At 33.9% G+C, this 72,089-nt stretch overlaps 1 protein-coding gene and 1 non-coding gene across 2 annotated transcripts; both read left to right on the top strand.

Moving 5' to 3' along the window:
- Window positions 1–28,045: 28,045 nt before the first annotated feature.
- LOC138701171 (uncharacterized) lies at window positions 28,046–50,395 on the top strand. The gene is made up of 5 exons (XM_069827795.1): window positions 28,046–28,153; window positions 33,114–34,000; window positions 40,470–40,805; window positions 46,447–46,815; window positions 49,000–50,395. The coding sequence occupies exons 1-5, from the start codon at window positions 28,059–28,061 to the stop codon at window positions 49,152–49,154; spliced, it is 1,842 nt and encodes a 613-aa protein (XP_069683896.1). The 5' UTR covers window positions 28,046–28,058; the 3' UTR covers window positions 49,155–50,395.
- TRNAS-GCU (transfer RNA serine (anticodon GCU)) lies at window positions 46,223–46,296 on the top strand. Its single transcript has one exon. It is a non-coding gene; the product is annotated as a tRNA-Ser (tRNA).
- Window positions 50,396–72,089: the final 21,694 nt, after the last annotated feature.

Here is a 72,089-nt window from a genome sequence, read left to right as displayed (position 1 = left end):
AACTATAACCCTAATATACCTCAGGTTGAAATAGGGTTTATTAAATTGGATAATAAAGAAAAAAACTTCTCACCAGTTCTGACAAAGTAGGATGTGATGTCGATACATGGGAAAAAGTCATTGCTATAAAGACAACATATACTCTATCTTTATACGTTTATACCTTTCACTAACATGCAGTGCATCATGTTATAAATCATATTCCTGCTGTGTTAAAGGGGTTAGGTACAGCTTACAGCAGTAAAATTTTTGGAAATATTCAACATTATTTTTCCTCCACTACTGTATCTTGTACAATAACGAAAATTTTATGTGTAAAACACTGTCCTTCTGCTATATGAAAAAAATATTTTTACGATTAAAAAAATTATTTATATATATTTTTTTTCAAAATTCAAAATGGTGGTAGTTTACTGTGCAGTGATGATGCGTTTCCCTCATAATTCATAAACTTGTTAACTTTTTCATGTTCTCTCTCTTTTATTTTATTGCTGAAACTTATGTTTACAATATCATGCTCTTTAAATTACATTTCTTAATAAACAGTTTTTTTTTATTTTGTGTTGGAAGAAAATACTGATATTTGACCATTTTTAAAATAAATTTTAATTTTTTATCAGACAATCTATCAAAGGTATAGAAGTGATCTTGCAGTATATTGTAGATATGAAATGCATAAATACACACAAAAAAATTCATCATAGAATATTGGATAGTTTTTGAGTTATGTGGGAAACGCTTCATCACTGCACAGTAAAGAGAATTTTGAAAAAAAAAAAAAAAAAGTAAATAAGTTTTTTTAAAGTAAAAATATTTTTTTTTCATACAGCAGAAGGACAGTGTTTTACTTACTTACTGGCTTTTAAGGAACCCGGAGGTTCATTGCCGCCCTCACATAAGCCCGCCATTAGTCCCTATTCTGAGCAAGATTAATCCAGTCTCTACCATCATATACCACCTCCCTCAAATCCATTTTAATATTATCTTCCCATCTACGTCTCGGCCTCCCCAAAGGTCTTTTTCCCTCTGGCCTCCCAAATAACACCCTATATGCATTTCTGGATTCGCCCATACGTGGTACATGCCCTGCCCATCTCAAACGTCTGGATTTAATGTTCCTAAATATGTCAGGTGAAGGATATAAGGCGTGCAGTTCTGCGTTGTGTAACTTTCTCCATTCCCCTGTAACTTCATCCCTCTTAGCCCCAGATATTTTCCTAAGAACCCTATTCTCAAAAATCCTTAATCTCTGTTCCTCTCTCAAAGTGAGAGTCCAAGTTTCACAGCCATACAGAACAACCGATAATATAACTGTTTTATAAATTCTAACTTTAAGATTTTTTGACAGCAGACTTGATGACAGTGTTTTACACATACTAATTTTCATTATTGTACAAGATACAGTAATGGAGAAAAAAATGTTGAATAAGCTTATATCCAAAATGTTACTGCTGTAAGCTGTACCTAGCCCCTTAAGGCAGCTTGCCCTGCATAAAAACAGGGTACATCGTTTCAAACGCTCATAAATTGTCAAATACAACATATAAACGATGTGGCTTTTTCAAGCAATTCCAATCCTGTACTGGCTATATTTGATCTACTGTTGCACTGGCACGACATGTTGGCCTAAGCTTAAATTAGGCCTAGTGTTTTTCGCCTGTCGATAGCGGTTCAGGTAAAGGCTGGTTCACAATAAACCGGGAACGAGAACCAGAATGAAAACGAGAAGCAGAGGACGTGAATATGAAAATTTTTGATTCACAATAAACCGAGAACGTAGACGACTATGCATATCGATATGTATGTCAATAACGATATGTAAAGTCGATATTACGAATTCTGATGTTATTTGTGTATAATTGACCAATGGCGTTCTCTCATGAGTACAAGGCAGCCAACATAAACACAGGTTAACCAACTTCGAAGCTTCAACTGAAACATTTCATTAGGTACGGTACTATATTATTTATATCTTATTTTATATTATCTTTATTATCACAACCTACTTTAAGTCTACCATAACGTAAAATAATTCGAGAAGAAACATTTGTAATAGAACAAAAATGAACACAACAGTAGTTACTGAATTGAAGCATGAATATGTAGTGTGTAATACAACCAATACAGTAATAAAATATGATTCACTTACGATCGGTGTTCAAAGATGCAGCTATTGAAAGCCACGTATGCTCCTTTATTTTCTCAGCTTTATACGAGGCGCGCCGCTTATCGTAAACGTGAGGATTTTCCTCAACACTCAATATTAGAATCTCATCAAATAAAACTTGCTCCATGCTGCAAAGCACAGAACAAAATAATGCATAGGTTATGTCACGGTCTTCTTGCTACAAAATATACGATGACAAAATAGCTTTTAGGTGGCAATGGAATGAATCTAATGGGCTGTGATCGGAAACGTGAACGCCAAAGTTGAAACTTGGCCAACTCTCCGTTCCCGATCCCGGGCTCCGGCAAGCTTTTCGTTAATTGTAAATTCTCACATTTAAATGTACGCATTTTAACTATTTTACCGTTTTCGTTTTCGTTCCGATTCTCGTTTCCGGTTTATTGTGAACCAGCCTTAACTATACTGCGGTGAAGGACCCAGGAAACGAGGCGACTACTGCAATCCACACAGTGTGAAGTTCGCGATGCGTTTCGCTTGCCCCAACCCTTCATCTCACCCTCATGGCGACCGTCTCAATAATTGAAGAACTCCAAAGTCGTAGGGGAGTCCCTCAGTTCTCTGCCTTGAATATAAATTATAGTGCTCTCCCTTCGTTATCTTATCCAGAAGTTCTTAACGCAGTAAAAATGAGAGACGTAACGGAGCTCAATTTGTGACAAGAGGTTGAATAAGGCAATTCTTTATGTATCGAACGTTTCAAAAGATAGACGCTAATAGATGATATGGCGAAACCGTGGAGAGAGATTGGAAGTAAATTAAGGGTTTGCAAGCTGAGTTAAGACGCAAGTTTTTTGTCAATGTGATCGTGTATCAACATTTGCTATAGCTGAATCCCCCAGCACAGAAGTTATTTTTGAAAATATCTTAAGTTGGTATTTGTACTCACTCTAGGACAGTAGCGTAGGCAGCAGGTAGTCTTCCCGTAGGTAACAAACCACCCCTCCTCACAACACAAAGGTTGAACCAAGCTTCTTATAGATTGACATATCGAACTGAAACCCTGACCGAGTTACTACGTGAGCGCTGGCTGTCTTGGGGAGGAGCAAGTGAGAAAGCACGGGGGAAAGGGAGAGAGCACTATGCACTATGTACTTGCAGGTCCACTCACAGTTTGTCAAACCTGCTAACAAAAGCATTAAAAGGCTGACTAGTTGCCTCCAATGCTAGCATAATGGAACCTTCCTAGCCGACAGTCGAGGCAAAAATGAAGAATCCGTTATTGTAGTAATACTGGAGAGTGGTTCTTCTATTGGTGGCGATGCCCACACACCCTCTCAGATATTTACGTGGTGATTGGTGACTGAATGACGAGGAGCGAGGGAGAGAGAAGAAAGAAAGAGAGAGATTCCAGAAGTTGGCGTGTTTTACGAGGTTTCATTTGAAGTTGTCAAATTATAGTATACTTAAAGAGAATGCGTTTACTTAGTGGTCTAGTGATATAGATAAATTTAATAAGCACGGCATTTTGTAGCTCCTCAGGCCACGGTTCTTTGCATTATAATGCGACTATAGCTTATTTTTCTTTGGCTGTTGTCATGGTAATAACACTACGCTAATACAATTACATTGATTAAAGGTGGCACTAACAATCAATAGATACTTATTTATTGGCTTTTAAGGAACCCGGAGGTTCATTACCGTCCTCACATAAGCCCGCCATTGGTCCCTATCCTGAGCAAGATTAATCCATTCTCTATCATCCCACCTCCCTCAAATCCATTTTAATATTATCTTCCCATCTACGTCTCGGCCTCCCTAAAGGTCTTTTTCCCTCCGGCCTCCCAACTAACACTCTATATGCATTTCTGGATTCGCACATACTTGCTACATGCCCTGCCCATCTCAAACGTCTGGATTTAATGTTCCTAATTACGTCAGGTGAAGAATACAATGCGTGCAGTTCTGTGTTGTGTAGCTTTCTCCATTCTCCTGTAATTTCATCCCTCTTAGCCTCAAATACAATTAATAGATTAATATTCTAAAAAAATCGGGTAAATAATTTTATTAAGACAAATTTTTATGGATATGTGTTTAGTTGAAAACTTGATTGTCAATTATATCCCGTAGGATACTGTTTAATTTATATTTATAATTATATAATTTATATAATATATTTATATTTTGCACACATAAAAAAAGGTTTCCATATTACTATCATATAGCAATGGAACGAACTCAAAAATAAGCAAAGCATATAGAAATAGGAAATGTCTGTGCTTTCAACACCATATCTGATACAAAAAAGATGTGTAGATGGAGGAGTTGTCCTGTTGAAAAACTACAGGGACATCATTTTATTTTTACTAACATTTTTAATATTAACCTGTCTATACCTTTAAAGAACCGGAAACACCGCTTGCTCCCCCCTCCAAGACTGGAGTTCGATGATACTGGCGTAAAACACAAATCACTCTACTAGGTATAGGAAGGAAGAAAAGTAGTTCATCCATTTACGTAAACTAGGAAATATCGCGATTTTGAGTTTGATAATTTTCATTAGGTTTTTCTTTAATCAAAGCACAGTACTGTATTAAGAATGAGTGTTTTTACTCACGAAGTGAGTTATCCATGCTAACGTATTCATTATGCGGTATATATTATACTGTCTACAGAACATTAGCGTACAATATAGAGAAAGAAGTTAAATTGAAAAATAATCATAATATGAATATTTAAACACAATTTTGAAAATGGTGGCCGTTCATTTCGATACAGGCTTCAGTTCTTTTGTGCATATTATCGCACTATAGACTATTGCATCTAATTCCAATTGCCAGTTTCGTCCTTCGTACTAGTAACTCATGTTGAAATAATTCTGTACCTACTCTACGTACTGTAAATTCAATCTTCACTTCTGCCCGACCCGAAAATATAAAATTACTCAGACATGCTATCTACTGTCCGTCCAAGTGGTTATGCCGCAGGATTGTAGAAAGGGAGGAAATGACGTGACAGTTAATTACTTAACGAGGCCCTTTTATTTAAGTTAAATTAAACAGCTGTATAATATTACGTAAACTTCCAATTCCTAAGATAAATTAATGTTTTCAGAAAAGAGCTAAGAAAGCCCAGCTATTACAGAGGGGCGAGCAGAAGCAGGTGGGGGAAATCGGGATGCGACGTAGGCAAACGGACAGTACCTGTGCGAAAATATGATTCAATATTGAAAGCTCTTTCGTCACTGGAAAACGCGAACATATTTCTGGAACGTACTATACTCAGTAACTCAGTACTGCTTACTATCTGCGGTCTTGGTTCTGTGTGGAGTTGGAACTTCCTTAGTAGAAGGGGTGGGGGTGAAGTACATTCAAAAACTCAGGTACAATAAAAATTGAAGTAAAAATAAAATTATGTCCCTGTATAATTATATCAAGTTGCAACGTGCGCATGCTAGCTAGCATACAGTATTAATAGGGCGTTTAGGGGTAAGATGCGTACGGTAATGAATTGCAGGTGCATTGTGTATGTGCACTGTGTAGTTGCTACTGAAATCCGTCCATTAACTTTGTGACAACAGCTAAACATGTGTTCTGTCGTTCCAAGTAACTGAAACGGCATTATCTTCAGCATAGCAGAGAAGGTTGCTATGGTGATATTCGGACGAAATTGCATCGCCGATTCCACAGACAAAACACTTCACATGCTGCTGAGCAAGTTTAAGAGTACGGAGCCCGTACGAGGACGTTCATCATCCTCTGAATCGCTATCAGGTTGTCCATCGAACTTAGTCCAAAATCAGTGGATCGTTTGTTACGGAAATTGAACATCCCGCATTCGACGGTACAAAGATGTTGCGTTTCATCCCTGATCACATGTTAATAACGGTAACATGTGGAAGAGAACAACCACCACAATCGCCACTGTCGATTGGTAATGACCGCTAGGTGGAAGTACAGTTGCTCCACGCATTTCAAATGAGACTTCTTATTTTATATATACTACTAAATAGTGGAGCAGTATTCCAGCAAATGATTTAAATTAGTAATCAATTTACATTTCATGTAAAATAGACGAAGTAATTAACACACTTAAAAATACGTAATACTAAGTATTATGAAAATCCACTTTGTAAAATAAGAGTTATTTTATCCTGACGTAAAGTTAAGCGGCCAAATTGGCATAATAATCATCATCGTCCTTGCAGGTATTAGGCCTAGTGGCCTGTTAAGGTCTCCGTCCATCTTTTCAGGGGTCGTTCCAAAGATCGTCTTCCATGTTGTATATAGCGGAGAATTTGTCTTGGGAGTCTGGAACGGTCCATTCTATTGACATGGTTAAGCCATTTTTGTCTATAGTGGTTGAGATGTTCATAAATAGGTGTAATTTTCAATTCTTTTGTAATTAGTTCATTCCTTTTGTGGTCAAGCGAGAAGTAGCCGGCAGTCCTCCTCAGAAATCTCATTTCCGCAGTTGTTAGACGTGGCATAATAATAATAATAATAATAATAATAATAATAATAATAATAATAATAGTTATTTATTTATACTGGCAGAGTTAAGGCCAAAGGGCCTTCTCTTACACTCTACCAGGTCACAAAGTATACAAGCAGTGAACATTTAATAAAAAGTTAAAGAACAGAATACTAGCACATTACAAAAAAAATAAATAATAATAATAATAATAATAATAATAATAATAGCATACTAAAACCGACACTAAACAATATGAAAATTATACAATACCAGGAAAAAATAAAGTAAAATACATTGGAATAATAGTAAAAGCAACTCATTTAGTAGATATATAGATATTTGATAGCCCTTCCAACCAGGGTTTAATAATCGGCCTCCTAATCAATTCTAAATGAATATTTATATTTAATTCGATTTTTTAATAGAAACCCTAGTTAGGTAGGCTATCATTCAGAAATTTATTGGATACGCAACAAACGATTTAGGCTACAAGACAAATTACATTTTATAAAGAATATAAATGATGATTAATTATGCTAATCGATGACTTCAGTGCAGTGGAGGATATCATGTCCAGGGTGCTGTCAGGAACTTTTAGTTTTCGGAAAACTTCTAAGGACTCCCGTGGGATTGTGCCTCTAGCCCCAGTCATAATTCCTACAACGTCCCATGTCTTGATGTTATATTTGGTCCCCAAATCGCTGCAGCATGGCAGATAAATTGCCCGTTTTTCTTTGCAGACTTCTCTAGGTTGTTCCTCGCTGTTCTCAAAACGGACTGTGGGATCGAGAATGAGTCCACAATTTTTTTTCGGTCTATAATAATGATATCTGCTCTTCGAGTTGAACCGTCAGCAGAAAGACACCCAATTTCCTCGTACACCTCATACTTATCAGCCCGGCGAAGTTCATTGGCAATCATGGAGCGAATTTTATTATGACGGCCAATTCTCAGTAGTTCTCCCTTCCGGCAAAAACCCAGGACATGGGCTAAGGTTTCTTGCTCATCGCATCTTCTGCAATGGGCAGTACTAAGGCTTCTGTCTTGGAAATAATATGGAAAACATAAGGAAGAATATAACAAAATATAATGTAATAAAATAATAATAAAAAAGAAAAGAAATACGAAAATTTAAAAAAATCACAGTGAAAATGGTATGATAATAAATTCATCTGGTGATCAAGAAAACAAAGAAGGGGAAAGGAAGGAAAAGAAATATATATATATATATATATATATATATATATATATATATACAAAACTATCGCAGGAATGTGAATTGAAAAAGTGCAATTTTAGTTTATTTTTGAAACTAGATAATGTCCGACAGTCTCTGACATGTTGTGGTAGAGAGTTCCAGAGATGAGTTGTAGAGACGGTGAAAGATGAAGAATAGAAGGATGTTCTGTGTTTAGGAATGGAGAGTGTGATATGGTGTTGTGAGCGATACGATGGTATGTTTTTCTGTCATGTGTAATGTATGCGTCTTCCACTTATTATCTGACACCAAAGTTAAGCTCACTAAATTTTCTATATGTACTAGTGGTTGTGCAGCAAATGCTGCAAACTAAGTTCATTAGACCTTCAAATAAACATTTTTCATATTTATTTTCAATGAAGAATATCAGACTTTCTGAAAGTTATTTCCTTCCATAATAATGAAACATACTCTCTCTGAATGGTTTTTTATGCCAAATACTTTTTCTTCAACCTATACACCTTCAGTTGTTTTAGTTTTAACGCGAAAACGCAAGTAACAATGTCAGGACGATCAGTGGGTTTTTCATGTGGGAGTAAAGCAGTAGCTATTTCATATCATTGCGGACTGTAAGTGAAAGTTAAAGAAAGTCAGGTTTGCTATGCTTTCGAACAATAGACATAGCATCTTGGTATAGCTGCTGCATGTTTCGTAAACTACCTTGAAATGTAGAGGGTAAAATCATTTTATCCTGCTAAGAAATCTTGCTGAAATGATCGGGAGACTACAAAATCTTGTAGGCCTCATATTTTATCAGTAAGTAATACCTTTTAGTCTTTCCTTAGGAATTCTAATTTTTGCGCTCCTTCGAGCCAATAGTGAAGAGAATCACGAACCCCCACACCGCCATTAAATATATGAAAAAGATCCAACCCCACTTGATTAATAACTACAAAAATATTTGATTTTTAATAACAATATTGTTATCTTACGTAAGTTTTATAGTTTTCAATAACATATACTATATAGCCGCCACTCAATAAATTATATAAATCAAGATCTAATTTAAGATATTCTCTACATCTACTTATATAACCCCAAAACGTTTCACTTTCATGTCATGAATATAGCATTAATATGTATAATTAATGATAGTCACATCATGACATTAACTACAATAATATTTCACTTCTAATGGTAATAATGTCATCAAACCATCTCAATTTTTGTATTTTTTAATATCCAATACACAGCTGTACTCAGAAAAATTACACACCACAGAATCAGACCTGTAAATTAATTTTACAGTCTTCAAATGTTTAATAACCAATTTAATTTGAGCTCTAAATATGTCAGCATTCTTGCAGATAATGGCCTTCGTGTAATATTGTTTACTGTAGTGTGAGTTTTGTTTCATTCTGAAATGCAATTAGTGACGACAGATGGATTTTAGAAAATAAGAAAATTATGTTGAAAAATTTACATTTCACTCAAAACTACTATTTTTCTGAAAAACTTTGGATTCCACGCTTCAGAATGAGGGGTCATTTATTAAAACCCGTTCAGTCGTTTTCCCGTAATTTCCATTACCAGTTCAAATTATATATATAGATTGAATATGGAAGTAACATGGATTCTAGAGTAGTACTATACGGAATATAACAGCACAATCAGAAATTGTATGATGGGGCAGCCGTTACTTGTTGACCACTGTCCGAGAGAGAGAAAATCGATGGGACAGACAGCCAGGCGTCCGGTAGCTGAAACGTGCAGTGGATGTCACCCAACTTTCGCTTCTTCAGCAGGCCATGTCGGCAGAAGTTGAACCTGAAGTTCTGTCACACTCAAGTTGATCCAACAAGCCGTGTGCATGTCGTCGGAAGGTTTCGTGTTCTACTGCACTCCCAACAATTGTGCAAAATGACCAAGAGCGAACTGAATTTGTATGGCGGTGTTCTTGTTACGAACGTGCGCATTTCTTTCATTCATATGCTTATTTGGGTTGCAGGACAGTAATTCACTGTCATTATGGTGAGATAGAGCGCAGTATTATAAACTGAGATAAGAAAAAGTAATTTAATTCCAGTTAATTAAGATAAACTTTAATTCAATTTTGAATTTAAATTAAACAATTGAGTAATGGAAAAACTAGAAATTAGCAACAACACTAAAGGATGCGAAAAACTGTCTACAGCTCTACACGAAATAAAATATTTCTTCCAACGATTTAGATTCTGGAAAGGTCCCCATAACTCTTATAGCGTTCCCTCGTTGAATGGCGATACTAATTCTTTAGAGAAGGAAAGCCGTAGAACTAGAGTCACCGTTAAGTGCTGATAAATACTTGCCGATATCAGAAGTTAACAACTTCACCTCGGAACACCATGAGCCCATAGATTCTACGGCGAAAACGGCGTTTAATTGTCACAGCAGATGCAGCGTCTGATCCAGCGAGTTTGGAAGTTTTGGGCAAATAAGAAGAAGCGAAGGTGTTATAACAAGTGACAACTCATAAAAGTGATTTGCCTTTGTACCATGGTGTTAAATTTAAGCCATCTGGACATTTGCCATCGGAACGATTTGTGCCATTGGGTTCTAAGATGGTAGGAAAACCAGCGGAAATTAGGGCCCTTTTAATGATGTCATTAATTATGACGTGTCTGGAAAATCGTCCAGAATTTTTGAGGCAGCTTAATCCATGGAGGCCAGAAGAATCGACATTTGCACTACAAAAACATTTGTGTGGAAAACTGATATGTATGCAAACAAAGCGAAGATAAGGTAAGGTGAAACAAGGAAGTTAACGTAAACTGCGGTATTCTAATATTTCATAAATAATAATAATAATGATTTATTTTAGCTGGCAGAGTTAAGGCCGTAAGGCCTTCTCTTCCACTCAACCAGCAAAAAGTGTATATACATATGCATGAACTTACAAAGAATCCAACAATTTGATTTAGATGAGAGTTACATGTATACAAAAGTTATTTACAAATTAAACAACAAAATACTATGAACTATTAATTAAACACTGAAATAAACTGTGTAGCAGAATTAAGCTAAAATACATAGAATGTTAATATATTTCAAATAATATTAGATAATAGAAAGAGATTATTACGAGACAATTAAAATACAGCACAATCAGGATGATGTCTAAAGAAAAAAAGTAACAATGTAGTCAGTGATAGTTTAAATCAGTATGATTGGAGTGAAATGCTAATAAGGTTATCTTTTAAGCTGTTCTTAAAGGTGTTTATTGTCTTGCAGCCCCTAATACTTTGTGACAAGGAATTCCATTGACGCGAGGTGGATATTGTAAAAGATGATGAATAACAAGATGTTCTATGAAGAGGTATACTTAGCGTGCCACAGATAAGTGATCTGGTATTTACGTCGTGGTTAGAGTATAGATAAGAGAAACGAGACGAAAGGTAATTTGGTGTTGAAGTGTGCAGAATTCGAAAGAGTAAAGACAAAGAGTGTAAAGTTCTACGTTCTTTAAGTCGGAGCCACGAGAGACTTGCGAAGGACGGTGATATGTGATCATACCGTCGGATGTTGCACACGTATCTGACACACATATTCTGAGCTCGCTGTAACTTGACTGACAATTCAGAACTTAGGTCACTTAACAAAACGTCACAATAATCGAAGTGCGGCGTTACTAGGGTTTGCCATGCACTAAAACAAGACGTAAGTGCAAGTTTGAACCAATAAATTATTGAGATTTGCGATAGATTAATTAGTTTAGGAAATTGTATATTTATTATGTAGAACTATATTTGTATATAGATCTTTGTTAAATTATTAAGTTTTGTACTTTTGTGAACAATATCAATAAAGCTAAAGCTACTAGGGTTTGCACTAGGGTAAGTTTTAGTTGCTGGGGCAAGAAGTTTCTCAAGCGACTCAAACAGTGAATGGAGGAACAGATTTTTTTTATCGTTTCTTTAACTTGAAAATTCCAACTTAGATTATTATCAAAAAAGAAGCCAAGATTTTTTACGACAGATGAATAAGGGATTAGCGTGTTGTTAAGGGTAACAACTGAAAGATTACTGTTATTAAGGGAGTTAACTAAACGCTTATGTCCAATAACTAAAGTAATGTAAGATAAAATAATGAATGTTTCCATTGTAAGATAATATTATAAGATTCAAGTTTGGATAAGGTACATCATATGAAGCAACCTTATGACGTAATACAAATCGAGGTTACATATTTCATACAAAGTGAGGTGAGGTAATATTCAATCAAAAGTTTAGGTGAGGTGTATAATGGAAAATAAGTTAAGATAATGCGAAATACGGAAATATCTTACTGTGCAAATATATAAATTTTTAAGAGCAGTAATCGTAGGAAGCTAAGTCCAGGAAAGTACATCTATATACCCCTAATTTTCAGAAGCGAGACCCGTACTGATCGCTCAATACTGGAATTACTGGATACACTCTACACTTAAAAGTATTAAAGAGGATAATTTAAACTTAGTTTATTACCTGCTGCTTCAAGATATCATTCCACCATTTCCTTCGTCCGTGACCTATTTAGAAATTGAGACGAAGGCACACAATCTTAAAAACGAATCATTCTGGGTTTAATGCCCATTATGTAAAACTACGAACAGTAAAAGAGTTTTCTGAGACATATCTTTACTTGGTAATTCATTCAGAGCTTGTAAAATTATATTAAAGCCATATATAATTATTGCTTCAGATCCGGGCGACAAATCTTAATGACATGAAACTATGTAAGTTATCCTCTACTTTGGCTCAAGTGGTAGTGTGAAAGATAGCGCTCTTGGGGGACCGAGATTAAATTCCTGGGAATAAGGGTAAATTAAGATTTAATTCCCTTTCTGAGGAACCTTATTTGTGTTTGCTCTTGTAGCATTTTCACCACAAAATCAAAAGTTTTTCTTCATTGTTGGATACATTCTTTTAACACTTACATAATTATTCAATTCAATTCAATTTATTAAGCCATTAAACATACAATGATAGGCTTTATCACAATTCAGAAGGGAAATAAACATACATTTGTAAATACACATATAATTGAATACAGTAAAGTTTAATTAGAATGAAAACACAAACATTTTGAAACTCTAAAATTAATGAAAACACTTCACTCTTAATGTAATAATTGTAACTAAATGTAAATAACTTTATTTATTAAAAAACAATTTCGTATGAATTTATGTTAAGAAACTCATCTACAGAGTAGAAAGGATTAATTAAAAGCCAATTATAAAATCTAGCTTTGAAACTATTGGTTGGTAACTTAATAATAATAATAATTCTTTATTTATGCTGGCAGAGTTAAGGCCATAGGGCCTTCTCTTACACTCTACCAGGTCACAAAGTATACAAGCAGTTAAAATTTAACAAAAAGTTAAAGAACAGAATACTAACATATTACAAAAAAATAATAATAACAGCATAATAAAATCGACACTAAACAACATGAAAATAATACCATAATAAAAAAGAAAGTAAAATACATTGGAATATAGTGAAAGCAACTCATTTAGTACAAACGGTTAATATGGAAAAACGTAAGGAAGAATATATCAAAATGGAATGTAATAAAATAATAAAAAAAGAAAAGAAATATGAAAATTAAATAAAATTGACGATAAAAAGGCTATGATAATAAATTCATCGGCTGATAAAGAGAACAAAAAGGGGAAAAGAAGGAAAGAGAAATATATAGCCTATAACTTATAATATTGACTGGGAAGCTTATTAAATAATTTCTTCCCCATGACAGAAATTTTGTATTAGTTTTATGTAATCTACAGTATGGAATATTAATTTGTTCACTATTTCTAATTTCATGATCATGTATATTGGTATTAATGAGTAATTGTCTATATTTTGTCGAGTGTAAAGGACTAGTTATATATATAAATTTATGACAGTTAATATCTGTGATTGTTTGAAAAGAGGTCGACAATGTTCAAGATAGTTTGATTGACATAGAATTCTAATGACTTTCTTTTGCAAAATCAAGACACTCCCAATTTTGCTACCTTTTCCCCAGAAAATTAAGGCATACCTAATTATCGACTGAAAGAACGAAAAGTAGGCACATGTTAAGTAATAATTTTGAGAAACGCAAGTCCCTAATTTCTTTCATAAATATATAACTCTTGATAATTTTGTGCATATATAGTCGATATGTTTTTCCCATGTTAAACTGGAGTCTATAAAAAGTTCTATAAATTTGGTATAGTTTTGTATGTTGTCCTTTTTTATTACATGATTTAGGGTAAAAGTTATGTTGACAGTTTTTTCTTAATTAAGCAAAAAACCATCAGATTCAAACCATAAAGCCGTCTGTGATAAAATACCATACTGATGAACGTTGTTGAACAAGTGAATGGGCCTAAGTCTGGAATACTAAATTGTTAGGTATTTAAGAAAAATTACTTACAGGCCGAATTTTGATATTAAGGCTGAAATAAAAATTGTGTCACAAATTCTACTAAGCATTAGAGTGTGAAAATTAGTCCTCTTCATATCTAAATCGAAATATCTATACCCAAAGAGCAGTATTACATTACAAACTCATTTTCACAAAATTAGCGATTTAGGCCCTTTCATAAATAACCCATTCAAGTAATGAGTACTTCACTGTGTTAATATAAATTCTGGTGGTAAATTACCTGACTGGAGTAATTCAGATGATGATAAAACCACTTCGAAACCAGTCAATCAGGTAATTTAAGACCGGAATTCATAACACCACATTAAGTACTGTAGTCATAACTTGTTCAACAATGTTCATCAGTGAAAACTTTTCCGTTGCTTTTGAATGTACAGTTGTGGCAAAAAAAAAAAACACCGGACCGACCCTTGTAGCTGATTTCAGAGTCTTGTTCACTCCAGAGCACGATAGACTGGTAACTAAGACTTTCGTGGTTCGAATCCTGCCTGGGAAGGAAACTTTTTTTTTGTTCCTTATTCAAATTTATTCCCAATAATAATAAAGAACAAAAAAAAGTTTCCTTCCCAGGCAGGATTCGAACCACGAAAGTGTTAGTTACCAGTCTATCGTGCTCTGGAGTGAACAAGGCTCTGAAATCAGCTACAAGGGTCGGTCCGGTTTTTTTTTGCCACTACTGTACACTGTCCTTTCAAAATCCAAATACAAATGATGGTCCAAAGATACAAGGTTTTGAAAGATGAAATGAGTTGCTGTAAATCAGTAAATGCAGGACGGTAGAGCTTTTGAGTTATAAGGATGCAACATTGTACTTACTGTTTATTTGAACCTTAACGGTCCTATTAGTACTAAATTAGAATTGCAGTAACGTCTACCAATGGCTGTAGAGTCCTTAAACATATACGTATGACTCTCTAAAAGGTAATTCAAGGGAAGAGATGGGTGAAAATTCCTACTTCTACATTTTTTTTACTAGAGAGATTATTTATTGCAGACACTCTTCTTTCGGAATTTGTATACATATATTAAAATTTCACTCAAGTCACTTAAGGAAAGTTCCTTCTTATCGTATGAAAAATAATAGTAAAAATAATATTCAAGTAGTCATACATATAATATTATTTATCAGATCTCATTAATATTCTAGTGATGTGTGTATACACATTGAGCTTTAAAATAAAAATAAATTGTTACTCTAGAGTAAATCTTTCCCCTTAAAATAATTTTTGAATTTACACATTTTCTTTATAAATTCACTACATGCCTGTGATTAAGTACACTCTATTCACTTATTGTAGTACACATTGAATTGAGATTCTAGCCACTTGCTGTTAATACAGGGTGTTTCCGAGGTGGTGTTACAAACTCTCAGGAATGGTGGCGAAGGGCACATGTATCAATTTGAGGTAAGGAACCCTGGTCCGGAAATGGCCGAATCGAAAGTTACAAGCAAAAATAGTTGTGTGGAAATGAAATAATTTTATTCCTCTGTACACCTTATTTATGTGTATTTATCTTTACATCTTACACTACTGTATTCATCTGACGTTGTTTACATTGTCTACTTACAGTATTCCATTCAGTGCTCTGTCTGAGGGGTGGGGACAGGAAACTACACTAATGCAAGGCAGTAGACAACCTCACAGATTGTATCGGTACTAGTACCCACGTAGCAGACATCCGGCCCATACCATCTTTCCACGACTGTTCCAAAGCTTAAGGGAAGGAGGGCACGTGGTTTCAAATTACAATTGCATTTCCACACAACTATTTTTGCTTATAACTTTCGACTCAGTCATTTCCGGACCATGGTTCCTTATCTCAAATTGATACATGTGCCCTTCGCTATCAACCCTGAAAGTTTGTGACACCATCTCGGAAACAACCTGTAGATACTAAAACACATCCTACTAAAATTATTATGCACATAGGGCTTATACCAATCATCACCGTCATTTTTTTTTGCATGGGATAAGTAGGAACTTCCCTTAAAGTACAGTAGTTTTCTAATTTTGTAATTCTCTAAACATGTATTATATAAAAGTGTGTCTGAAGTTAAAAAATATCCATTTAGGCCTACAGGAAACTATAAAAAATCCATAATAATTGTCTTTACATTAGTTAATTAACTCGATCACCAGACAATGACAGTTTTCATTTCTTAGCACGTTAATTTTGCACTAATTAAGTGAACTACAATATGCTGCCATCTAGTGAGTAAAAGTTCGATTCTTGCCGTGTTATCTTCATTCTAGGGTCTTCGTACTTCACCCTTGTCTTGCTTTCAGACATTCGAAAAAAGAAAATCTCATCCAGAGAATTGGCGTCTGGAAAGGTTCCCAAAATGCTGGCTGCGTTTCCACGTTGGATTTGTGTTTTTTTTTTGTTCTTTTTTTTTTTTTTTTTCAAATATCTTACAAACTTTAAAAACGTGTGCCATGAAATTTGTATAGTAGTACTTCCGATATATTTATAAAAACACTAAGTACCTAGTATGAGTACATGTAATTTAAAATGTAACCTGAGAAAGAAATTTTACAATGTTGTATTTGTTCGGATCAAATTTCTGCACATTTCAAGGACAAAACCAATTGTAGTAATACACTGCTCTCTTAAACTTCCTATTGGAAATTCAGTCATTGACACTCCCAAAACACGCTATGAAATGTTTCATATAAAACAGTTTTTATCTCGAAAAGGAGTAAAAAGAACAATAAATATTTTTATAGGTGGGGTGGAACTTATAAATCAAACCTTTATCCATTAATTTTACTACAGAAAAAAGTATTAAAATTTATTTAAAAAAGCAGAAAGATTACCCAACTGAATTGTTGTTTAAACATTTCAAAGTTTTCAATATTAAACAAATGTATTATTTTATTTTATTAAAATATTTTCATTGAAATTTTAATAACTTTGAAAGGTGTATACATAAATATAGAACTAAAAATATGAATTCTCTGCGTTTGTCTGAACCAAAATGTAAAACCAATGCAGCTTTTTATCATAGCATGAGTCAAGGTCCCAGATTATTAAACAAATTTTATTCCAATAACTAGCCGTACCCGTGCGCTCCGCTGCACCCGTTAGAAATAAATATAAAGTATTTTCATAATTAAAATAGGACATTTGATCCAGGGAACATTCGTGTTTGATATAAGGATAAATCGTTTATTATGTTACTTAATTTAAATTGTATTTGCATAATTAAAATGCGATCATTTTGATCCAGAGACCACTCATTTGGTCATTAAAATTATTTTAGGAAATACAGGAAACGAATGTACAGCATAGCCTATCAAGTTTTCTTTGCATAAGAAGCTATTTTAATCTTACCTGTCCTCGATTCACTCAGAAGTTACTGTAATAACATTATAGCATTATGTCCATCTAGAGAAACTACACTTTCCATTGGTGAATTAATAATTAATTATACAAATCGGTTAATTTAGCTTCCGATATTACTCCATACAAACACAGAAATATTATCTGTAGGCTATCTTTCATAGCTTTCGATTGTTGCTGTCCAAGGCCCCTTATAGACGAAGTCATTTGTTTTTTAATTCATTACACGGCCTTAGATGGCAGTTATTTTAATTTTAAAATTCATTTATCTCATTAAATATCAGTCCTATCAAAATTTTTCAAGGAATAAAACTTATCGGAAATTATTTTTAAAGAAACGTTTGTTATGTAACATTTTTCACAAAAATTAATAATAAGTGAGATATTTCGATTTATTTAATTCAGGCCCCCCTTATAACCCCCCTTTTAAATAATGTATTTTGAATGCCATATATCCTATAATCTAAGTTACAACGAACTTAATTTATATTCCAATTTTCATCGAAATCCGTTCAGCCATTATCGCGTGAAAAGGTAACAAACATACAGACTGACAGACAGACAGACAGACATACAAAAATAAAAAAAAAAAAGCGATTTTCGGTTTCAGGGTGGTTAATTGTATATGTTAGGACCAATTATTTTTGAAAAATCGGAAATTACCAGAAAAATTTCGGCTACAGATTTATTATTAGTATAGATATTTCAACCACGAATCCTCTCGAAATTAATAAAAAAATAAAAAAATGTATTGGATTTAAGGTTTGGGTTTAAACATATTAAACGCTATTTAATCTGTATTCACTCTCAATTTTAATTTTATTTTTGTCTGAATGGAATCCCCTCCGAGCACGAGTCTTACTCATTCAGGAGTGGGCAAGTTTATCTTTCATTGTATTTATTAATTTGTATTCATTTCAAACTTACTAGCAGTAAAAATAAATAAATTAAATAAATAAATAAAATAAATAAATAAAATAAATAAAATAAATAAATAAATAATTAAATAAATAATTAAATAAATAAGAGGAAAATCTTTAATTTGGGACTCCACTTGCGTTGACACTCTAGCTCCATCTCACTTGCCGAATACCTCCAGACGCGCTGCATCTGCTGCTGAATTAGCCGTGAAAAAGAAAGTCAATAAATATGCTCATCTTTTAGACAATTATATCTTTGTCCCCTTTGCTGTGGAGACCTTCGGTCCTTGGAGTCATGACGCTAAAGTTTTGGTATCTCAAATCGGCCAAATTTTGATCTCCATTACTGGTGATCGCCGTTGCACTACTTATTTGCGTCAACGCTTAAGTATTGCTATTCAACGCGGAAATGCAATGAGCGTTTTGGGTACTCTTCCAGAGTCCAGCCCTTTGGACGAACTTTTTCTCCTGTAAAATTTTTTTTTATCCTATGTAAATGTTTATATTTAGTGTAATTGTAACGGTGAAAATGAAAATATTGTTAATCCAATAATTATTTATTTATTTATTTTTTCATAAGTGTATATTATTTTTGGGAGTGTTTTTGTAAGTAATTTTATGATGTTGTTATTGATATGCTGATAAATTATTTGTAATGATATTTCATTATATAACATATTGCAATTATTGAAATTAATTACAAAAATGATAAATTTGCTTTCAAAGGGAACAAGAATAAATAAATAAATAAATAAATAAATAAATAAATAAATAAATAAATAAATAAATAAATAAATAAATAAATAAATAAGTATTAATCCAAACAAGAAATAACCATACACTAAATAATATGTTATCGTAAGTCATTAGCCTTAGGGGAAGAAGCAATTAAATGAAATATCTTTTGTGTTGATACCCTACTTACTTTAAAAACCTAACCTAACCTAACCTAACCTAATCTATCAACATACATGACGGGAATTATGTATTTCCGGTCAGATTTTCTCTAAAATAGTTTTCATTTACCCACAAATTTATTTTTCCTGACACATCCTTTAAAAAAACGATTCATATATAGCTCCTTCATAAAATTAAATAGAGGAAAGCTACAAGCAGTATACCATACTTTTTACTCACCCGGTATAGTGGACACGTTTGCTAAAATCAATTCAATACAGGTTCTCCTGTCTCATACCTCTCGAATTACGACTAATTATATTATTATGCTCTAATCTGGGTCCTTAAAACACTATTAGTCTCAGCTTAATGACAGAGTTTGTACTAATGCTCAAACCTGCTACACATTTCGCTATTAAAATCGCTCTCACCTAGTAATTAATTCCATATAAACAGTTGCGAATAGGAAATGCAGAGGTCTATGATAATGTGATATTCCCAATCTCCTTATCTAGAAATTCAATACATTCCGAAACAATTTAAATCCAATTAGAATTAAACAGCTTCAAATACATTGTTGCAATTTCTTCAATGGAAATACTAAATTAATTTGGATTACTAACTCGCACAACGTTGCATATTCATTTCTGGTTCAATATATTGAAGTGCCAACTAATCGCGTTGATTGGTACGCTAAACCTACAAAGAGAGAATTAAATTAATTGATGTTGTAATGCACAAGTATAGAGCAAGTAGTTTTTCCGTTAGTGTAGTAATACTGAATAAGCTATTTACAGCAAAAATGCGTCCTCTATAACAAACAATATTGTATGAAGAATATGACTTTTTGTATCTTTAAGGTAACCTACGAACTTCTATCAATAGTATTACATTTTTTTATCGAACTTAGGGATACTTTTAAACGAACGAATAGGAAAAATAATACATTTGATATTTTAACTACATGTTCACAAACTATAAGTTTATTTAAGGGGACTGGGTACTGATTAGGGGTGAAAAATCCGATTTCTTTTCTTTTTTGTTTAAAAGAAATAAAAACTTTCTATTTAAAACTAATTATTTAATTATTTACTTATTAATTTATTTATTTTACTTATTTACTTATTTATTTACCCACTTACGTATTTATTTATTTAATTATTTATTTATTTACTTATTTATTTACTCACTTACGTATTTATTTACTCACATATTTATTTACTCACTTACTTACTAACGTATTTATTTATTTATTTACATATTTATTTATTTATTTACATATTTATTTATTTATTTATTTTACTTATTTACTCACGTATTTATTTATTTATTTATTTATTTACTCACTTACTTACGTATTTATTTATTTATTTATTTATTCACTTATTCATTTATTTTTACTTATTTATTTACTCACTTACTTACCTATTTATTTATTTATTTATTTAATTATTGATTTATTTATTTACTTAATTATTTACTCACTTACATATTTATTTACTCACTTACGTATTTATTTATTTATTTATTTATTTATTTATTTATTTATTCATTCATTCACTTATTTACTTACTTACTTACGTATTTATTTACTCATTTACTTACATATGTATTTACTTACGTATTTATTTATTTATTTTTTATCTATTTATTTATTCATTCATTCATTCATTCATTTATATTTATGTATTTATTTATTATTTATTTATTGTGGACTTATCTCTGCACATACCCTCTTTAAATGGTCTCTCTGGAATTATAGGATGAGGTAGCTTATTTAAAACCAATTTTAATCCACTTTATTTATTACAGAAGAAAATAATTAAAATAGGTACTCATAAACCTATTGACTTTCCATTTCAAAAATACTTTTAGACTTCAATGTTCTTAAAATAACACAAATTTATTATACTGTGTTAATATAATTCGTACATAAAAATCGAAATAATTTTGAATTGTATTCTCATAGTATGAGACAAAAGGTATGAATTCTTTAAGATTGTTTGAACCAAAATGCAACACTCTACAATCATAGTAGTAACTTAGGCCCAAGAATATATAACAAATTTATATTTAAATATCCTAATCTTGTCAATTCTAATAGTTCTAGTATTAAATTAAAATAGTTATGTAAGGATTTTATAAATAATGAAACATTGTAAAGTTAAATTCATATATTTTTGTTGTGTAGCAGGCATAAGAGGATTGTATTATATATTTCTTAATTTCAATTCATGAATCCGCCACTGGGCACGAGTTCTACTCTTTCAGGGTTGAGCTGAAGTTTTATCCGTTTATATTATATTTTATGTTACAATTATTAGCAAAATAAATACGTATTAAATATTAAATTAAAAATATCAAACATGGGAGCGCATGTAATTCATATTCATTTTTAATCACATTTTTAACATATGAGAACTATATAATTTCTAGGTGCATAATTTTTCTTTACGTATGATTACATACGTCCCGCGCCGTGGCGTCGCGGTCTAAGGCATCCTGCCTAGGACTAACGCTACGGAACGCGCGCTGGTTCGAGTCCTCATGGGGGAAGAAATTTTCTCATAAAATTTCGGCCAGTGTACAGAACCGGTGCCCACCCAGCATCGTGATGCACTTGGGGAGCTACGATAGGTAGCGAAATCCGGTTGAGAATGCCAGCTATAACGGCTGGGAGGATCATCGTGCTAACCACACGATACCTCCATTCTGGTTGGATGATCGTCCACCTCTGCTTCGGCATGTGGGCGTGAGGCCAGCAGCCGGCTGGTAGGTCTAGGCCCTTCACGGGCTGTAGCGCCACGGATTATTACTATTATTATTATTATTATTATTATTATTATTATTATTATTATTATTATTATTATTATTATTATTATTATTACATACTATGTGACAATACTTCCCCTTGTATTATTTCTTATTTACAGTTTGAGTACACTAACACTACTACATTAACATCTTTGCTTGCGAAATTATGTTTGAGTAGAGAGTATTGGTGAAATGGAAGAGGGAAATGGGACAGCCTCAGACAACGAAAAATATACTCGTACTTTGCAATATACGCTCTGTCCAGCATAAATTCAATTACGACCAAAACGGTTGCCATGACGTCTAAAGATCGCAGTAGTATGTTCGAATCAAACTTCACATAGGGATATTTTCTACATATTGTTGGAAAAACCCAACGAAGTACGAACACATCATACTGTATGATTGACCAGTGTAAATCAACAAAGAGAGAGATAGAAATGGAGAGAAGTTGAGAGAGATTTCAGCAATAAGTCAACCGTGAAATAATTCAACCGGAGTGAAATTAAACAAGAAAGCATTTTTCAATTAACATTCACGAATGTTGATCCCTCACGATAATAATTGCTGTTGCCTTACTCTAATTTATTTGCCCGTAAATTAATCCTTTCGGGATTTAATCAGGAATTTCGAAACCACCGCCCTTCTGAGCCCTCAAAGCCCACAACACACAGAGTACAGGTCGACATCATTCGTGTCCTGACAGCGCTGTAGCGAACGTTTTATGGACACAAAGCTTAACGGACAGTAAACAATTCGCATCCTTGAGAAGAGTGTGTCTTACAATATTTAGAATTTTAATACTGAACTTTAATATATTTAAACGTAAGTATAATATAATACCTCAGTGTCTTGTTATATAGGTTTTTGGCCGATTACTATATGTTGTAAATGTATGAAAAAAGTTAGAGTTATTTGGTATGAGTTTTAGATATGAAATATTACAGCAATTTTAAGAAATAGTACCTGCATAATGTTTAAGAAATTATCATCATATGATCGACAACGTAACTGGAACGTGGGAGGTTATGTCTGCCAAATCGATAAGGAATTACTATACCGGGTGAGGCATTTAAAACAGGCCACCTGAATAACACAACCATTTGTTGTGATAGAAGATAAATCTTCAGACAAAAGTTGTTTGGCGAGAATGGGATCATATGTATGTATGTATGTATGTATGTATGTATGTATGTATGTATGTATGTATGTATGTATGTATTTTATTTTAGTAGGTTATTTTACGACGCTTTATCAACATCTAAGGTTATTTAGCGTCTGAATGTGATGAGGGTGATAATGCCGGTGAAATGAGTCCGGGTCCAACACCGAAAGTTACCCAGCATTTGCTCATATTGGGTTGAGGGAAAACCCCGGAAAAAACCTCAATCAGATAACCTGCCCCGACCGGGAATCGAACCCGGGCCACCTGGTTTCGCGGCCAGACGCGCTGACCGTTACTCCACAAGTGTGGACTGTATGTATGTATGTATGTATGTATGTATGTATGTATGTATGTATGTATGTATGTATGTATGTATGTATGTATGTATGTATGTATGTGTATATGTATGTATGCATGCATGCATGCATGTATGTATGTAGAAATACTTACGTTGCCGTCAATGTTTATTCTGGATTGCCTTCTGTATGTTAAGCGTAATGTGCATAATCTTCCTACTTGTTCATCCATTCATAATTATTCTACCCGTTACAGACTTGACACATATTTCACCAAGTACAAATATAGTGCTACAAGCAATAGTTTTATTTCCATATCTTATAAACTTTATAATTCTTTACCATTGCATATAAGAAACACGTCATATTTTACTTCCAGAAGGATGGTGAGAAGGACTTTGATGGCTAATCCAATCTACAGTGTCAATGATTTTAGCAATACCGTATTTGCTCGCGTAATTTGCGCCCCCGCGTATTTTGCGCACCCTAATTTTTAAGGGATTATTTTGAACTTTATTTTTGCTCCGTGTATTTTGCGCACACATTTTACGTACATATTTTTTTCAGTGTAGTAGGGATTTTCCTTCCCTGCAGTCCATCGTAGGTCATTCACCAGCAACTGAAGTACCTGCTTCAGAAAGAAACCCCGAAGTCCCGCTACTTTAACAATGCTTGTCCTTGGTAGAGACAAGTTACCTGTATAGAAAATTAGCCCTACCGTAAATACTTACCTATACATATACTAATTGAGATAAACTCAGAACAGGACCTCTTATTTGAAAAATCCGCATATTTTACGCATCCCAATTTTTCAGTAGCCAAAGTTAATTAAAAAGTGCGCAAATTACGCGAGCAAATACGGTATTACGTTTTAGATACTATTTGTTTTAACCTCATGTAATTGACAAATCTGTATATTTTAACCTGATTTTATACTATTTCTTTTAAAACTTTTAATCTGTTTTTGTGATTATCTGGTGATTGTATATTTATTGTTTTATTCTTACATTTATTCATATTGTAGTAGCCATGTATTATATATTTCTACTCTGACGTTATCTATGGCTGTAAATCGCTGGATGACATTAAATTCATGTATATATGTATGTATGTATGTATGTATGTATGTATGTATGTATGTATGTATGTATGTATGTATGTATGTATGTATGTGTGTATGTATGTATGTATATATGTATGTATGTAATGTATGTATGTATGTATGTATGTATGTATGTATGTATGTATGTATGTATGTATGTATGTATTAACACTACAATTGGGTATACACCCGGTGGCAGTGATATATAATATACAATAATACCATTGCAATTATACAATAATTACAGCTATAAAAGAAAACAAAATAAAATAAACCTAAATTTATTTCTAATAAAATAAATGGATGCAATAAACCTAGGACTATAAATAAAAACTATTCTATAATAACGCCTACAATAAGCAAAAGTAAACCTAACTAGTATGTACTTCTATTTCACCCAACTATTACCAATTAAGTAATTACATATCACCTTAATTAATTACAAATCAACTTAATTGCATATCATCTTAATTGATTACATACCACCTTAATTTATTTACATATCAACTAAATTACATATCATCTTAATTAATTACATATCAACTTAATTAATTACATGACACAATTTAGATAATTACACTGCATCTACAATTACATTTTCAGTATAATCTTCTCAACCTTTCCCTAAATGTATTGATTTTGAGAGGACCACCGTGAAAGATTGCCGCAGGTAAGCTGTTCCAGTATATTGTGGTGAAGATATTTGTTTGATATGTGTAGGTAAAGGGGAGATACGGAAACCAACTTCATTATTTTAAATGGATTAATATTATTTATTATTTACCATTTAATAGTGCGTTTGAAGACTCAAACAACAACTGTGTTTTAATGGCCACTGAAGATAGTTTAAGATTAATAACAAAAAAATATGTTTGTTAAAAAGTCAATCATTTCTGTAACTTACTTGCATCATTTGTTCAGAATAACATCATGTGTTCAAAGTGGTGACCTTGAACACTGATAAATGATGCAAAGCGATTATGAGCGTAAAAAATTACATGTTGAATTTCATCAGAACTTATCGCCGAACATGCGCGTGTTACACAGTGTTTCATGTTTTTAGGGCTCGTCGGTATTTATTGATAAACTGTTTGTTTTAATTTTCCACACAAATAAAAGTCCATTGGTGTTAAGTCTGGTGAACGTGTAGGTCATTTTGTTTCCTCATGCACACATAGGCCTACACATAAAGGACACAGTACAACAAGTTCAATGTTTGTTTACATTCGATTTGCATGGTTCAAACTGTATAATGAAGCAACTCAGTAGTTCATCGGTTCATTCAAATGAACTAATTTTTCTTTATGTTTGACCTTCAACTATCATCAATGGCCATCAAACACAGTTGTTTTATGCGTCTTCAAATGCACTATTAAAGGGTAAATAATAAATAATATCAATCCATTAAAAATAATGAAGTTGACTTCCATATCTTCTCTATACTTGCACCTATCAATCAAATATCTATATCACAACATGTCTCCCTTCACGTCAAACAACTTTTGTCTGAAGATTTGTCTTTTATCACTACAAATGGGCCATCGGTGTAGCTCGGTCGGTTAAGGCGTTTGCCTATCGATGCGGAGTTGCGCTCGACCGCGGGTTCGATTCCAGTTTGGGTTGACTACCTGATTGGGTCTTTTCCGAGGTTTTCCCCAACCGTAAGGCAAATGTCAGGTAATTATGGCGAATCCTCGGCGTCATCTCTCCAAATATCATCCTGCTGTCACCAATCCCATCGACGCTAAATAACCTCGTAGTTGATACAGAGTCGTTAAATAACCCAGTAAAAAACTAAAAATGACCGTGGTATTTAAGTGGCCTGTTTTAAATGCCGCATCCAGTATACATATGAACAAAACATGCAGTATGTTATGAATGAATAAAGAATGCAATTTAATGTAAATTTTTTCCAATCTAATATTTCATATACTTAAATATTTTAGACTTGCAGAAATAATTTAGTCTAGTTTAAGGATGTGGTTCTAATTCTTTAATTTTCTTTATTTCGAGTGTATGGTAACAGTTTCACCTACTGAGAATTAATGGAACTCTCTCAAAGTTTGTCCATTTTAATATCAACTTTGGTAATCCATGTTGAATCTTTCGTACACTACTTTTAACATTTGAATATAAATAATTGATTAAATGGGAATCTTACTCGTGTTAATTGTGTAAGCATGTATCGCCATTTAATCAGTTATTTATATTCAAGTGTGAAAAGTAGTGTACGAAAGATTCAACATGGATTATCAAGACATCTCTACAAGTCAACTAGTACACAAATACAGGTCAGCGTGCATCAAAACTATCAAAGCCTCACACAACATCAGATTCAACCACACATGTCTAAACCAACAGATCACGCCAAAATACGCACAAATACACATAAAAAACACCTCACACATAGCTCAAAAAACCAAAACCCCAACATACTAGAACAATATGAAATATAGACACACTAAAACACACCCTGATCAAAATCTCAACACACAGATCAATTTCAGAACATATACACTATTTGACACCACATTTCAACACTTTTCAACAATCGAACGCACCCACACAACAGGCAGCGAAGTTCGAGATGACGCCGAGATCTAGTTTGCTCTGAGGATGGTGTGAAGAAGCATCGAAACAGCTATAAGCCGCAAATGCTTACACAATTAACACGAGTAAGATCGCCATTTAATCAATTATTTATCAACTTTGGGTTTGTCTTATCTCGTAGTTATAAATTTCGCTTACACGATCGGGAAGTTCTAGGCCAGACATCTTTCAATGCCAGTGTACACCTATCATAAAGCACTTTTAAGTTAGAAACCTTACAGCTACCAGCCATATTACTATAGAAAACTTCTACAAACAAAGTTACAGAATTAAGACCTATATATAACTAAAAATTCACTAACAAAATATTATTGGGGACTTCTATGGACGACGAGATATACTTGACATTGAAATGTTAGTTGCAAGTGGTGATAAATCTGCATTACATTTCCGGGAAATTGTTAAAAGTTATCAGTGAAGCTAAATTTATGACTAGTTACGGAAGTCAGTGTTAATTTTGTGGTGTACCATAAACTGGGCATTAGACGCTGTGAAGTCTGATAAATATCGCATCACAATGAATATCTAAGTAAGTCAATGGATATGACATTGTAATTCGTCTTCTTGTATAAAATAGAGTTTATTATGTAGTATTGGAGAGTAGCGTTCCAATTAATCAGCTGTTATTCTTTACATTATTTTAGGTGAAATATTTGAATGTCACACTACAAAATGCTGATGACTATGTTCTTGTTCATCCTCTGCACTGGAGGGCATTGTCTTACTTTGAGAGACGCGATTTACTACAGTGGGTAAGTGTAAGAGATTTTGTCAATACATTACTAATTCATTAAAAGCCAGATCTCTCTTTTATGTTTTCATTTTATTTTAGTTTTTTGTTAATGTATTGCATAATGTTATTACATAACTAAAGCTTAGGCCTATACATAGAAATTTCAATGCTAAAATTTATATTTTGTTATATTGGCTCCCCTAATTTTATAGAAGAAAATGTAATTAAAGTTTTATTTAGAGAAAAAAATTCTGCATACAATCAAACCTTTGTAAAAAAAATTATGGCTGGAGATAAAAATCTAAAAAAATAGTACATTATGCAACGAGCCTATAATGGTAGTAATTAAGACGCGAGTATGTTTATGAAACGAGCGCAAGCGAGTTTCATAATTTTCATACGAGCGTCTTAATTACCATTATAGTCAAGTTTCATACGACTTTTTATGCTCGATCATATTTCTAACTTGAAATTATTCATAAGTATTCATGTTATTCTTATCTGACTGAGGAGTGGAACTGACCTTGTGCAATACCTCGTAAATTGTGAGATGTGCGCAGACGCGAAAGTATTGATTTTTTCCGAGAAACAAATGTCGACATTGACCTTGATATAATCTAGAGAGTAAAATAAACATTAATCTTGATATAACTTTGAAATTGAACTAGACATTGAAAAATGAGATGACAAATTGAATTTATTTCAATATTATTTACAATTAACGATAATTATTATAGTAACAGAACTGACTTTATTTCAAATATAGGTGATTTATTGATTTATTATTGTCTTCCGATTGCATATCCGAGAATAATCGATACTTGCGCTTTCATGTTGCTACAATGGTATTTTCTGATTGGTGGAACACCTGAACTTTAATGAATAGGTGTACTTTAATGAGGTTTATTAAAAACAATTGAATACAAATATGTTGTTTATGGTTCATTTCTTAATCTCAGAAAATATATTCCAGGTTTAGATAACGTAGTCAGCTGAGGAGATAAGATGGTTACCCGAAAATTGCCAAGCGTTGATTCATGTTACAACAGCGTTGCCAACCATGCCATAAATTATCGTGTTATGCAATAATTTGAACCCCGATGCGATATGCGATAATACCTACAGGATAATGAGATAATTTTAGTTAATTATTTTTATCATTCCTCTGAATTCATTCCACTTTGCTTCCCATATGAAGAAATTAACACATTAATTAAACACATGTGAGTGTATTCTATTCCATAATTAATCCATTCATTTAATATTTTAATTAATTTATTAGTTTAATTTTTAATTAATTAATTAATTAATTAATTTATTTATTTATTTATTTATTTATTTATTTATTTATTTATTTATTTATTTATTTATTTATTTATTTATTTATTTATTTATTTATTTATTTATTTATTTATTTATTTATTTATTTATTTATTTATTTATTTATTTATTTATTTATTTATTTATTTATTTATTTATTTATTTATTTATTTATTTATTTATTTATTTATTTATTTATTTCTTCTTGTAGAGTTAAGGCCATGAAGTTTTCTCTTCCACATTACATTGGTTCTCTCTGGATAAACATTTTAAATTTGCCCCGCTTTCCGGATTCTCTCACAGCCAGTACTAAGCTTGCGTTATAGTTTGGCAATCAGTTACTCACAGTAGTCTGTTCGTAGACTGTCGTACGAGAAGTGATTGAGAATTTATTTAATACTTTTAATCGGTTATTCCACGAAGCTTTATCAACTGCTAAGGTTATCTAGAAGGTGATGAAGTTGAAATGAGTCCAGGGTCCAACGCTGAAACTTACCCAGCATTTGCTCTTAATGAATTGAGGAAAAACTATGAAAAAACATCCAGCAAGTAACTTGTTCCAACCAGGATTTGAACCGGACCCGCTAGTTTCACGGTCAGACGTGCTATTACTCTACAGCGGTGGACGCGAAATGTCTTAAATTTTAATTTTATGGGTGGAAATTGCAAATCGCTTAATGAAAGACCAAAATTAAGTGATCGATAGATCTCGCAATGAGGATCATTTTTCGTAGAACATCCCATGTTGTCCGATGCCTCGTTTAGGAGTTAAGCGATATCGAAAAAAAAAGACAGGTTTTAGTGACGTTAACAATGTTATGAAATGAATTGTTTTTCAAGTATGTTTGCTGACAAGTTACATGTGTTCAAAGTGTCTACCCTGAACCTGATGACATTCATTACACCATCGTAGCAGTGGTTATCGGCTTGTGTTGAATTTGATCAAAAGCAGCTAATACTCGCATAGTCGGTTCCTTTCTCGTATCAATTTGAGTGGAGTACACTTCCCATGTCCCAAAAGAAAAAAAAAGATTAAAGACGTGAAGTCGGGTGATCATGGTGGCCACGCAACAGGTCCGGCTCTCCCTATCCATTGCTTCCCGTAGATGTTGTTCAGATGTGCTCGTTGAAGTGCGTTGGGACGTTATGTTGAATCACATGTCGCCTCACGTCTTGAAGGATACAACCTCCATGAGGAGCGGAAGCGTGCAATGCACGGTGCAACGAGGTAAAGAGGTATCCAAATACATCTTCTGCGAGTATTGCCGTAAGTCTAGGGGGCGTAACTAGACGGCGGAGCCTGAGTTGAAAGGTTAGGCAGTTTAGCGATCGATCTTTTTTTGTTTTAACCTTCAGAATAGTGTTTTTTTAGATAAATAAAAAATACGTTTGTTATGTTTGGCTAGGCCACATTACATAAATAAAGTCTTAGGTTGGCACAACATGTAAAGGTGTGCGGTATCGATCACTGAACGGAGCTTAACTTTGTTTATTTTAAGTTTTACTCAACCTACATATGTGAACGATTTTTTTCTGTCCTCAAGTGTTCAAGAACAAAATTGCGGTCGAGTATTTCAGATGCTAATTTAAGCCATATCCTCAGCGTTTCTGTCAGTCGTACTATTGCTCTGATATAGCTGGTATCATCGGAAAAAAAAAAAAAAAAAAACAACGAAAGAAACATCAATAGACTACGTTTTATGTCAAGTGTTATATTTCTGTCAATAAAAGATATTCAAGTTACCCCAACATACTTCCTGTCAGATATTACGTAATAAAAACAAAAATTATAAATAAATATGTAACTTACATTTATTTATTTCGCCGTCATGTATACAGTTTGCACCGACACCCCTCAGTATTGTCTTGCTAATGCACGTTAAAGTGCATTGCGCAGTGTAGTGTACTCCGTGAAGCAATTAAATAAATGAACAATTCATGTCGAAATTAACTGTAAAAATCGCTAAAACCTGTATTTTTTGTATGTCGCGTAACTCCTACACGAGACATCGGACAACATGGGTTGTTTTACGAAAAATTATCCTCATTGTGAGATATATCGATCCCTAGAATTTGTTGCAGAGATCCTGAATCACCCTGTATAACAAAACATAAGAAAAAGAATACGCAGGTAGATATTAAGGGAAGAAGAAAACTCTTCAGAAATACTACTTATCTGTAGTAATGTCACGAGAGGTCTGAGATTTATCTGGGAAATCTCAGACCTCGAGTGTAATTTATTAGGACTATTTCGTGAATAAAATAAAAATGTAAATAATTATATCCCTAAAATTCGATCACAAAATGTTAATAAGTATATATTTACCAATACTTAACCTATTCAGACATTGTGAAGTTGAAATAGATGAATATCGTTTACTGCAATAAAGAAATTCGATATTATTCAGTAATGGCAATTGTGAAAAGCGAAATACAGGTTTAACAATGTTAATTACATGTACTGCACTTTTCTCTTATTATTATAACATAAATACATTTTCATTATCTGCTGAAATCATAATTTAATTTAACAGTAACCTGATTAATACATTAATTAAATGAAGAATCGTTGAAAATGCAGTTATCACATCTGAATGAAGGAATATAATTTTTTCAGATAGCTTACAATGGACATAGAATTAGAAGATGAAGATGTGGGTGTGGAAGTAGAATTTCGGACTTTATTTAGTACTCCATCGTTACATTACACATTACACCGAGAACTAAGAACTGTGTGTGGACAGCGATATAGGAATGCTTATGTATTCACAGCGAGACATGTTGCTACACAGTGAAGCCATCTCTGTATAGATAATTAAAACACGAATTTTATTACGCCATACGGAAGGCAGTTTGATCAAAGACCTTGTGTATATCACTATACAAAGTCTTTGGGTTTGATATGCGATGATGTTACATAAATTTGAACATGTGACTTTATATTAATTGTTTCATTTCAATCACAAAATACAAATTTTATAGGAAACAATTATAGATTAAGTTACCTGTGGGAGCAGGATCAATGTCAGCTGTGCCTTATTTCGACCGTTACAATCAGTGCCACACGAAAGCATTTTCTTATAGCTCGACAAACGCATTCTCGCTGTAGTGTGTAACGGAACTAAAGCTGCATCTACACAGTTCAATATTCCAATCGCGTATGCGTGCAATCTGGGAAGAATATTCAAAGAATCAAGTTTAAAAGGTACGTTTAATTAAGATGCATGAAGATTTTGTGTCTGCGTGGTGCGACGTTTCGAACGTCGTCTTCACTGCGTAAATATATTAATTAATATTAAATATCAATCTTGCATTCATTGCTTTAAAGTTGAAAGAAAAGTTTAACCGTGTAGTTGCATCTTAATGTATTCATGATCTTCAATTTACGGGGAAACAGTTGGCGACAACGACTAAACAAAAGAACGACCATGCGATAAATTGATACCGATAAATCTAGCTGCAAAAATGATAACAATGTGTGACTGTGATTGGTTGGAATTCAAAATTTCATTACACTTCATTGGTCGAAAATGGAATGACGTCATATAAACGAAATAGACTACTAGAAAAGGGTTTCCTGAACTTATAGGTAGAAATGTAATCACGTCAGCTTCAATTGACGACTATTAGTTTATAACATTTTAATTTTTCTTTTACAGAAGAGTATGTCGTGACGTGCAAATGCAGAAGCGATTGTATGAAGAGGAGATGATGTTCTTCCGTTGCAGTTGTCAACCCTCATGCGCAGTCAATGGTGATTGTTGCCAGGACTCTGAATACTTTTTATCGGAGCAACAGAATTGGAGAGCTCTCCGATCTTCATGTATGAATTTGGCGATAAACTTCATCTATATTGTGAACAGATGTCCGCTAGATTGGAAGGACAACGACACGCTCAAACTCTGTGAACTTCAAGATGACGTAATCGCCGATCCTCTTCTGAATGTCCCTGTTACAAGCCGAAGAACAAACCTCACTTATCTTAACCTACACTGTGCAATCTGCAACCGGGACTTCGATCTCGCGTCAGATCACATTTGGGAAACACTCTTCGATTGTGGAAAACATTCGACAAAATTAGGAACAGCCTCCTTTTTTCGTCAATTGTTTTTCGATCCAAAGAAGTTGTCATGGTTTTTGAAGGACAAAAATGAGACAGTTTCGTGTGAATTATATCTTAGTGAGCCCGGCCTAAAGGAAGCGCATTTGACAGATTGCACTCCAGGTGTGATTGGCACTTGCTCCGTTAACTGGACTGACACTGAAATCAAGGACAAGTGTGAGGCATACACGGACCTTTGGTGCCAGAGTTCACACATTTTTCGGAATCCGTATTGCGCTCTGTGTAACCTGGTAGATGACATAGCTGAACAAAGCTGTTACGAAGAAATTACTGATGGCAGCGAAGAGGAAGGACGGGGTATATCCGAATCATTTTCTATTTTACTAGACTGGACTGCTCTCAAGAATCATCACCAATGTCTCAAGAATGAGATATTTGATCCTTTCAATGGAACATGCAAGGAATTGTTCGAGAATTCAGGAGGTAAATAATTCATTCTTACTATTTTATCATTGCAAGTAGATACTGCACTGCTTTGTCGATATAGGAGAAAGCCAATGTCTACCTAGTTAGATATAACACGCGGAGCAATTCTCCTGCAATCGGTAAGCGTCATGTTTAGGTAAAGCATGAAAGTCAAGGACTATTATGGACAGTAAGAAATCGATCATACGTGAATAGATATTTAAGAGTAGTTAATTCGTTAATTCACAAAAGAGTGAATCTAATTAATTAAAATTATTCCATAGAATTTATCTATTTTTAAAATACAATAATACATAAATAAAGAAATAAATAAGTAAAAGTAAATATATAAGAAAAATTAATATGTAAACGTAAATAAATAAGTGAAAACAAATAAATAAACAAAAGTAAATAAGTAAAAGTAAATAAATAAATAAGTACAAGCAAATAAATAAGAAAACTGAAAATTAAATAAAGAGATAAATAAAAGAAAATAAATAACTAAAAGTGAATAAATAAGAAAATATTAATAAATAAGTAAAAGTAAATAAATAAACAAAAGTAAACTAGTAAAAGTAAATAAGTTAATAAGAAAAATAAAAATTTAATAAAAAAGTAAATGTAAATAAAAGTAAACAAATAATCAAATTAAATAAATGAATGAGCAAAAATAAATAAGTAAATAAAAGTAAACAAATAACCAAATTAGATAAATGAATGAGTAAAAACAAATAAATAAATAGTAAATAAGTTAGTAAATAAATAACAAAATTAATTTCCACACAACTATTTTTGCTTATAACTTTCGACTCAATCATTTCCGGATCAGGGTTCCTGGTCTCAAATTGATACATGTGCCCTTCCCCATCATCTCTGAAAGTTAGTAACACCAGCACGGAAACACCCTGTATGTATACTAAAAGCTTTATACTAAAATCTATACAATTACGTAATTAATATATATATATATATGTGTATTTAAAAGCAAATTAATCTGTAAGTTAAAAACAATTAAAAATTACAATGAAGTTTGATATTCTATTACTTTATGCCAAAGTTTGAATATTTAAAATAATTAATTTCTTTCAGTAAAATTTTAAAGTAATACCATTATTGTTGATGGAATATTAAATAATTTTATTATATCTATTTCACAAACATATCGAAACAAAGTTTACAATCATAAGTGTAGGGCTGACAATTATTTTCTTTCGCTACTAATAATATACACGTCGAAGTAATGTTATAAAGATGTATAGGCCTACATTTTATTCTACGAAGACCTTTATCGGCTGAATGAAATTACTATAGCTCGTGGTTTCCGTCTGTGTAAATAGTATGTTAAAGAGATTAAAATTTCCGAAGGTATTTGTCAGAATTTTTTATACTAATTAATGAGTATGTAAATATCTCATGGTAATACGCAGCGTCATCTCATAGTTACTAATTCTGTCGTCATCAATACCACAGTGTCCACTCGAATCCAGTTCCGCAGTCATCGTAAGCCAATTGAGCTAGAAATACGGCCATTAGTTACGGTAATCGCTGAGAAAATACACACACTGAGAAATTGATTTTAACCTTACTATATACACTTTGAATTAGTAATCTATTACATGTAAAAAAATAAACGTAGTACTTAGTTTGCACTTGCGCCCAATTCTAAAGCAAAATTTTGTTCTTAAAAGTCAGACTAGATGAATTTAAAGGCCTAAGTACAAAATATGTTTCACTATTAACGTATTAGAAAAAAAGGGGGGGGATGCAAACCATGTTAACTCCCCTTTAATTAATTTTGGACTGACACTGCTTTTCATCTCTTGGAAGTCCATGTTATATGCTTTTATAATTAAATCAAATTAAGCAAGGCCTCCTGAAAGACAAAGAACAAAGTAGTACGCTTTATTTTGAACAGTTTACAGCCATGGCCATAAACTTTTCTCTTTGTAATTAAGCACGACGCTGTACGCATTTTGAAATCTTGCTGCTCGATGAAAGTAAAGGGTCAGATCCATAAAAAGATCCTGTTTTCTCTCGTGCTATTCACTAAGTCTTCAACATTCATTCTGCGAAATATAACAATGAAATACATAGAAAGTAATATCAGTAGCTAGACATTCAAAATTCAACTCTTCCAAAGAGGAGTATTTTATGATGTGCATAAGTCTCTAACTTCGGTCCAATGCTAGGGAGCCATCCCATAAATTCGTTCAACACATTTTGTCGCGCCTACCATTCTAAACTACACGATATATTATAGGCTATCAATCCAGTAAACGACGATCGACAGATCAAATTTCAATATATCCAACGTGATCTTGATTTCCTCTTTTCTGCCTTCCTCTTAGTCTCCGCATATGATCAATTCAGAGTGCTGCATTGGAGTTAAATCGCTCGCTTGAACTCGGTCGAGTGTCGCACCCTCGAGTGAGATACGATCGGTCGTGATACGCTCATAATAAATAGAAGCACAGTACAAGGTCATCTCACCGACATGTCTTATCTTGTATGGAAGGCGATAGATAAGATACACATATGTTTTGCTCACGCAGTAAAAATAAGGCTTTATTTTCTGCGTTTATGACAAACGTTTAATGGAACAGTCAATGGAACGTACCAAAACAGGAACATGAAGTTATAAATAATATGGTATGAAAAACTTCGACATATAGTTATTATTGCTGATTAATAATAAAATTATTCAATATTTGATTTACCACATATGTAATATAATAGGTCCATACATAGTGTTCCGCCTATATACTGCGACAATGTAGAAACGTTTTACAAAATATTATTGACATAGCAGTAGATTAATAACAATATTAGTACAGAGATAACGTCACAGAAAATATAATAAAACGAATAATCATGCTGCACAACTGTTACAGACGCAAAGATTGATACACTAATTATTAGAGATTATTATTATTACTATTACTATTACTACTACTACTACTACTACTACTACTACTACTACTACTACTACTACTACTACTACTACTACTACTACTACTACTACTACTACTACTACTACAAAACTTGATACAGTTCTTGCATTATCGTGATTCTGTTCTCCGTTTATAATAATTACATTTACATCCAATAACATCTATCAGATGTGGCAAAAACAAAATCACTCCTGTGTGTGGAGGGGGGGGGGGAATTACCTACAACATTTATATTACATTTTAAAGCAAGTTTTGTAGTTGTACTATGGAGAGGTTAGTTAAACACTGCAAAGTTTTGAAATGATAAACATCTATGATGTTACTACACAGTTCATCACTGTAACAAGAACGAATGTCTAACGCTCGGCTTATACCGTTCGAGGATTTATCGCTCGTGACAATTTTACCCATCATGCATGTGCGCTACTTATCGGATTATGCTATGAACTACTTGGCACTCGAGCGAAAACATCCGATGCAGACCTCTGATCCATATACCTTAATGTCGTCTATCATCTCATTTCTTCTGTCTGAACTCTTCCCAGTTCACCATTCCTTCCAGTGCATCCTTCAATAGACAATTTTTTCTCAGCAAGTGACCTAACCAATTCATATCCTCTTCCTGAACAGTTTCAGCATCATTCTTTCTTCACCCACTCTTTCCAACACAGCTTCATTTCTTATTCTGCCTGTCCATTTCATATGCTCCATTCTTCTCCATAGAAAATATCTACCACCCTCGATGCTAAGTCAGAATAGGAGTTCGCTTGCATATCTTGACCTCATGGGGAATAGAGACTACGAACAAAAGACTGGATTGTTCCTCTTGAAGTTGAGACAGATTAGAACTTAGCTGTTGAAGTTTGTGATGCGAACTGACGAAGAGATAATGGTAACTATTCAATTATAAACTTTTATGCCTGTTTTAGGTTAGGATATGTTATATAATGTGTTTTCTTTGTGCCATTTTCATTTTAATCTGTGCGTTCTTTTGGAGAATGGTTGGATCTAATCATAGGTGAGAGGGGTGAAACCTACAAAGTAGGACTTGTTTTACACAGCACGTACGGTCAGAAGACCCGTGCATTGGATTTAAGAGTAAATTCTGATGATATAGTACATCTGTATGTATAATATTGCTCAATAAAGCCATCTATCTATTCTTCTCCATATCCACATTTCAAATGCTACTAGTCGCTTCTCTTCACTTCGTCGGAATACCTCACTCCACACAAAGCACTAGTCTCTTCCTTATTTTCCAGTATATGTTCCATTTTCTATTAAAAGCTTCCTCTGACATTGCTAACCTCCTTTTGACTTCCTGGCAGCAGCTCATGTTACTGCTTATAATACACCCTATCTCAGTCAGTGGTCCAACCAATTCATACCCTCTTCATGAACAGTTTCAACATCATTCTTTCTCCACCCACTCTTTCCAACACAGCTTCATTTCTTATTCTGTCTACTTCACATGCTCCATTCTTCTCCATATCCATATTTCAAATGCTACTAGTCTCTTCTCTTCAGTTAGTCGTAAAATCTCACTCCACACAAAGCACTTCCATATCTCTTCCTTGGTTCTTTTCCAGACGTTCGCAGTAGATGTTCCGTTTTCCATTGAAAGCTTCCTTTGGCATTGTTATCCTACTTTTGACTTCCTGGCAGCACATGTTACTACTTATAGTATATCGGAAGTATTTGAAGCTGTTCACTTATTCTACTGCTTCATTTAGAATTCACAGAATTTTCTTCCGATAACCATGGTCTTCGTCCAGTATGCATATATGTATCTTCATTCCATATTGTTAACATCTTAGCCATTCCAGTTGTAATGGATGTTACATTTTTACTACTTTAAAACTCTATATATTGAAAATCAAATGAATTTTGTCAACTTTTATTATTAGAATCAATTTAGAAGATCAGTGTCATTTTACAGAATAAAAAGTTGTTTGAGTAAAATTTATTATTATTGCATAAAATAAAGAAAAGATTCCGTGACGAATGTTACAAGATTTGTGAACTCACTTTACACAAGGTCTCTGCCTCAAGCAAAAAGAGATTCATTCTCGTAGTATCCATGTGAAAGCTATGCAAATCTCATGGCATCCAATTAATTCACAAAAACATAACCGGTATGTACTTTATAGCTGTTTGTTTCATGTCACGTATGTTACACACATTTTGTCACGGATGTTACAGATGAGTTAATGTCCTTCATTTTTCCAATTTCAAAACAACTGTGACATTTCTAAGTCAAAATATTCACTTGAACTGTAAGATTGCTAATTTTTATTAAGCCAGACTACTGAAAATGAAGTCCACACCTGTGGAGTAACGGTCAGCGCGTCTGGCTGCGAAACCAGGTGGCCCGGGTTCGATTCCCGGTCGGGGGGCAAGTTACCTGGTTGAGGTTTTTTCCGGGGTTTTCCCTCAACCCAATATGAGCAAATGCTGGGTAACTATCGATGCTGGACCCCGGACTCATTTCACCGGCATTATCACCTTCATCTCATTCAGACGCTAAATAACCTACTTACTTACTTACAAATGGCTTTTAAGGAACCCGAAGGTTCATTGCCGCCCTCACATAAGCCCGCCAGCGGTCCCTATCCTGAGCAAGATTAATCCAGTCTCTATCATCATACCCCACCTCCCTCAAATCCATTTTAATATTATCCTCCCATCTACGTCTCGGCCTCCCTAAAGGTCTTTTTCCCTCCGGTCTCCCAACTAACACTCTATATGCATTTCTGGATTCGCCCATACGTGCTACATGCCCTTCCCATCTCAAACGTCTGGATTTAATGTTCCTAATTATGTCAGGTGAAGAATACAATGCGTGCAGTTCTGTGTTGTGTAACTTTCTCCATTCTCCTGTAACTTCATCCCGCTTAGCCCCAAATATTTTCCTAAGCACCTTATTCTCAAACACCGTGAACCTATGTTCCTCTCTCAAAGTGAGAGTCCAAGTTTCACAACCATACAGAAGAACCGGTAATATAACTGTTTTATAAATTCTAACTTTCAGATTTTTGGACAGCAGACTGGATGATAAGAGCTTCTCAACCGAATAATAACACGCATTTCCCATATTTATTCTGCGTTTAATTTCCTCCCGAGTGTCATTTATATTTGTTACTGTTCCTCCAAGATATTTGAATTTTTCCACCTCTTCGAAGGATAAATCTCCAATTTTTATATTTCCATTTCGTACAATATTCTGGTCACGAGACATAATCATATACTTTGTCTTTTCGGGATTTACTTCCAAACCGATCGCTCTACTTGCTTCAAATAAAATTTCCGTGTTTTCCCTAATCGTTTGTGTATTTTCTCCTAATATATTCACGTCATCCGCATAGACAAGAAGCTGATGTAACCCGTTCAATTCCAAGATGTTGATAAAGCGTCGTAAAAGAACCTACTAAAATAAAAAAAAAAATGATGGAACGAACATAATGAAAAATAAATTACGTGTTCTAGTACGCTCCCAGGCTGCGGAATTTATTTGCATTGTTCTTCATTCGTTGTAGCCCCTGCAGAAGTGGAGCAGCCGGACTCGAAGATGGACTACGTCACGGTGGTGGGGATCAGCCTGTCCGTGGCCTGCCTGCTGCTGCACCTGGCCGCGTGTGCCGCCACTCCGCGGCTCCTCAACCTGCCCTCCTTGAACCTGGCGTCGCTCTGCGTGGCGCTGCTACTCCTCTACTCCAGCTTCATCGCTAGCGGGATTCAGCAGCCGCCGTGCACAGCTATTGCCGTCTTCTTGCACTACAGTTTATTGGCCACCTTCAGCTGGATGTTCCTCATATCTCACGACGTCTGCAGGACCATCAGGGCCTCTACTAGCAAGCTTCAGCTAACCTCAGGTAAGCAAGGATCCCCTTCTTTGCGGTTCTTGTGGCAACTTATAATCAAAGCTCGGATCTTGGGGACTTGTGTGTCGTGTGCTTGAGTAAGGTTACAGGCATAACGTACACAAAGCTCACGCTGCAAGTGCTCAGGGACAGTCGTTTGTACTAAGAAAGTGGTCACATCGAATGGCAAGAAGACGAACGAATAAACTGTGTCACGTCGAAGCCAATGACATTAAGAGAATTACAGGTAAACGATCTGTTTGAGGAATTAGAAAATACGTGTTATTCGAATGGGTGTTATGGAAGTTTGAAAATGCATTTCTTAAATTTTAGGTACAGAATTTCGTGGAGGAATTCTGAGGAGATACATTATTTTCTTCTAATGCAGAGTTTATATCTTGTAAGTTGTACCACACATAAACTAGAGCTGGAAACGGGCATTCATTGAAAGACATTGCAGTCCTTTAAATTGATGGAGAATTTGTCCATAGCCATGGATCAAGTCGTAGAGGGACCTTCCCTAGTAGTGATACACTAATTGAAAACTATTTGCGAGAAAAATTTAGGATATACTTATCTTTCTCAGATACGAGATCTGCTGAAAATCGAACAGGAAACAGTGACAGTGAAATATTCAGTATTTTATTTAGGCCCAAGACTTTATAATAAAATTTCAAACCATTTTCCAAATTTGAAATTTTTTTAAATTGAAACTTTTAAAAAAGAATTTTGTAAAATTATCCATGATATATAATAGTAACAAATGTACTTTTTTCACCTTTTATTTCTATCAACTATATTCATGTTTTTATTGAATATCACTGGCTTCTGTCGGATTGTCAATTTATATTAAATGTGTATTTTTCTCTCGTTTTCCCTTTCTTCTTTATTCTTGCTCTTGTGTTGTACTTATTGGTTTGAATTAAGTTAATTACTGTATTTAGTAAACTGTCCTTGTAAATTTTATGTTATATTATTCACTAAGACCACACCGTACACGAGCCTGACTCTTACTGTAGTGGCTAGAAACATTTTTATTTTATAAATGCAATTTGTACTCACTAGGTAGCTAGTTAAAATAAATAAAATAAAAAAATTAAAGTTTGCTCCCGTCACTTCATGTGACGTGGAAATAAGTTTCCTTCGTTTCAAATCATGTTTAACTAACAGACGAAGAATTTATGGGTTCGAAAATCTTCGAATGCATGTAGTCATACACTGTAATGAAATGTACAGAGCAGAACTGTAAATTTGATGTATTTTGCATGTTTATTTATATATATGCTATAAAATTAGATGTTTCAACCTATCATAATATTATCATTATGTTGTTCCAGCCAGGAACCACTTTTATAGCAGACCTGACAGTACCTCCGTGCTGGAAGCGGGAGTTTGTTGACATTGAAGTCCGGTCGCTTAGCCACGTTCAAAGACACAAGTCCCCAACTTCCGAGCTTTGCTTATAATATTAAGCTACACATCGACTCTGAAATGTCAGATTTCCTAAAAGTATTTGGTAAATAATATTTTTGTCTCATCTGGAAGCTCAATTGAAGGGTTCAGAGCCATAGTGGGCCAAGCGCCATTTACTAAAACCGTAGAAAACAAGGGTTAAAATGAAGTTATCACCATAATTAAATGGAAACAAATAGCAAGTAATATAAAGTATACACATTAAAACTAAATGATAATATGGCAATCTTCATTAAACTATGGCATTCACTTAACTTTAACCCTTGCTTTCTCCGTTTTTAATAAATGGCGCTTGGCCCACTATGGCTCTGAACCCTTCAATTCTTCTAGTTTTCAAAAAATAAATAACTTGTACCTATTATCTCAACAACTTCATAATTATTTGGGCATTTGTAATACAGGATGATTCACGAGAATTTACAGTCCCTTACGGAGCTTATTTCCGAAGACATTTTGAACAAAAAATGTCATATAAACATCTGTCCTAATCTCAATATTTTCAGAGTTACACTTGAAGTTGTTTGTAATATACCATTATGCTCGAGTTTTAAGGGTAAAAGAATATTACAGATAAAGAATGCACTATTCAGGAGTATAATTTCTTTAATTAGCTAGTATTCTGAAGCTAAAAATACGTTGTGAATTCCATAGTAATAGTTGCTGTAAGATTTAATTCTTTTCTATAAAATTTAATTGTATTGATTGTTGTAAATTAACCATTGTAATCCATGTTTTTCATTTTGTTATTATTGTCAGAATTATATAGTTAATTTCTATCATTGTTGTCCATTTTATTTTATTAATTGTATTACTGATTGTCCAGCACATAAATAAATAAAAAAATTCATTCATTCATTCACGGCAACATAAATTTCTTTCATGTTATTTGCAAAATTTTGTACACAAACCGATGATATTTTCTGTAGTTTAATTGTATTGTTTGTTGTAATTTGTCCACTTGTTGTTATTGTTACAGATATATAGTTACTAGATGTGATTCTAGTCAGTTTGTAACATATTTTTGGTCCAGGGAAAATATACATCTTTTATGATTATAATGATAATTTCTAATGATAATAATCATAAAAAAGAATGGCGCACAAATGTGCATTGGTTACATTATCAGCTTTTGGAATAATCCATGAGCGAGCCTCTTCTTTTCTGACATTTACTGAATTTCTAATGGTAATAATGTCATCAAACCACGTCAGGTTTTGTAAATTTTAATATCCAATACACAGCTGTAGTCAGAAAATTACACATCACAGAATCAGACCTGTAAATTATTTTTAGTAAGCCTTGAATTATTTAATAACCAATTGAATTTGAGCTCTAAATATGTCAGCAATCTTCGTGTAACTAATAGCCTATTGTTTATTGTAGTGTGTATTTTGTTTTATTCTGAAAAGCCATTAGTTCTCAAAACTGACGACAGATGGATTTTGGAAAATAGGAAAATTATGTAGGAAAATTGACATTTCACTGAAAACTACTATTTTTCTGAAAATCTTTGAGTTCCAAGCTTCAAAATGAGAAGTGATTCACTAAAATCCGTTCAGCTGTTTTCCCGTAATTTCCATTACCAGTTCAAATTATATATATATATATATATATATATATATATATATATATATATATATATATATATATATATATATATTATACATACAGACGTGGACAAATTATTAGACTAAAACGCTTTTCTTGGAAACATAATATAATTCGTCATATCAACTATCAGTATAATTCACAGAGTCTCTATTGTTGTAAATACAGTATGATTGTTTAAATCTTCCGGTATAGTTTTGCAATGGTCAAGTATATTTAGTCTGGCTGTGTTGGTAATACTGGTGTTTTAATTACATACTGCAGAAGATATTCTCCCATGGCCTGCAAGAAGACCGGACATGAAAGAAATTGAAAATCTGTGATCTATACTGAAGAAGAAAGTGAACAAAAAAAGGCTTACAGCAAAACATGGACTCATTTAAGCACTGTCTGATATCTGGCTAAATGATGCCGATATTGAAAGAAAGTGTCAAACTTTGGTTTCCAGCATATTTGACAAAATCAACGTGTTACTAAAGAATAAGGGAATGTTCACAAAATATTTGTAACCCCCAGACTCATTATTCCTGTGCAAACTATATTTTTGTTCATTATTTCTGTTGATCATTTCGTTTATATGACGTCATTCCATTTTCGACCAATGAAGTGTAATGAAATTTTGAATTCCAACTACAACTAATCACAGTCAGACTTTGCGATAATTTTTGCAGTTAGATTTATCACTACCAATTTATCGCATGGTCGTTCTTTTGTTTAGTCGTTGTCGCCAACTGTTTCCCCGTGAATTGATGATCATGAATACATTAAGATACAACTACACGGTTAAACTTTTCTTTCAACTTTAAAGCAATGAATGCAAGATTAATATTTAATATTAATTAATATGTTTACGCAGTGAAGACGACGTTCAAAACGGCGCACCATGTAGACACAAAATCTTCATGCATCTTAAATTAACGTACGTTTATACACAGATTACATGCATACGCGATTGGAATATTGAACTGTGTAGATGCAGCTTTAGTTCCGTTACACACTACAGCGAGAATGCATTTGTCGAGCTATAAAAAATGCTTTCCTGTAGCACGTAGTAACGGTCGAAATAAGGCACAGCTGACACTGGTCCTGCTCACACAGCTAACCTTACCTATTGTAGCCTATAAAATACATCTTCATCTTCTAATTCCATGTCCATTGTAGGCTATTTGAAAAAAAATTACATTCCTTCATTCAGATTAGATAAATGCGTTTTCAACAATTCTTCATTTAATTAATGTATTAATTAGGTTACTATAATTATATTATAAAATTTTAAATTAAATCATGATTTCAGCAGATAATGAAAATGTATTTATGTTATAATAATAAGAGAAAAGTGCAGTACATGTAATTAACATTGTTAAACCTGTATTTCGCTTTTCGCAATTGGCATTACTGAATAATAACATCGAATTTCTTTATTGCAGTAATCGATATTCATCTATTTAACTTCACAATGTCTGAATAGTTAAGTATTCGTAAATATACAAGTATTAACATTTTGTGATCGAATTTTAGGGATATATTATTTACATTTTTATTTTATTCACGAAATAGTCCTAATAAATGTCACTCGAGGTCTGAGATTTCCCAGATAAATCCACTCGATTCGCTCGTGGATTTATCGGCAGATCTCAGACCTCTCGTGACATTACTACAGATAAATACAGCTTTGTTGCACACATAATTAATTTAGTCTAATAATTTGTCCACATCTATATATATATATATATATATATATATATTTGTATCATTGTTGTTAATTTTAATATAGTTTTAATTTATTGTATCACTATGCTGGACTGTTATTGGCTAATGGCTGTTGTCCTACACATAAATATCAATAAATAAATAAAACAAATTATTATTATTATTATATTATTAGTAACAAAAACAAAATGCAAATCTAGCTTTCAGGTACACAGGCTCACATAAGCTGACAACAAGCCAGAACTCAACTACGAGTGCATTATATTTTATGTAATTTCTAAAGTATTTTCTTTTGTGTTGTTTTGTAATCAAATTTTGTATCTCATGTATATTATTGAAACCTGGTTGAGTGGAAGAGAAGGCCTCATGGCCTTAACTCTGGCAGGCAAAATAAACCTACTATTACTATTACAAATGCTGTGTGACTTAAATTGTGGCTTCCTGTTAACGTACCTCCAGTAACGAATGTATTACGCAAATCTAGCTTTCAGGTAGTAGCTCCCTGTCAAGCAGGTTAGAATAATTTCAAGGAAAAATTGTTCCGGAGCCGGGTATCGATCCCGGGACCCTTCGCGTCTTGTCAGCTTATGTGAGTTGTGTGGATATAAAGGAAAGATTGTGACGGTGTCGTGTATAGTTCCTGGGGTAGCTCAGTCGGTAGAGCGTTCGCGCGCTAAGCGAAGGGTCCCGGGATCGATACCCGGCTCCGGAACAATTTTTCCTTGAAATTTTTCAAAAACAAAATGTTTTCTTAAATGTAGATCATGTTGTAATTATTGTTATTCCTCACTGAAAATGCTTATTGGAAGACGCACTTCTTGCAGTGCCGCACTACCAAAGTGCACCATGTGTTGTGTGGCAGGATCCAAGTGGAGGAGATTCGGTCTGTACTCGGCGTGTGGCTGGCTGACGCCCGGTGTCATCGTGGGCGCGGCGCTGGGCGTACAACTGTCCAGACTAGATACGAACCTGAGCCCCGGCTATGGAGTGCACAACTGCTGGTTTCACAACCGCGACGCTCTGCTCGTGTTCGTCGTGGCGCCCCTGGGCGTCGTCATGAGCCTGAACGTGGCGGCCTTCTCCTGGAGCGCCCACCTCGTGTTCTCCACCAAGACCAAGCTGCAGGCCACCTCCACGGCACGCACGGACTTCCGCCTCTACGTCAGACTTGCACTCATCATGGGGCTCACCTGGATCACCGGACTTGTTGCTGGAGTTGCCGGACTGACAAGTACGTCAAGAAACAACCTTTTACCTCAAAAGTTAGGCTATGTGGGTAACTTGGAAATTGACTGTCAGATAAAAATTAAACCCCTATTATTCTTTTGGACTTCTCCTCTTTCACCTTCTTTTCCGCTTCTTCTCCTTGCCTTCTCATTCTCTTTGTCTTCCGCTTCTTCTCATTCCCTTCTCCTCCACCTTGTCTTCAACATGTTGTACTTTCCTTCTCCTTGTCTTCCGCTTCTTCTCTTTACCTTCTCCTCTTTCACCTTTCTTCCGCTTGTTCTTCTTGTTTTCTCCTTCCTTTCTTTGCCTTCTCCTCTTTCACCTTGTATTCCGCTTGTTCTTCTTGTTTTCTCCTTCCTCTCTTTGCCTTCTCCTCTTTCACCTTTCTTCCGCTTGTTCTTCTTGTATTCTCCTTTCTCTCTTTGCCTTCTCCTCTTTCACCTTTCTTCCGCTTATTCTTCTTGTTTTCTCCTTCCTCTCTTTGCCTTCTCCTCTTTCACCTTTTTTCTGCTTGTTCCTCTTGTCTTCTCCTTCCCTTTTACCTTCTCCTCTTTCACCTTGCCTTCCGCTTGTTCTTCTTGTCTTCTCCTTCTTCTCTTTGCCTTCTCTTTCACCTTGTCTTCCACTTGTTCTTCTTGTCTTCTCCTTCTTCTCTTTGCCTTCTCCTCTTTTACCTTGTCTTCCACTTTTTCGTCTTGTCTTCTCCTTCTTCTCTCTGCCATCTCTTCTTTCACACTGTCTTCCGCTTGTTCTTCTTGTCTTCTCCTTTTCCTTGCCTTCTCCTCTTTCACCGTGTCTTCAGCTTGTTGTACTTGCCTTCTCCTTGTCTTCCGCTTCTTCTCTTTGCCTTCTCCTCCACCTTGTCTTCAGCTTTTTCTCCTTCCCTTATCCTTGTTTTTATCTTCCGCTTCTTCTCTTTGCCTTCTCCTCCTTCACCTTGCCTTCTCCTCCTTCACCTTGCTTCACCTTGCCTTCTTCTCCTTCACCTTGCCTTCTCCTCCTTCACCTTGTCTTCCGCTTGTTCCTATTGTCTTTTCCTCCTTCTCCTTGCCTCCCGCTCCTGTTCGTGCCTTCTCCTTATTTTCCCCTCGTTCTCTTTGTATTCCCGTCACTCTCTTTATCTTTATTTCGTTCTCCTTGCTTTCTTCGGATTTTCCTTGCATTCCCCTCACTTCTCCTTGTCTTCTCCTTTGTTTTTCTTCTATTCCCCTAGTTCTCTTTTTATTTCCCTCATTCTATTTGCATTCCTCCAGTTTTCCATCTATTCTTCTCGTTCTCCTTGTATTCTCCTAGTTCTCCTTATATCCCCTTTGTCCTCCTTATATTCCCATGAAAAAGATTCAAGTATAACTTACAATAAAATGCGTTTTAGGTTTTTAAATGTATCGACACATTTATTTTCAATGCATCGTGTACCAGTATTTTCATCATCTTGATCTGGTAATCCTATTTATGATGGCGCTCTAAATGGAATGTTGTAACAGCGATAATAACTTTTATACAAACTGAACATTGTGTCAAATTTTCTATCCTCCCCAAAAAAAAATCACTTCCTCAGAGAGGATTCATAATATCACTCATGCTAGTCATACTGTAACTGACTCACAAATGCTTTGTTTATTGCTGTATTACGAATTTTAGTTCGCATTATAAGCGCTGCAATCGATGCTCGTCGATCACTCACTATAACTGCATTCTATAATGTCTTACAGGCGACGTAAACATTGCCAGGAGAGGAAGGAAGAAAGACAGCTATTCAACCAAAGACAGAAGTTACATTCCAGGTTTATCTTGAAATCAGCGTAGGCAAAACGCTTCAGACTGCCCAAATTCAAGATAAGAGTGCGATGTGACTTGTGCCATTGGTTGAGTAGCAACGATGTTCCCCTTCTTCTGTCAGCAATGTTTACGTCGTATATTAGATGTTATGAAACGCAGTTTAGAGAGACAAGAAAGTCAAAAGCGCCTAGTGATCAGACATTCTTTAGAACGCACACGAATGAAACCACTCAAGGCATACGGTAAAAACGCACACGAACGCCCATCTCTGGCCAACAGGAACCCTTAAGTGCCATACGGGCAGAGGAGACCACGTTCCAGATACAACAGAAACATTATAACATTTAGTGAACATTAATTGAGTCGCTTGATAGACTGATATAACTAAGTTTGCATGTGTGTTCAACAGGTGTGTGGTATGTGTTTGTCTTTCTGAACACACTCCAAGGCCTGTTCATCTTTGTGGCCTTCTCCTGTAACAAGAAGGTTTGGAAGGAGTTAAGAAGAAAAAGGACAACTCTACTGCGGACAATCACCTCGACCACAGAGACATCTGGATTCTAAAGCAACGCTAATGTAGTGTAACCTTCCAGTTTAGCACATTTCTGAGTAAAAAGGTGAAACTTCGATATCTCCCGTCATTACACACGAAAGAAAAAACGTAGGCCTACTTAAATAATTGGAGACGACCTCAAAATTGTAACACATCACACAGATACCAGGAGATCACTACGAAAGTTATAGATTTCATTGGTAATAGTTCCGCATAGTACGTAACACTCCATACTGGGTAAATAGTAAAGCAACATCTTTAGCACGACATGTGGCTTGTGTGTCATGCCAAACCCCGACGTCGCTCCACCCATCTAAGCGTGAGTTCTTACCTATTCTGTCAGTCGTGGTTTACTGAAGTGATCGGTGTGGTTTGTGAAAAGTGTAAACTCCATTATGTCATATGAGAATTTGAGAGGTAAACTCGGTGAAACGTTTGGATTTAAATTGAACGATCGTGGAGAACTGCTTGACAGAAAAAAAAGTTTTTTTCGTGTTTAGTGACGCAGGAAACATTGTAACTAAACGTAGAACGGCACTTAATTCAGAGCATGTGAATGCACTTATATGTTTAAATTGACACAATAAATTATAAACCTCATAATAAATATGTTAGTAAGTAATTAAAATAGTTGTTTTGTAATATAACGATACAATATATACAGATATACAACATTTAATACTTATGCTTATCACCCAACACAGGTTAAATTTAAGGAGACACTCAACTTAAAAATTGGAGAAAAAGTGTCACAGAAACGAAAAATTAAATTTCTACACTAATTTACGTGACAGAACTAAATCAATATGCAGAATTCTTCCCCTATTCATTGAGAAGTCACAGTCAAATGCACAAAGCCAAAAATTAAAAAATGACAATTAAAAGTGATATTTCAATGAATGATTGATTAAAAATTGAAATATTTTTTTTATTTTGAAAAGTAGTGGATCTAATGAGCTGAGATTTTGCAGGTTACTTTCCATGTGTATATTAAACTTTTTCTCCAAATTTGAAAAAGATTGGTCAAATAGGAAAAAAGTTCCAAAATATAGTTGAGTGTCCCCTTAACAATAATTGCGTATTACAGTATATTAAAACATTTTTTCAACTCCATCAAAACTCGATTAATCTATCGATTAATCGATTAAATTCAAATAGTTAATAGATTAAATATTTTGATCGATCAATAGCACTAGTTTTTAGGTATTGCTAGAAGTTTGATTTGTGTTCTTTACTCTAGATTATTATTGTATTTATATTTCTTGTGGTGTGGAAGAGAAGGTCTGATGGCCTTAACTACACCAGACTAAATAATAATAATAATAATAATAATAATAATAATAATAATAATAATAATAATAATAATAATAACAACAACAATAATAATAATAACAATTTCAAAAAGTTTGTCATACATTTATTCATTTCTTTTTCATTTTTGTTCGATTTGATTTCTTTTTTCTGTTATTTTATACAGAATTTAAACATTATGATGGATGTATAATTCATGCGTTAAAATTAGGAGACAATATAGGCAATTTTAACTGGGCAACGAGACGTTCGTTTGTTTGATTTGACTACCTACCTTCATTTCAGAAACAATTTGTTCACATAATATATGTAGAATATAAGTGATGAATAAGTGATGGCTGAGGGGAGGGAGATCATGCCTTATTCCTCTACATTGTGTGTGTGTGTGTGTGTGTGTGTGTGTGTGTGTGTGTGTGTGTGTGTGTGTGTGTGTGTGTGAGGAATTAACTCGTGAGTCAAGAAATATTGGCTAATGGCCTACTGTTATAAATAAAAATAATTAACAATAGGTATCTCAGTCATACCATCATACAATACCTGATGAAACTATAAAGTAATTAAATAATTAAAATATCGATACGATAATTTGGTTCAGGGAGTATCCATTTTTATCGCAAGGATTATTCGTTTAATATGCCTCTAAATTTATCTTGAACATATTCTTTAATAAATCATTACAAACTAATATTAAAATAGCTTGGATTATGTAGGAATATAATTTTTTGTATTGACCCCATTTTGCATCACTATATACGTAAATTAAAACAAATTAAAATAAATATCACAAAAGTTATTTTAATAAATACAGGAAACAAATATGTAAGTAATAAAAAATGTGTAAAGTACCTTATGGAATAATAATTAATACTTTTGTGCCGCCTGTATTATTCGCAAAGTTATTCCATCTCCGACTTTCATTTGATCATGAAATAATTTAATGCTAATCAGACATATTTTCCATTAGTAGTGTGAGAGATATGGAAGTTTCAATTCACAAACGCACATTGAATATTTACAAGAGCAAAATTATATTCAATCGTTTTTTTTATTCTCGTTTGTTCTTTCAGTTCATCATGACAAACAGTACCTTTGTTTGTTACTCTTCTTTCTATTTTATCATCATGTTTCGCCATTCTTTCGTTTGCCCTTGCGCCTATTTGTCCATTCGCTCTTCCATCAATCAATTCGTCTGCCCGAGTAGCTCTCTTCTTTCCCTACTCTGTCATTATATTTTATTACTTTCTTTGCATCGTCTTTCTTGTTTTCATTCTCTTTATATATTAATTTTGGAATTGATTTCTCTCCGTAAAAAATCCTCAAAACATAATAATAATAATAATAATAATAATAATAATAATAATAATAATAATAATAATCTTTATTGTCATTGAATGAAAAACTTCACTATAGATATTGTCAGATGTTACAATCTTACTGCAATATATTTCATAGATATACAAAATAAAAATTTAATTATAAAAACAATGTAGATATTTATCAAATTACATAATATAAAGTTAAAAGTACTATATTTACTAGATAAAAGACAGTATTAAGTACTAATTGTCATATGTTTAATAACTAATTAAGAATACTACAAACACAGGTTAATAATAAACTTTGAAAATGCAACATAAGGTAGTGCAATTTGCTCTGTTCATTAATACATTGAAATTGAAATGTAAATTGATTTACCACTAGGTTTCATTTAAAATCTCATTATTAAAAAAAATTAAGAAACAAGAACCATAACATTTAAAACTGCATTGTTTAAAAATGTATGTCAATTTCAAAGAACTCATTTATTGAGTAAAGTGGGTTTTCAATTAACCAACTGTACAATTTTGTTCTATAACTTTCAACAGGAAGAAGATGAATGTTTACAGGGAGCTTATTAAATAATTTGATTCCAATCAATTTATATTATTTTTTGTCACACTAAGTCTACAAAGTGGATAATCTAATAATTGCCTATTCCTCGTTGTATGATTGTGTATCTCACTTCTCATATTAAAATCTTGCAAATGTAAGGCCCAATTGTATAAAGCTCCCTGACTAAAGATCAATTTTGATCGAAGAACGGAAAGTGAACCGAGTTCAGACATTTCTTCTATTGTACAAAACTATTCTGCGATCAAATTACTTAAGTTCACGTGAAAAGGACTTGGCAATATCGCATAAACAGGTGAAGCATGTGATGCGCGGGCCATGTTGTACAGGTTTGTTCAGTATTGCCAACTTAGCGACTTTAACTCTTTTTCAACGACAATTTCTTTTAACTTTTATATAGCTTAAATAGAGATTTAGCAACCTTTTTAGCACTCCATAGTGACAAAATTGAATTTTTCTTTGTTGATAATGATAAATCTAGCAACTTTCCAAACTACTTTTTTGGCGACTTCCGCACACTCTGTTGGAGACACTGGTTTGTTTTGTGCATTGTAAATAATGGCGGACAATAAGAAGAAGATTGACCGTTCTTCAAATTGTCATGTTATGGTGTTTGATACTGCTAAACGACAATTTTCGTTTAGTAATACAGTTAATTGAAAATTTATGAATGTACCTATTATATCCATTAATAAATAACGGTTGTTATAAACATGGGTATGTTTTTTGATACTGCTGAACACGATAAAGCCTTATAAAATATAAGAATTTTTGTATATTAGGGCAAGAAATTAAAATATATATATATATAAATCTATCTAACATATATATTAATAATAATGTCTATTCTTTTTGCACAATCTGCCACTCGTATACTTCAAACAGAAAAGAAATCACTGAACTTGGATCATCTAACTTAATCGGAGAAATTTCTTCAGTCAAAGTTGACTTTAGTTTAAGACTAATTAATCTCAGATTAGATTTTATACAACACAAAATTCCAAGTTCTGCTAGAACGAGGATCAATTTAACCTCTGATCTAAGATTAAATGGTTTATACAATCGGCCTTTAATATACTACATAAGTTACAATTATATTTTCGCAATTTATACCAGCTAATTGGACCTTTCATCTGACAGCTTTGAATAGGAAGTATAAATCCAACTAAGTCCATGAATCACGTTGACAGAGACAGTCAATAAATGTTATCACGGTTGTAGTACATTATTCAACATAGGGGTAGTACAAGGGAATTGGATATGTCATACCCGCTGACAATTATATGTTATTGAACAACATGTAGATAGACATCGGAGAACTGTAACATGGAATTTACCTTCTGATACTACAACTTGAGTAGCTAGATACACGACACGTGTAACAGACGGACTGCAACCCTGCCCTCGCTTTGAAAATCTAAGAGCTTGTTTCATATGTAACCACAAATACTACAGAGTGTGTACTCACTGTCATACTTTATAATATGTACCTAAAGTGAAAAGACTGGTATTAGATTTCAACTGTCATTTGCAAAAACAAGCAGAGTTCATATTGAAATTTACTTCTGACACTTTACATTTTATGTACATGTAAATGTGTGTGTTGATTTCCATGCTCACTTTCAGTATACTGCAATTTATGTTGCATATGAAGCTACTAGAATAAATTTTATTATAGCATTTAATCTTTTCAGTATTATAATCATAATAATAATTTATCGTTGTCTCTGTGGTTCAATAATCATCATGACTTCCACTGCCTTCAAGATTTTCAAGTTCAGAATCAACTGATAACGATAAAAAATCTTTCTGCAGGATAGCAAACCTGTAAGATTCATCCTGCGGATTTACTGCAAGTTAAAGAAATCTGTTCCTACTGTTAAAGATACACCAAGATGAAATTTTAATTTTATTTTTAGCTAAATCTTTTAAAATTTGTACACATGTCATGTGGCATATAAATGGCCCCTGTACAAAATTTCACTTCAATTACTTAAAACTTAAATTAATCATTACATTTTTGTAAGTTTAAATTGTATTTTGAAAAGCACTACCCTTACAAATTTAAATAAGTTATTTTAGCCTAAAATGTATTCCACGTATCTTTCAAACGCCCGGAAACGTAACTTGCTATTTACATTTTTCAGATTATTTTCAAAAGCTAATAGAAAAATATTTTGTATAGTCAAATAGAAAAACAAGTATAAATTGTGATGTGTAACAAAAAAACATTTCCCGCAAAAACTTTGACATTTCACAGAAAAACATGTTAAAATTGTGACGTGTAATAGAAAAACATTTCCCCAAAAACCTTCATGTTTAATAGAAAAACAGGTAAAAATTGTGACGTGCAGTAGAAATAAACATTTCCCCAAAAACCTTGAGATTTCATAGAAAAACAGATAAAAATTGTGACGTGTAGCACAAAAAAAACATTTCCCCAAAAACCTTGACATTTCATAGAAAAACAGATAAAAATTGTGACGTGTAGTAGAAAAAAACATTTCCCCAAAAACCTTGAGATTTCATAGAAAAACAGATAAAAATTGTGACGTGTAGTGGAAAAAAACATTTCACCAAAAACCTTGAGGTCTAATAGAAAAACAGGTAAAAATTATGACGTGCAGTAGAAAAAAAATTTCCCCAAAAACCTTGATATTTAATAGAAAAACAGGTAAAAAATTGTGACGTGCAGTAGAAAAAACATATTCTCCAAAAATCTTGAGGTTTAATAAAAAAAACAGGTAAAAATTGTAACGTGCAGAAGAAAAAAACATTTCCCCCAAAAACCTTGAGATTTTATAGAAAAACAGTTAAAAACTTTGACGTGTAGTAGAAAAAAACTTTTCCCCAAAAACCTTGATATTTGATAGAAAAACAGGTGAAAATTGTGACGTGGAATAGAAAAAACATTTTCCCAAAAATCTTGAGATTTCATAGAAAAAAAAGCTAAAAATTGTTATGTGTAGTAGAAAAAAACATTTCCCCAAAAACCTTGAGGTTTAACAGAAAAACAAGTAAAAATTGTGATGTGTAGTAGAACAAAAAGATGTAGAGAAAATTTTGAAGTTCCAACCCACGCAATAATGGCATGCCATGTGGACAAAAGAAGAACTAAATAAACTGTACGCAAGACACTGATTGGAAAATACAATTTATAAATTGTTTTACGTAATCTGCGGCATAAGTAAGAGGTAAGAGAATACCGTTTCAGATGCTGACCAATGATGATGCGTAAATATTTCAATTATATCAATAATATTAAGTAAAACTTCGATAAGCCGCAGATAAATCACATATACTGTGTAGTTTTGTATCCTTTTGCGCAGTTGACTTCAGCCAATCATATTGCGAGCTTGTGTTCTTGCTTCTGATTCGTCGACTAGTACAGTGCCTCCCAACGGGCCAATTCGTGTACAGATATCGATATTACATTTTTTTCTCGACCGCTGCTTTCACCCTACATTTTTCTAAGTCTATAACCTGTGCTCCCTCATGATCTCCAAGGACTCCTGAATCACCATCTTTTTTATACGTATGAATGTATTGACTGGAGCACGAGCCCGGCTAAGTTAACAAAATGCACTCGATTCCCCGGCAGTTGAGCAATATCACGAACACTCCCAGTTCTGTACTTTACGCAGATAGAGTAGGAAAGCATTTCACAGCTAAATTCTAAATGTAATAAAGCCAAAATGTTAATATTTACTGTAAAAATTATACAACTGTAAGGTTATGTGGAACCATGTGTTTATGTTGGAATATGGTAAAACCTGGGTTACACTTAACCCAGTTATATGTAGTTCTGATTTGTACGTAATTATACACATTTCCTAGTAAAATTACATTTAATTACTTATTAATTAATTTTGATTTCAACGTAATTCGGCTTTGTAATTAAAATTTAAAAAATCATCATCATCATCATCATCCACAGGGATTAGGCCTTTCGACCTGTTCCGTCCTCTCAAAGAAATTGATCTCTCCATCTCTTCGTAGGCCTTCCTCTGTCTCTCCTGCCTTTGGGTTTGTACTCTAGAATCTTTTTAGGAATACGGTATTCTGGCATTCTTTGTACGTGTTCATAATATTTTTCTTGGTATTCTTTTATTTTATTATTTAAGTTGAATATGTTCAGTTCGTCTCTTATCGTTTCATCGTAGTGTCTGTCTGTTCTTCTGTATCCAGCTACCGATCTCAAAGATCTCATTTCTGATACTTCTATTTTGTGCTTTTGGTTTTCTGTTAGGGTCCAGCATTCTGAGCCGTACAAGAGAGATGGGACTGCCAAGACTTTGTAAAACTTCAAAATGGTTTCTTTCCTTGTTATGTTTAATAGGGTTCTTTTAATCGTTCCACATATTTGATTAAAATTTTGTAATTTTCTTTGTTGATCTAATTCTCTTGTGTTTCTAATTTCAAAGCCCAGGTATTTAAAATCTCTTACTTGCTCTACTATATTGTCGTTAATTAAAATTTTACATCGTACCTGTGTTTTCCCGTGGAAAGCTAAAATTTTTGTTTTTGTAGGAGATATTGTTAAATTAAAAAATAAAGTTTTAATTATTGTACTTAGGCTATTTTTGTTTGCTTTCGTACGTAATAAAGTTTCACATGATTTGTCTTGTGACTTTGAATATATTTCATTCACTTCAATCTTAAGTTGCAGAGGAAGTCGGTTCGCTTTGTGCAAGTCAGGGGATAGTAACGTGTAGTAGAGGCGTTGACCTGTGTTAAACCGGTGAATAAGTGTGCGTAATAGTGAAAGAAGACCTAATGAAAGTGAAGGAGAGTACGGTAGAGCTAAGAAAGAAGTTGGAAGAAATTCAACTGGAAAATGAAATTCTGAAGAGCAAATGAGATCACTTTGAGTAGGAGAAGAGGAGGAAAAACTTATTATTTTTCGGGATAGAAGAAAAAGATAAGAGAACAGAGTATCGATATACATGAGAAGATATTAGGAGTGTGTTGGGAGTGTTTTGGTATGGATGTGAGCGATGGACAAGTACAGGAAGCATTTAGAGTAGGAAAGAAGCAAATACAAAATTCAGAACAAGTTAGGACAATATTAGTAACATTTAAGAGTTTGGTTACGAAGGAGACGATTATGAAGAATAAGAGGATGCGAGGGAACACAACGATCAGAATAGGTAACGACTGGAGCTACGAAGTGAGAAGTAGAAGAAGAGTTTTAATCCTTTTTCTTAAAGCAGCACGAAGAAATGGACAATTCGCGAAACTTATCAAGGACAAAATTAAGATAAACAATTTGGTTTTTAGTTTAGAGGAGTGTCTAGTAACGTTAAAGGCACCGATTGTAGGCTCAGAAGAAAAAGGAAGGAACAGAAAAATTTTGAAAGAAAAAAATGAAGAATATTTATTTAGTATTTATATATTTAACCTGGTAGAGATAAGGCCGTTAGATCTTCTCTGCCCCTCTACCAGGGGATTGCAACTATAATATGAACAATAAAATTATAATTAATATTAAATTTACAATTACAATTACAATAAACATTAAAGTACGACAAGATTACCTGATTAATGAAAGCTAGACATTTATCATAGAAGTTAAGAACAAAGAATATTTTTGTATTTACTGAATTACAAATTAAACCTACAATAACAAAATTCTATAGTGATGAAATTACCGGATATTGAAATATTTTGTGATAGATTAAGAGAACTATTTACAAGAAATCATGTCTGAACGAGTCTCAATTACTGACCAAGTGCCTAGTAAGTTTGCGTTTGAATTCAATTTTATTTCGACAGTCCCTGATGCTAGCAGGTAACGAATTCCAGAGTCTTGGCAGGGTTATTGTGAAAGAGGATGAGTATGAGGAGGTGCGATGGGATGGTATTGTTAGTATTGTTTCATGGCGAGAGCGTGTGTTCAGATTGTGGTGGGAAGAAAGGTAAGTGGAATAGAAGAGTTCAAGATTTCGAAAAGAAGGAGAAGTGAATGTAAATTTCTTTTCTTATCTAGTTTAAGCCAACCTATTTCTTCCAGGGATGGGGTAATATCATATTTACGAATATTGCTTACGAAACGTTCACACAAATTATGAGCAAGTTGATATCATATCTAAAGGCGAGATTAGTGACACGAGTATGGTGAGTGTACACGAAAGCAGCGAGGCAAATGTGAAAGTGTTAAACTCAGCGAAAGCAGGCAGTGACGTCATCTGAAGGAGAAATAGGAGTGACGGGAACTGATATTCAGCAAGCACAGCAGAACATGACCTCCTTGCAAGCGAATGAAAATAGTGGACATCAGATGTGAGCAATTCCGAAGCGGGTGAAGGAACTAAGTTCTAAATCGAGCCTGACGAGAAGTATAGTAATACAAGTAGGAGATAGTTCAGGAAGCAGTGATGAAGGAAGAGGAAAAAACAAGGTGAAAAAGCACTATGACTTAAGGAAATGGTGTGGAGGAGAAATAAATCGTGAGAAAAGGAAACTAAGACCTAAAATAAAGTAGCAACGTGGAAAAGTTGTCAGTGAAAAGTGCAAATAGTTAGAGATGTGAAGTGAGGTAAATGTGTCATAGAGAAGGAAGGTCAAGAATTAGAAGAATAGTATTTTTGGTATAATAATGGGTGAGGAGTAGGTTTAGTGAAAGAAGTAATGATGGACAAGATAAGACTAGTGGAAGAATTGCAATAATAAATTAAAAATAAGTAATGACCTAAATGACTTGTACGAAAGGAGTTGTAAAACGGGGAGACGGCACTGTATACAATAATGTGAAGTGCCGCCTCACCAAAAGGTACGTTGCTTAAAGACTAATATATTCATTCATTCGGTGTTTTTATTTTATCCCAAAAGTATCACCCTGTACTTCGTAAGTTCACTTTCACCTTCGGTATTATTGGCACGTTTCCACAATCTCTGTATGGAATGTAAGTTAGAAGGGATCCTATATCTCCAGCTACGTTAATTATAAAGTTTATAACCATTGGATGGTAAGAGAAATCGAACTGTTACGTAAAACGTAGAAAAGAATTCAATCCTGACTCTGCCCGCAGCTAAACAGAATAAAAGACTAATACCGAGACATAGAAGCTACAAAGTTAAAATCCATTAAAATGAAGCTAATATATATAAATAATACACACACTTACCAGTACAGCATTAACAAATGTTAAATAGATTACTAGAATACAACATCTGGAGATGTAGTAAAGATCGCTTACCTGAAACAAAAAGAGAAGAAACAATCAATAATAGTATTTGAATTTTAAAATTACCCGTCTGTGATCTTACAAATTGCAGTCACTTACAATGCAAAGCTAAATAATAATAATAATAATAATAATAATAATAATAATAATAATAATAATAATAATAATAATAATAATAATAATCCGTGGCGCTACAGCCCGTGAAGGGCCTAGACCGACCAGCCGGCTGCTGGCCTCACGCCCACATGCCGAAGCAGAGGTGGACGATCATCCAACCAGAATGGAGGTATCGTGTGGTTAGCACGATGATCCCCCCAGCCGTTATAGCTGGTATTCGCAACCGGATTTCGCTACCTATCGTAGCTCCCCAAGTGCATCACGATGCTGGGTGGACACCGGTCCCATACACTGGCCGAAATTTCATGAGAAAATTTCTTCCCCCATGAGGAATCGAACCAGCGCGCATTCCGTAACGCAAGTCCTAGGCGGGATGCCTTAGACCGCGACGCCACGGCGCGGGACTTACAATGCATAGAACCAATCCTAAATTACAAATTGAATTTTGAAATATAACATAGCTTAATACAAGAAGAGGTTGTTACCAGTATTTGCGTTACGAGGACCAGGAGTGAAGTTCTAAAGGGTTGTTCCGATCTCTGATAACGATTTTGGAATGACGTCATGTGCGTCAGAAGTCATATGACAACTGAACTGTGGTCACAGACCAGTAGTGAGTGATTTCATAGTCAGAGTGCATGGTGTCTCACAGCAGCAATGCACAAGAAAATCGATCCTTTTTGGGAGGGGTACATTAAAGACCTTTCCGATGTATCGTTGATTCCTCGTAAAAGACAGTCCCGAGTCTAGTTATAAACAAAAGCCACCCAGAAAAGTTTTTTAAATGGAAGTTCAAATTTCGACATTTTTCTTATTATACGCATGAAATATGTTTATTGTTGCTGTGTTTTAAACTATGTAACATCATTTTTGTATCCAGTACATATTTTTCAAGTATTATGACGTATTTTGAATCCATAGTGTGTTGTAATTTTACCAGTAGCAGTGAAAAATTAAAAAAAGAGAAGTTTTTCAACAGTAATCTCACTAGAGGTTTTGATTTATCTAGAGAAAATCAAAACTCGAGTGGGATTTAATTGACTATTACACGATTAGAAGAAAGTATATAAAAATTAGAAGTAACGAAGTACTCCAATACAATAAAATATTAATTGGATTACGAAAATACAACTGTCTTCAAATGTATTATTGTACCATCTCAACATTACGCTAGAGGGCAGTAATGTTTTATGATTATGTTTTCTTGTTATCACTTGTGCCAACTATGGAATCCTCATTGAACTCTGTGGACGGTTACTAGTCAAGAAGGCTTTGTTGATTCAGTTTCATTTTTATTAAAACATTTTAATTCCACTTCAATCATCCGGATCCCAGTAATCAACGTCTCTTGACAAATGATTTTCAATCTCAGTATTAAACAATCTCTGATACGTGACTATCCATAATATCATATAGCAGAAGCTATAACAAACATAACCTAAATAATATAAACAAGTGTTAGAAAAGTTTTAATTATGGATGATGAAATAAACAAGAAAAGTTGTAATTAAGACGATGAAATAAAAAATAAACATGAATAATTTTAAAAGGAACAATTATTGAAAGTAACATTTTTAAATTTGATTGTTTTAGTGATTGGTGGTTCTGTTGATGTTATATTGGACGTGTGCGTAAAAGAAGTGGAACTCGTTGATGTACATGGTGTATTCCTCAACTTATTCAGGATTTCCGAATGCTGCTCTTCATTTATTTGTAAATAGGGTTACAGGGAAGATGCATAGCTATGACTAGTGATATTTATTAATTCTTGTTCTTGAATGCCAATGCGAGTCATATTTGGAACTGCTGTGCATCGACTGGAGTGGTTTGTAATTTTCTGTTTTTTGACGTCCAGACCAGTGCAGTTTTAAATGTTGACAAACGAAGAAACAAATGCTAGGGTAGTGTTAAAAACAAACAAATGCTAGGGAAACGATAAAATTAAACAAATGCTAGGGACGCGATAAAATTGTGCGATAAGCAGCCATGATTGATTGAAAGACGTCCTTTCGTACCGTTTTATTGGTCAAAATTAGTGTGACGTAGTAAAAGTGTAATAGATTAAAATTCAATTCATTTTCCCCGGAAAATGGTACGTGATGGGACAATTTTGAGTTTAAATTCAGATTTAGGGCACACGTGTTAGTAATGTTCACCTATTTTTATTTCGGAGCAAGACAAAAAGTAGAAATTTGTTGTTCAGTGTAATCTGTCGATAGATGAAATGATCATGGAGGGAGATTCAGGTGTAGAGTTCAGCAGATGCTGCTTTTTCTATTAAAAGCTTCCCTTGCCATTGCTATCCTCCTTTTGACTTCTTGGCAGCAACTCATGTTACTGCTTACAGTACACCCAAAGTATTTGAAGCTGTCCACTTGCTGTACTGCCTCATTTAGTATTCGCAAGTTTATCTTCTGTATTTTTCTTCCTATGACCATGGTCTTCGTCTTGTTTGCATTTATCTTCATCCCATACTGCTCACAGCTGTCATTTAGCTCCAGTAGTTAGTATCGTCTCTTCTTCTGTTAACAACGCTGTATCATCAGCAAATCTTATGCACGTTATTATTCTTGCTCCTACTATCACCTCTTCCATGTTCTGAAAATAGGTGAATATATCGTCGGTTTCTTGGTAAAAGTGACCAAGTCACATTGAGGACTTCCAAGCATTGTGAAAATTTAAGACAATTTTATATTAAAAATTAATAATGTAGCAGATTTACTTTCAAAATAAGTAATTACTAACATCTAAAGAAGAACAGTTATTGAATTTACACAAGTAAGGCCAAATTCAACAGTGTTCATAAATGAGATATTGAGCATACAAAGAAATAATTTATTACAGTTGTATGAACACTTTTTGTAAAATTAAATTAAAATTAATATAATCAGTTAAAAACCAGACATGTTTCGGAGGAATGCTCCTCCATCTTCAGTGGCAATACCACGACTGCAAAAAGAAGAGAATAGCATTCCTCCGAAACATGTCTGGTTTTTAACTGATTATATTAATTTTAATTTAATTTTACAAAAAGTGTTCATACAACTGTAATAAATTATTTCTTTGTTTGCTTAAAAACAGTTATCTTTGGATGGATCATTAAACCTTTAAATAACTTTTCCCAACAATTTTGCATTTTGGACTTGGTCACTTTTATCAAGAAACCGACGATATTGCTCATGAATTTCTGTATCATATGCATGCCTAATAAAAACTTTTGTCACAGCGGCTCTGTATAATCGATCTATTTTGGATACGTTTTCTTTCAGAAGCATCAAGTCTGATTTAACACAAATTCCACACTAATGAAGCGCCCAATAGTGGCTTTCACCGTGTGAGTAAAGAGCGCAAACATCGTCCAGCAGACAAAGCAAGAGTCGAACACTCGTCCTCTGTCGTTACATTGACGCGTTTTCCACTACGAAGCTAGCTCTACTTTGCGGTGGATGCACTTCCTGCTCCCCTCGCAGCTCTTCCAATAAGAGAGCGGATGGATATAGGTGGCCACCCAGAAGGCAACGAGGGGAGATAGTACAACCAGGTCTCTGCTGAGATGAAAAAGCTGCCCCCTATGGAAGGCAGGTTTCTAGATATTGTTAAACTTATCGCGGCACTTAAATTCCTTCACCGAATCTATGGGCCTTCCAAGGTAAACCGATTGGAAATAGTGGTATCAGGTGACCCCTCGTAGAGGGAGGGATCAAAGTATTAAACGGGATACGGAAATATTTAGAGTCGCCGGTTCTGCAAGCAGATGGACCGCAATAAAATCAATAGGTTCGCGAGGCAGGCTATATCCAGCATTTGGCGAGTAAATTAGATATTTCACGCGTTAACTTAGGTCTGCATATAAAATACGTCATGTAAAAACAGTTGTATAATCATTATTCATTACACTGTAACATAATATTTAATTGAACTTTACAAATTAAACATCAATTACTTTCCAATTTTTAAAGTTCTACACTTCTGCTTGATAGGATAACGGACTCGACGCGGAGATTTGATACTCGCCATCAATGTGATGGAACAGCAAGATAAGTGCATTTGCTTTGTATTTCTAATGGTGGCGACTATACCGAGGTATGTGTAATGTGTACATACCTTGTTATTGCAGAAAACTCCTCAATTACTGCTAGCCATACCAACACATAAGACATCATCGTATTCATCATCATACAAAATCTCGCTCTCGCACTTGTGGAATACCCTACCCAGTGACATCAGAGACTGTCGGAATTTAGTAGCGTTCAAAAGCAAGCTTATTAAGGATTTTCTTACTGCGTAGAGTAGGATTAATTTTTACTTAATCAGTAAAAGAAATGCTTCTCTCTTCTTAACTTTTACAATAAACTATCTAGCTTTTAGTAATCAGTTAATCTTTTAGTACTTTGATGTTTATTGTATTTGTAAATTTAATATTAATTGTAATTATAATTGTAATTGTATTTTAATATTGTAGTTGTAATCCCCTGGTAGAGGGGAAGAGAAGGCCCGATGGCCTTATCTCTACCAGATTAAATAAATAAATAAATTATACAGAACGTTTAAAAAAAAGTATCCAATATTTTAGGAGGTGATAGTATGCATGAAAACAAGAAAAAATTTATAATAAACATGGGTCCTACAACACATACTTTCTCAGGTCTGAACGCTTGTTCATAGGAGGTGCTCAATGTGACGTCCATTTATGGCAATGCATTTTTCTGCCCTACAATACAGCAACTACCAGATAATCATATCGTACTTGACACCCCTGGCATGGAATACTGATATGTCGCAAAGAATACTGAAAAGAAAAGTTTGGTTTCGGTTATGAGCAGGGTTCAGTAGAGATGGTGTTGTGAATTTTCGTAATCAGCATGTTTGGGCTGATGAAAATCCCCATGCACTTGAAGAAACAAGACATCAGTACCGATTCTCAATCAACGTAAGGGCAGGCGTTCTTGGTGATAGATTAAGGGCCATTTAACTGGGACTCGTTATCAGGACTTTCTTATTAACGTATTGCCTACTTGCTGGAGTATGTGCCATGTCAGCAAAGACTACAGATGTGGTTCATGCATGATGGCACACCAGCACATTTTTTCCGCAATGCGCGTGAACACCTGACGCTGACATTTTACAACCGCTGGATTGACTGGGGAGGCCCCACGCCTTGGTCTGCTCGTTCCTCAAACCTAAATCCCCTAGACTTTTGGTTATCAAGAACAACCAGGTCAATTTCAAAGAGTGCGTGATTCCTTACGCCGAAGGGCAGAGAAATGCATTGCCATGAATGGACGTCACATTGAGCACCTCCTATGAACAAGTGTTCAGATCTCAGAAAGTGTATGTTATAGGACCCATGTTTATTAGATTTTTTTTCTTGTTTTGATGCATACTAGCCTCTCCTAAAGTATTGGATACTTTTTTAACACCCTGTATAGTTTCTATTTATTGCTCCTAGAAAGAAGATTACAATTAAACGACTTGAGTTTCTTGTTTCTCAAGAGGAGGAATGTCAGGGTCAACATATCAGTATAATATGGTGGCTCGATTACTTCTTTAGCATCAATTAGAACCTATCGCAAGTATCATAGAAAATCATGAAACCTCTCTTGTTATATCAGTTAACATGTAGGCCTATATATAATTAAAAAAAAAACTAAATATTTTAAAATGGTTAAGTTTAATCTATCTTACGATATTTTAGGCCCAATTGTACAAAACTCCGTGACTAAAGATGAACTTTGATCGAAGATCGGAATGCAATCTAAGTTCACGTGAAAAGGATTTGACAACATCGCATAAACAGGCGAAGTATGTGATGCGCGGGCCATATTGTACAGGTTTGTTCAGTGTTGCCAATTTAGTGACTTTAACTCTTTTTCAACGACAATTATTTCTTTTAACTTTTATATTGCTTAAATAGGGATTTAGCGACCTTTTTAGCACCCCTTAGTGACAAAATTGAATCTTTCTTTGTTGATAATGAGAAATCTAGCGACTTTCCGTACACTCTGTTGGAGACACTGGTTTGTTTTGTGCATTGTAAATAATGGACGACAATTAGAAGAAGATTGACCGTTCTCCAAATTGTTATCATGTTATGGTGTTTGATACTGCTAAACATAATAAATCTTTATAAAACGACAATTTTCGTTTAGTAATACAGTTAATTGAAAATTTTTGAATGTACCTACCATATCCATTAATAATTAATGGTTGATACTCCTGATCATTATAAAGCCTTGTAAAATATAAGAATGTTTGTGTATAAAGGCAAGAAATTGAAAAAAAAAAAAAGAAAAAAAAAAAATATATATATATATATATATATATATATATATATATATATAAATGTACCTACCATATCTATTAATATTAATAATAATGGTTATTCTATTTGCACAATCTGCCACTCATCTATTTCGAACAGAAAAGAAATAACTGAACTTGGATCATCTAACTTAATCGGAGAAATTTCTTCAGTCAAAGTTGACTTTAGTTTAAGAAAAATTAATCTCAGATTAGACTTTATACAACACAAAATTCCAAGTTCAGCTAGAACTAGGATCAATTTAACCTCGGATCTAAGATTAAATGGTTTATACAATCGGCCCTTAGTGTCCGTATATGGTGTGAGAGTGTTCTAAATTGATGTCCAGTAACGCCCATGTAAGGAGTTAAAAGCCATAATAGTTGTAATTCAAATGCCGGGTAACTAGGTAACTCCCTTTGCATGCAACCATTTCAGGATGTCTGCTGAACTTGAATAAATGAACCTGAAACTCAATTTTCAGTAACGTTATTTAATTATTTGAACGGGAAGGAGAGATATTGGCATTAAATTATGGCTATACAAGTGAACCAATGGAATAACCAGACGTAATTTTACAACTACGGTACAGTAACACAAAATTGCGTCTATACAACGTCACTTATAAAGCTGTTCTTTCGTGTGGAAGAGAGTTCTGAATTTGATCCGCGGGGACACCGAAAGCTGCATGCTGCTAATGAAGCGTTTGTGGAGAACACAATTTCGGAGAAGATACAATGTCCAGACATTAAATATAGAAATTGAAAGGTTTTATAAACCTAACATAGAAGTTTAGCATAGACCAGAATTTTTAACCTTTTTGAACAAAAAGCCCAACAGTTCCTCATATGAATCCTATAGATTCAAAATCCCCTATATCCACTTTCATAAATTAAAGAATTTTGACAATAACTGATGGAACAATAACGACATATTACAAGAAAAAAATATTCCAAATTTGCTATTCCAAAATATAATAGAAATCTACACAGACAGCAAAATAAGTGTCAAAATAAATAACTGTATATCCGAAAGAAAATTAGTTAATAATGGAGTTCGACAAGGTTGTCCACTATCACCAACTTTATTTAATATTTATATAAATGAAATTATTTTAAAATGGAACCAAATCTACACATCAGGAATCAAAATAACCAGTGCTCTAACATTAAATACCTTACTCTATGCCGATGATCAAGTCATAATTTCCAATTCAGAGGATAATTTACAAAGAGGATTGTATACATTAAATAAAAATATTAAAAGATTTTGGGATGGAAATTTCAGCACAAAAATCAAAAGCAATGGCATTTTTAGGACAAGACCCAGTGAGAAGTAAGATAATACACAATAACCAATGCCTCGAACAAGTGCAAAATTTCAATTATCTGGGTTGTGAAATATCTTATCAAAATGAAAAAGATGTGAACAAGAAAATTACCAAATTTACACAAATTCTAGGAATAATAAACAATACATTAAAAGCTAAATTAGTACAAAATCTACAAGAATAAAAATATATAATACACTAGCATTACCCACCCTTCTATACGGAAGCGAGATTTATACATTAAAGAAAAAAGACATGAACAGAATCAAAGCAACGGAAATGAAATTTTTCAGGAGGACAGCAGGATATACTCTTTTAGACCGAAAAAGGAATGAAGAAATTTTAGAACAATTAGAAGTAGAGTCAGTAGAAGAAAAAATCAGCAGATACAAATTCAATTGGCTAGATCATGTAAGAAGAATGGAAAATTCAAGAATCCCAAAAATTATGATGCAATATAAACCTAGAGGACATCGTCGACCAGGAAGACCGTTAAGAACACTGCTAGATGGGGCCGAAACAGGTCTAGAGAGGCCTAATTCGTGAAGGATGATGATGATGATGATGACTGATGGAAAATAGAGGGAAATGTAAACCTAACAACAACTTTTAACAAACCTTTAGCTTCAAATTTAGTGGCTTTTTTTTTACTTCAAGCTCTATTAATCATTGCAATTCCTTCTTAGCAACCAATATGTGGGCATAACTCAATTCTGAACAAAATGGTCTTCAGGGGGTTTTGAATCTAGAGGATTTATATTACTGTTAGTGTGGCCCCCAGACGTACGGTATAAAACAGGCGTTCTCAACCTGGTGCTCGCGAGCACCATTGTGCTCTTTTAATGATAGTTGGTGCTCTTGTCATGAGAGTAAAAATGTGCTCGCGAGCACGAACACTCCTGAGGTCCTTTTTTCAATGCAAAGTTTGTTGTACGAGCCAGAATAAATAGTGGAGTGTTAATAATGAAGGACGGAAAACTATGAATGAAATGAAGTGAATTATTATTATTATTATTATTATTATTATTATTATTATTATTTCTGTATGTTTGGAACATCTACCTGGATTATTGCAAGGACATTGATTTAATTTCAAAATATATTTTCTATGAGACTGTGTTAATTGCTGATAAAATATACATGTGTTTACCTTCATCGGCAACAGTAGCTATCCTGCTATTCGGGTTCGTTAAAATGATTAAGTAAATCCACGTGATTTATCCTGAAGTGTGGCCGAGCATCGTAAATGCTGTGGTAAAGATGCAAATTGTAAATGTTTCTTCATGACAATCTCACATGTCTTGAAGCGGAATTCTCGTCACCGGGACCTCGTCACTGCAATTTTGTCACTCCGTGTTTTGGTCACTTCGGCATTTTGGTCACCCGTATTTTGGTCATCACTACACATTTTCTTAAAAATAATAATTTATTTTGAGAAGTAAAATATCCATAGGTACACTGTATAAAATGTTACGTGATTAATGTTTCAAATTTGCCACACAAATTGTGTCCGATGGCTCTGAGGTACGTAAGAACATCACCATCTTCTTTATAATCAGGGTATCGTTCTATGATTCTACTAATCCTTCTATCTAAAATCCTAAATTTTTCCAATAAAACATTAATAAATTATTAAATGTAATCAGTGACGAGAACGCCGGTAACTAAAATGTAATCGGTGAAAAGAAGGTAGCTATAATGACGACATCTCCGGTGACGAAAATTCCTAGACTCGTCTTTTAAGTATCATGAATAGCTATATTCATGAAGTTCACATCTTTATATTCTTCATCCCATACAGTTTCAGTTGCTAGAAAATGGAACTCGCTTCCGAGTGATGTAAGGGGTTGATGAACAATAATTTCATTTATGTCAAAATTACATAAATACTTAACAGATTAATTACTGATTAATATTTGTTACTTATAATGAAACTAACATCTGCCATTCTTATTATTACCATTAATTTCTCTAAATAGAATACAAAACCTCTAATGGCAAAATTTCATTACATTAATATTCTCATTATATAAATATATTTTAGATTTATATTTTTTCTCCCTATAAATAGTTCTAGTAAACTAATATTAAATTAATTCTCATTTTAGCCAAGTAGCTAGCTCAACTTAATTATAATTCTTTACATATTGCATATGGACTGAATTTAATTACATAATAGTACATTATACAACGAGCCTATAATGAAGGTAATTAAGAAGTGAGTATGGATGTTTATGAAACGAGCGCAAGCGAGTTTCATAATTTTCATACGAGCTTCTTAATTACCATTATAGCCCAGTTTCAAACGACTTTTTATGCTCGACCATATTTCTAACTTGATATTATTAATTTTATTGTATCTGACCTGGAGCAATGTCCCGTATGTTGTGAGATGTTCGCAGACGCGAAAGTATTGATTTTTTCCGAGGAACAGATGTGCACATTGACCTTGCTAGGCCATAAGAACCTACAGAGATAATATTGAAATTAAATTAGACATTGAAAAACGAGATGACAAATTGAATTTATTTGAATATTTTTTACAATTAACGCTAATTATTATAGTAACAGAACATAACCTTCTGCGACAGTATTGGATTTCCAGCCTCCGTGACTTTTCGCTAATTCTCTTTCGATTGCATATCCCAGAATAATCGATACTTGCGGTTTTATAACGGTAGAAAGCTGACCTGTCATTGGCTGAACAGTTGTAACCTGAGTCGTCATTGGCTGAACGACCTGACCTTTAATGAGTAGGTGTACTTTAATGACATGCATTAAAGGTCTGCTACCAGGTGTATAATTACTACATTTCGGCATGGTCGAGCATAAATTAAATTATTACTTTATTTTATAGGTTTTATCTCAATTTAAATAAACATGTACTAGTCGTTAAAACTTAACTGAAGAATATTGCTGGTGAAATTTTAAGTATGTTGTTAATATTTATTATTTAAATATGTATGTAACTTTTATTGATTAAGACTGGTTGAGTCCAAGAGAAGGCGTTATGACATTAACTCTGCCAGCGAAAGTAAAACATTCTATTTTATAATGTTAATCCCAGAAATCGTGTTTTAACAGAGGGGCCGACCTCAATGTATACAACAGACTAGGGTGTAAATTTTAACCTGCTTTGCTTGTATAAGAGAGGCGTCGTCGGTTTGTTGTGAATATGTTGTTCTCTGTTGTTTTACATGCAGGTCCCGTGTCTTACCGTCCCTATATTATAGTGCCCTCGATTGTCAGTCTAGAGCCAGGTTAAAAAAATCAAAATGGGCTCTGAGTACGAGAGCTTTGGAGCAGATAGATTACTTCCAGACCTGTTTACAAAGCAGCCTTGCAATATCCACAGAATCGTTATGAAAAAATCTCTACGCGGATTTTTTTTTTGTGTTGTTAAATCAGAGAATCACATAAATATTGAATAATGACAAATGTGACGCTGTTGTTATGAATGGCCTTGTAGATATGAAACAATTCTATTCTGCTCACGTCACTCTACGTGACTGTGGCTATCTAAATAGTATTATTCTGAGTCCTTCCTGTCCAAAAACAGTGGCTGCAAATAAATTCAGGGGAGAACTGTAATTCTATTACGAATTCCTCCGGCCCTCTCACAAACCCGCAGGGAAAAACGTATGAAAACTTAATCAAATTCGGGCATACTGTAGATTTTTTTTAACTGTTGCCATGAATTTCTTTTGAAGAATGATGGAAATGTGTAAAGTCTACCTGTGAGAATAACAATAAGAATTCTGAAGTAACAGGGCGCGTATTGTGGATAATGTCGTATTGGTGGTGGTGGTAGTGGTGGTGGTGGTGGTGGTGTAGATAAAGCTGACGGTCATAATGGTAATGATGACAATAGAGATCTTACAAAGTTAGAAATAGAGATGCATGTGATTGTTGTGTTTCAGATATTTGTGATTGTACTGATGATTGTGTTGGTGATTGTAACAAATGATGACTACTGTAAATTGAATGGTAGTCTGTATAGCTCAACTGATGAATTGTATATGATTATAAATTGAATTAATCTACTTGATATTAACTGCACAAATTTGTATGGCTTAATGAAAGTATGCTTGTAAATTAAATTATTCCGCTTACTTTGTATTGTATATATATTTGTATAATTTTGGCCGATGAATTGTATATGCTTTAAATTCAATAGTAATCTGTATAGCTCTGTTGATAAATTGTTTGTGTTTGTAATTTGAAGTAGTTTTCATGATATGTATTATCAATTTCTGTATATCAACTGGTTGAATTGTTTATGCCTTAAATTTAATTAACTTACTTGTTTTGTATTATACATATAGCTCAACTTATGAATGATCGTTTGTGTTTGTAAATTTAATAATCTGATTGGCTATGTATTGTATACTTTTAGTAGAGCCATCGATGTAGCTCAGTCGGCAGACTCGCTGGGCTGCTGATCCGGAGCTGCTTTCGGGCTTGGGTTGGATCCCCCTTTGGTCTTTGGTTTCTTCCGAGGTTTTCCACAGCCGTGGGACTGAAGCCGGATGGTCTATGGCGAGTCCTCGGCATCAACCCCCTTGATTTGATTACCTGGTTGGGTTTTTCCGAGGTTTTCTCCAACCAAAAGGCAAGTGCCGGGTAATATTTTGGCGAATCCTCGGACCTCACCTCATCTCACTACATCTCGCCAAAATATTGTAAAAAATTGCACAAAATTGTAAAAATTGTAGAAAACTACTAAATTGTAAAACTGTAAAAATATGTAAAAATTGTAATTGTAATATTGTAAAATTTTGACTTGTTCCACATCTTAAAGCTTCATTGT

This window comes from Periplaneta americana, chromosome 6 (assembly GCF_040183065.1).
Source record: "Periplaneta americana isolate PAMFEO1 chromosome 6, P.americana_PAMFEO1_priV1, whole genome shotgun sequence".
Classification (NCBI taxonomy): domain Eukaryota; kingdom Metazoa; phylum Arthropoda; class Insecta; order Blattodea; family Blattidae; genus Periplaneta; species Periplaneta americana.
The sequence above is the reverse complement of the archived record's forward strand: the minus strand, read 5'-3'. Positions and strand labels throughout refer to the sequence as shown.

Coding starts and splice junctions, on each gene's coding strand:
- LOC138701171 (XM_069827795.1), top strand. CDS start 28,059: ATGTCACACTACAAAATGCTGATGACTATGTTCTTGTTCATCCTCTGC. Junction 34,001..40,469: donor ATTGTTCGAGAATTCAGGAG/GTAAATAATTCA, acceptor CATTCGTTGTAG/CCCCTGCAGAAGTGGAGCAG. Junction 46,816..48,999: donor TGGAGTTGCCGGACTGACAA/GTACGTCAAGAA, acceptor TGTGTTCAACAG/GTGTGTGGTATGTGTTTGTC.